The 68,062-nt window shown below is 49.8% G+C and overlaps 6 protein-coding genes across 12 annotated transcripts; 3 read left to right on the top strand and 3 right to left on the bottom strand.

The window, feature by feature from the left end:
- The first annotated feature begins 4,206 nt into the window (after positions 1-4,206).
- Positions 4,207-11,947, top strand: RBM15 (RNA binding motif protein 15). The gene has a single exon (XM_075054646.1). It carries the CDS (start codon positions 4,246-4,248, stop codon positions 7,144-7,146), a length of 2,901 nt encoding a protein of 966 aa, XP_074910747.1. The 5' UTR covers positions 4,207-4,245; the 3' UTR covers positions 7,147-11,947.
- A 9,742-nt stretch (positions 11,948-21,689) lies between these two features.
- On the bottom strand, positions 21,690-34,613 carry SLC16A4 (solute carrier family 16 member 4). Of its 7 annotated transcripts, none has more exons than XM_075054649.1 (9): positions 34,137-34,613; positions 33,462-33,568; positions 31,073-31,205; positions 30,348-30,491; positions 29,713-29,874; positions 28,638-29,186; positions 27,144-27,355; positions 26,312-26,405; positions 21,690-22,174 (listed from the first exon to the last, which is right to left on the bottom strand). In XM_075054649.1, the coding sequence occupies exons 1-9, from the start codon at positions 34,150-34,152 to the stop codon at positions 22,020-22,022; spliced, it is 1,572 nt and encodes a 523-aa protein (XP_074910750.1). In that variant the 5' UTR covers positions 34,153-34,613; the 3' UTR covers positions 21,690-22,019. The 7 variants fall into 7 exon arrangements, with proteins under 7 accessions (XP_074910750.1, XP_074910754.1, XP_074910751.1 ...); XM_075054650.1 differs by lacking the exon at positions 21,690-22,174 and adding an exon at positions 25,493-26,002; XM_075054653.1 differs by lacking the exon at positions 30,348-30,491.
- Positions 34,614-36,079: 1,466 nt separating this feature from the next.
- LAMTOR5 (late endosomal/lysosomal adaptor, MAPK and MTOR activator 5) lies at positions 36,080-37,894 on the bottom strand. The gene is made up of 4 exons (XM_075054793.1): positions 37,810-37,894; positions 37,585-37,646; positions 36,963-37,080; positions 36,080-36,448 (listed from the first exon to the last, which is right to left on the bottom strand). Exons 1-4 carry the CDS (start codon positions 37,842-37,844, stop codon positions 36,388-36,390), a joined length of 276 nt encoding a protein of 91 aa, XP_074910894.1. The 5' UTR covers positions 37,845-37,894; the 3' UTR covers positions 36,080-36,387.
- Positions 37,895-40,701: 2,807 nt separating this feature from the next.
- Positions 40,702-43,873, top strand: PROK1 (prokineticin 1). The gene is made up of 3 exons (XM_075055387.1): positions 40,702-40,773; positions 42,844-42,969; positions 43,754-43,873. Exons 1-3 carry the CDS (start codon positions 40,702-40,704, stop codon positions 43,871-43,873), a joined length of 318 nt encoding a protein of 105 aa, XP_074911488.1.
- Positions 43,874-48,353: 4,480 nt separating this feature from the next.
- LOC142043607 (embryonic pepsinogen) lies at positions 48,354-52,148 on the top strand. The gene is made up of 9 exons (XM_075054947.1): positions 48,354-48,409; positions 48,743-48,905; positions 49,216-49,333; positions 49,831-49,949; positions 50,062-50,261; positions 50,711-50,824; positions 51,327-51,471; positions 51,717-51,815; positions 52,011-52,148. The coding sequence occupies exons 1-9, from the start codon at positions 48,354-48,356 to the stop codon at positions 52,146-52,148; spliced, it is 1,152 nt and encodes a 383-aa protein (XP_074911048.1).
- A 4,519-nt stretch (positions 52,149-56,667) lies between these two features.
- KCNA10 (potassium voltage-gated channel subfamily A member 10) lies at positions 56,668-58,492 on the bottom strand. The gene has a single exon (XM_075054876.1). The coding sequence runs from the start codon at positions 58,490-58,492 to the stop codon at positions 56,942-56,944; it is 1,551 nt and encodes a 516-aa protein (XP_074910977.1). The 3' UTR covers positions 56,668-56,941.
- Between the last annotated feature and the right edge of the window lie 9,570 nt (positions 58,493-68,062).

The following is a 68,062-nucleotide window of genomic DNA, read 5'->3' as shown; positions in this document are numbered from 1 at the left end:
TTTCCCGGCTGCAGGAAGAAATCTGCTCTCTCCCGTCTTTCCTCGAGGTACTGGGAGCTGCCTTGCGGTTTGCTGCCAAACCTCACCGGCATCCCGCAGGGTGGATGTTCTCCAGGTTTTTTTTTCTGCTGGCGAAGACAAGGTCTGGGCCGTTGTGGAGATCGTCGCGAGAATTGCAGCGACCGTTCAGGAGAAGCTTTTGCCTCGTCTCCAGGTCAGAGTGTGCGACAGCTCACTTCTGGGCTGGCAGCTCTGGTCCCGGGAGGGCTCTTGTGGCCTCGCCTAAGTGAAGCTAATGTATTTCGACGTCTCTAATGGCCAGCTGGGATACAAGCGCATCTCCAGGAAGAAAGGCAGCTCATCTGAATGCAAAACTGCAAACAAGCAAACGCCTCCCCAGTCGAGATGCTCGCAAGTCTTCTGCCTGTCGATCAGCGGGGCTCAGAGCGGGGGCTTTGGGATCCTGCCAGGGAGCCCTCTTTGCTTCTCCTCCTCCATCAGACAGACCTGTTCCTCTGCGATCATCTCCAGCCAGGTTTTGAAAGGAAGACGCATAGTTAAACTCCTAGAGAATGGTTTTTGCAGGAAAACAGCAAGTTTCTTCAGTTCTGCAATGCCCAAGTATCCTCTGGGATGAGCCCAGCTCCGCAGAGGGACCTGGATGCCCAACTCCCACGGACACCAAATGTAATTAGACATTTGTATCTAGGCCAGGGGCTCAAGGGCCATCTGGCACCTTAATTATTCATACACATACATACAAGCGCAGACAGAGCGTTCTTTATCTAGCCTGGGCCTGGGGGGAGATTCCTGCTTACGCCGGGTTGTTTCTCATGGCCTGACAAAGCGCGATCCTCTCCAGGGCTCCTGTCTGGTGCTCCATTGCTTTTTCCCGGTGCTAAAACCCGCCAGTGCTGCCAAACTGGGTGCTGCAGAGATCCGCATCGATGGCGGCTGATGCGGAGGTGGAAAAATCCAGAGGAGAAGAGTTCCCCCTTGGAAGGATTGGGTCAGGAGAACTGAAATCAGATTAAATGTCTGTCAGGAGGGCCCGTCCTTGTGGTGATGTGGCCCAGCGCTCCCCCAAGGTGTCTTTTACGCTGTGACTCATCAGCTGAGGAATTTTAATTTCTGTCTTTTGCTCCCAACCCGAGGCACCACGAGGAAGCAGTTAGGACCTTGGCAGATAGAAGTCTCTATCACTAGCTGTTTAAAGTGATGCATTTCCTCTCAAGCCAGTGGAGCTGTGCCAGGTTTTACCAGATGTAACCTCAAAGATGAAGCTGAAATATGGCAAAATAGGTTTTTCCCCACAGTTTTATCTTACCTAGCTGAGGAGCAATTCCTCAGCTCCTCTGCGATGCTCTGACAGATGCAGAGGGGAGGACATGCAGGAGGGGAGCTGGCGGGGAGTGGTATCTGCATGGGATGTGGGTGCATCTGATCCAGACTAAAGTGATGCTTTTTTATTGTAAACTGGGATATTCTGGTCCTCAAAGTATGCTGTGGGCTGGGATTCCTTCCTCAATCAATTCCAACCTGGCCTCCAGAAACCCTTCTAGCAACCCTGGCCCAGGAAGTGAGATATTTCTGTAAAATGGTAACATCTTGACAAACCAGCAATTTTTCTAGGGGGAGACAATAATGCCTGAGCTTTATCCTTCAGTTGTGTCTCCCCAGGAAAGTGTCTTGACCCAGACAAGAGCAGCGGTTGTGATAAGCCTGTCTGACAGACTCCATGTCTCGCTCAGCTGAGGCTCCTCCGTGCCGGTGATGCCGCCCTCTCACACATACCTTTGTATCACTTCATCTGGACAATCCACATCCACCTAATTGTATCTGCCTTCCATATACTTTACGATAATTATATCCACATGAGCTGAGCTCCCATATCATTGCAGGTCTGTCTCCGATACGCCTGTTAGGTTAACTCAGTGTTGTTACATAGGAAGATCTCATTTTCAGAAGCTCAACATATATTTCAAACACAATTTCTATCACTCCTAAGTCTATATTTAGACATCAGCTATTTACCCACCACTGAAAACCCACCCACAATTTTGGGAGCCTCTGTGTACCATCTCTGTCAGAAGGAGATGATATGACAGGGAGAAATGCAGTCTAATGGACCGCTATTAAAAAATCTGATTCAGTTCTCCCTCTGTTGGATTAAGACGTTCTTGGGGAGCGATCTTGTTTCCATGGGGTGACACAGAGATGCAAGGACACTTCACTCAGAGGCACAGCGAGGGAACATTGTGCTTTCTGCTCCCCTTATTTCAAACCACTTAGGCTGTGATTATAAAACATGGCTCAGGGGGGCCGTAGCATTGCTGGGTTAAATGAAGTTCTTCCTACTGCAGTGTGGTTGCAGGTTTGGGTGGGTTTTTTTTCTCCTCAGGTACTGCTGGATTTCAATGCATGTCAATGGCAGTCAAGAAGAACAAACAGATAATTCTCCAGCACAGTCCTGAGAGAGTGAAATTAGGGTTTGGGGGGATGATTTATGGGATAGTAGGATGCAGGGGCAGCACTTCCACCAGGGACGGTGGGGTCCACCCCTACCACAGCTTTCTCACTCTTTGAACCTTTCTTTTTCCCTTTCTACACTATGCACAGGCAGAGCAGAGGGGGCAAAGAAGAGCAAGAGTACAGGGGCCCATATGGGAGCACCTGGGGGGAAGCAGGATCCTCACAAGACACATGGATTAGAGCCCCTTCTGTTCGATGGGGACTGGGTTTCCCTGACCTGGAGGTCCCAGCTGCTCCGAACCCTTTGCCTCAGAAGACCAAAACCAAAGCTGTTCTTTCCCATGCCTAACCACCTCTTGAGCTCCAGCTCCTGAGCGAAAGATAAGAACGCTGGCGAAAGCAGAAACGTATCAGCATAACTAACATTTCCTCTAACACTTTAAATGGGGAACATTGCAAATGGTTGGAACGCCTCAAGCGAGGCAGTAACTGGGCGAGGCGTGATCCTGACATGCAGACAGTCCCCGGCCCTGCTCCCTGCCGCGCCTCCTCAGGCTCCGGCACCCAGGAGGGGAGGGCAAGGCCCGGGTGCTGACCCCGGCACGCTGCCGGTCCCGAGACCTGCGGGGCTCCTGCGGGAGGTGCCTCAGTGTATTTCCTGGGACGGACACGTACAAGAGAACAGGCGCTGACTGTAGGCCGAGCTGTCGCGACCTGCTTGAAGGCTCTCTCCTTTCCGCCTCCGCCCTTCCCTCCGGTGAAACTGAGCCCCAGCCCACCCCGGTGGCGTTTATTCTCCCGGCCGCACACGCGTCCCTGCGGGCTGAGGAGACGGGCGAAGACCGCACCGCCACCCCGGCCGCGCCGCGCCGCACCCCGGCGCGCTCTGAGCCCTCAGCCGCGGCCGCACGGCAAACTCTGCCGGGGAACCGCCCTCTTCCCCGCTGCGACCAATCAGAGTCAGAGCAAACGTGACTGATCTCCGCTTTAGCCTATCCGCAAGCTATCTGATGGCACCCAATCAGATGCCTGGGGAGATTTTTCTCGCCCAATGATAAACGAAGAGTGGCCCTTGGGCAGCAGCCCGCGCTTCTTCGGGAGCGGCGTAGGCTTCAGCCAATCGGAGCAGCGCAGGAAAGGTTCCCAGTGGCCAATGAGGAAAAGGGGCGAGGAAAGAGCAGCTCGCGAGAATTTGAGAGGGACGATGGGAACCCGCGTCTAAGCGAGCGGGCCAATGGGGAAGGGCAGGGCGGGGCCGCAGCTGGACCTTTTTAACTGGCAGGTAAGAGAACCAATCAGAATGAGGAGGTAAGTTCGGGCCAATGGCCAATGAAGAGGGGATATCCTCCTACGGTCGAGCTGCTGCGATTGACAGGGGAGACCCACAATCAGAAGGCCGCGCCCTTTCTAACCGTCCAATGAGCGAGCGGGGCGGGGAGGCACGGGGGGGGCGGCTCTTCCCGCCCCCTCCTCGCGGGCGCGCGAGTCCGGCCGGCGGAAGGACAGCCCGCCGAGCCAATCGGGAGGGGCGTAAAGGGGAAGCGGGCGGGCCTTCCGCCCGGCGGGGGCGAGGGGGTGGGGGCGACGCGCTCGGCGGCCAACGAGGGCGGCGGGCCGGCACCGAGCGCCCAATGGGCGCCGGGGGGGCGGGGCCCGCTGCCGCCGCGGCTTCCAAGATGGCGGCGGGTGCGTGAGCGCGGCGGTCAGTCAGTCGGTGAGGCCGCCGGCGGGAGCAGGGCCGGGGGCGGGAGGGGGGCTCCGCCGCCCGCCGCCATGAAGGGCAAGGAGCGCTCGCCGGCCAAAGCCAAGCGTTCGCGGGGCGGCGGGGGCGGCGAGGACTCGGCGTCCTCCTCCTCGTCGGCGCGGGGCGAGCGGAGCAGTAAGAAGCCGAGCGGCTCCGGCGGCTCCAACGGCAGCGGCGGGAAAGCGGCGGCGGCGGCGGCGGCTTCCAACGAGAGCAACAGCGGGAGCAGCCGGCGCGGCGCGCACCCGGACAAGGCCGGCCGCGCCGGCAGCCGCGAGTACGAGGCCGGGGCGGCGGCAGCGGCGGCGGGCGGCGGGGGCAGCCGGCACGGCTACGGCGGCGGCGGCGGCGGCAGCGGCAAAACCGCGGAGGCGTCGCGGAGCAGCAGCAGCCGCGGCGGTGGGGGTGAGTCCCGGGCGCCGGCGGCGGCCCCGTCCTCCTCCTCCTCCGAGTCGGGCGGCGGCGGCGGGGAGTACAAGACGCTGAAGATCAGCGAGCTGGGCTCGGCGCTGAGCGACGAGGCGGTGGAGGACGGGCTCTTCCACGAGTTCAAGCGCTTCGGCGACGTGAGCGTCAAAATCAGCCGCCTCCCGCCCGGCACCGGCGCTGCCGACGAACGCGTGGCCTTCGTCAACTTCCGCCGGCCCGAGGACGCCCGTGCCGCCAAGCATGCCCGTGGCCGCCTCGTGCTCTACGACCGCCCGCTGAAAATCGAGGCCGTCTACGTCGGAGGCGGCGGAGGGAGCAGCCGGCGACGCAGCAGCCGTTCCCCAGCGCTGCTGGACAAGGAGTCTCCCTATGGCACGGCGGCCGTAGGGGTGGCGGCCGCGGCAGCAGCGGCCGTGCGGCACCCTCCGGCTGGAGCGACGCAGCGGGCCTTGTCGCCCGCCGGTAGTGGCGGGGCCCTGGGTTATCGAGACTACCGGCTGCAGCAGCTCGCCCTGGGCCGCTTGCCGCCTCCGCCCCCTCTGCCCAGGGAGTTGGAGAGGGAGAGGGACTACGGGGGTTTCTACGAAGCGCGAGTGCGGCCGGCTTATGGGCTGGAGCGGGTGGCTGGTGTGGCGGCTGCTGGGGGCTTTCGTGGAGGAGGAGGGGGTGCCGGAGCCGCCGGCGAGGAGGAGATCAGCCCCGAGGATGACCAGAGAGCCAACCGCACGTTGTTCCTGGGCAACCTGGACATCACCGTGAGCGAGTCAGATTTACGCCGAGCTTTTGACCGTTTTGGGGTCATCACTGAGGTGGACATCAAAAGGCCGGGGCGTGGGCAGACCAGCACGTATGGTTTTCTTAAATTTGAAAATCTGGACATGGCGCACCGGGCCAAGTTGGCTATGTCAGGAAAGGTGCTTCTGCGCAACCCCATCAAGATTGGGTATGGTAAAGCCACTCCAACTACCAGGCTCTGGGTGGGTGGCCTTGGGCCCTGGGTGCCTCTCGCTGCCCTGGCCAGGGAGTTTGATCGGTTTGGCACCATTCGCACTATCGATTACCGCAAAGGTGATTCGTGGGCCTATATCCAGTATGAGAGCTTGGACGCGGCGCAGGCAGCGTGCACCCACATGCGTGGTTTTCCCTTGGGTGGGCCAGATCGCCGGCTCCGCGTAGACTTTGCTGACACTGAGCATCGGTACCAGCAGCCCTACCTGCAGCCTCTGCCCTTGCCACCCCCTGCTCATTACGAGCTCGTGGCGGAGGCGGCTGCTTTTGGGGCTCACCGGGGAGCCCCACCTGATCCTCTTCGGGGGGCCCGGGACAGGACACCACCGTTACTCTATAGAGACCGTGACAGAGACCTTTATCCTGAGACAGAGTGGGTGCCCCCCCCACCCCCTGTACGGGATAGGAGTAATCGGGCAGCTGCCTATGACCCACTGGAAAGCCTAGAGCGCCGCCGGGATGGTTGGTCCTTGGAGCGGGACCGAGGGGAGAGGGAATTGGGCAGTAGTAGTAGGGATCAGCCTAGGAAACGGAGACTGGCGGAGGATGGAGGCCGGCACTTGGACCGCTCTCCAGACAGTGAGCGTTCTTCTTCCTCCCGTAAGCGTCACTGTTTAGCCACAACCTCTCCACCGGACCGCAGCCCCGAGCTCCTTGGAGGCAGGGAGCGTTACAGTAGTGACCCCGAGCGCTCGTCCTCCCGCTTGCTCCTGTTGGAGCGGCCCTCGCCTGTCCGGGAGTCACGCAGGGGCAGCCTGGAGCGGGGTCAGAACGAAAAGCGTGACCGCAAGAATTCTGCCGAACGGGAGCGTAAGCATCGCGCTTCTGCGGCAGCTGCCGCGCAGGAGTGCAAAAGTCCAGCCAAAAAGGATGAGCGTGCTACAGAAGGAGGTGGCGGAGGCTCCCGCCTCAAACCTCCTCCTCAGAAACAGCAGCAGGATGGAGCATCGCAGGCCGGGGGAGCCCCCAAGCTGTGCTTGGCTTGGCAGGGGATGCTTCTGCTGAAGAACAGCAACTTCCCGTCCAATATGCATCTGCTTCAGGGGGACCTCGGTGTTGCCAGCAGTCTCCTCGTGGAGGGAGCAACTGGTGGGAAAGTAGCTCAGCTCAAGATCACCCAACGTCTTCGTCTGGACCAGCCCAAGCTGGACGAGGTCAATCGTCGCATCAAAGTGGCGGGTCCCAACGGCTACGCCATCCTTTTGGCTGTGCCTGGCGCATCAGACAACCGCTCTGCAGCCGGAGCTAGTGAGGCTGCCACCACCTCCACCCAGAGGCCACTCAGGAATCTGGTGTCCTATCTAAAGCAAAAGCAGGCTGCTGGGGTGATCAGCCTCCCTGTGGGGGGTAACAAAGACAAGGAGAACAGCGGGGTCCTGCACGCCTTTCCACCCTGCGATTTCTCCCAGCAATTCCTGGACTCCACGGCCAAGGCGCTGGCCAAATCAGAGGACGACTATCTGGTCATGATCATTGTCCGTGGGGCGTCCTAAGGCCCTCATGTTCTCTGTCCCTAACCCTGCCTACTCCTCCACACAGCCCCTCCAGCGTGTGCCAGGTGCTATGGGATACAGCCTTAGCCAGCCCTTCATTATTTTAAATTAGATCTTTGTTTGTAGGTGACTCTCCCTGCCCGTTTTTCTGTTACTACATTTTTCTATAAAGTTAGAAGCCAGAAAGTTTGGTTAGGCATTAGCGTGAATAGGATATTTTGAGAATCCCCTCTCAGTGGGGATAGCAGGAAGGCTAGGCCTGCTTTGATTTAAAAAAGAAAAAAAAAAAAAGAAAAACAAAAACTGGGGGGGGGGGAAGAACAAACTCCTGCCTTCTTAATTTTGATTCGTGTCCTTTTTTCATTTCATGTTTTTTAAAGCAAGTTCAATAGCTCATCCTCGATAGAGTTACAAACCTAAAAGACCAGATTTAAAGCACTCAGTAGTTTAAATGGAAAACCACATACTTACTAGTGGACTGGTGTCAACTCATTTTTTGAGTCCTTGAAATTCTGTGATGGCCTCAGGCCAGCGGCCCTTTGGCACGCATGATCCCTTTCCTCAGGAGCCTGAATGGTTTCCCTTTGAGTTGCATGGCTCAAGGTTGATGTCTTTCAGGTGACCAGCACCTGCTCTCGGGTACACTGCAGAACATTTAATTCCTTTATTGGGTGTTTGATAATTTCATCCAGCCCCTCAAAATGCATGCACTGAAGGTATGCTTTTTTAACAGGTGTATTTCTCCTATTTCTCTGAGTTCTGTTGTATCCCATATATGCACTTTGGGTTTGTAGCAGTGACAATGTTTGGTAAATAGCTGAGGACTTTGTTACAAACCATGAATGTCTTGTGCTTACTCTGGTATGCAGGAAACAAGGAGGTGCTTTAAGAATTAACTTTAGTTATATTGTGGTTTTTTGTTTTTACTGCCTTTTTTCAAAGAGTTGCAGGTACAGTGGGGTCTGGTTCCACAGTGCAAACTCTGAGCAAGTGTGCTTCTCTCCAGAGATGGTTTTAATTCTGTGATAATTTAATTACATAAAAGTTCTCATTAACATTTTACCTCTTTGTTAATAGCAAGAAACTGCTGTCTGCTAGGGACTTTTCAGGTACAGTACAGTGGGCATTACATGAGGTTTATCATTTTATAGGCATCTGGAGTAAAGTGGTTTTAGCATCTTGGAGAGGTATTGAAAGTACTCCTGGATGCTGAGGTTTGAGCTCTTGTTCCTGTGATTCTAGGAGGATCAGTTTGCTTTTTTCAAAGAACTTAGTTCATTTTCTCTTAAGTTTTTTCCCCACTCATTGGGCACTTTTCTCCAGCTGTCTTGGCCATCTTGCTAATACAGGCATTTAGGAGGGAAGAAGGGATCTAAATCCCTGTTGTTTTGTTTAACAACTGAAAGGATGTTGCAGCTAACTTCTAAACTGAAGTGTAAATCTAACTGTATCTATTTACAGGCCCCAAAATTATAATCTTGCACTTAAACCCAGAATGTAGTCTTGCACTTAGCCACATTTTCAGAGACTTGGGCAATGTAAAAGCGATGCTGCTTCACTAGGTCGATCCTCTGATATATTGCTTGGGCAATTGATACAGGCACAAGTTGATTTCTATTTCAACTTGCATGACGCAAAAATTGAGTTCAAAATGCAGAATAGTAGATGAAGGAGGAAATGTCTTGAATGTATTTTATGGGCATAACAGTTCTGAAGTGTGACTGTACTTGCTCGAGATTCGCTGTCGCAGAAATATGAATTTGTGTAATACAGCTTTACTGAACCACTCGTCAGAGAGTGCTTTGGTTTAAGTGGACTTTGATTTCCTTTACCTGACCGGCATGAGTAGACGTAGTATCCCAAGCATTGCGGTGAACTGAGGACTTGAATGTGGCAGCATATCTTGAAAACAGATTTTGTTTTTATGGCTACTTTTCTTTGTAAATGGAAACGTACAAGCCTCATTTAATGCTCTTAAATGTTTGAGGGTAAAATCCAGGATTTCTGGGTTGTTGTCCTTCAGCGTGAATGTAATAGATGGCAGAATTCAGCTGTTCATCTTACTATTAACAATGAGAATTTTTCAAAATGACACGGATAACGCAAATAACTACATGTTTTAGAAGATACAGCGTATTTACCACTTATTGCAAAGAATGTCTGTTTTAATTCTAGCAGGTGTCTGTTGTGTGTCAGCAGGTAATAAACACTGCTGCTAACTCACTTGAAGCACTGCTTGCATTTAGAGTGAGTTTTCTCCTTGCATCAGACATGAGTCACTTACAAGCGCAGAGTTTTAAAGGAAAGAAACTTGAACTGCTGGGAATTCAAATCTGCCCAAAACCAAAAAAAAGAAGCACTAACGTAATTTGTGTTCAACACTTAAACTTGCTGAGAACAGTGTTTGTTACACTGATATGCAGTAGGCACCTGTTTTTAAAACCCATAAAACTTGGGGTCAACATAGCTTGTCAAAGCAAACTTAGTGTGAGAACCCTTTTGGAAAGAGCATCCTAGGTGCACTTCCATTTTTCCTTGTAAAATAGCAGTGGTTATACCTGCCACAGGCTTTTATGAGTCAAAATTGTGCTGCGCTGGAGGGTAATAAGGAACAGGCGAGGCTCTATTTGACTCCAGGTTTTCTGGTTCCTTATTTAATGGAGTACCTGCTTCTTTAAATCTGGTTTATTTGTGGTTGCTGCTCTGTTTTGTAAGCAAGGATTTTAACACCCTTTGAGGGTTCTTAATGTCAAAACATAGTTGACTGGCAACATTTTTTTTGCCGGCATTTAAGTTCACGTGCTGCCATCAAGGCTGGTACAGCTTGGTCAGCTGTGCTTTTCTCTTAGGCTCTGAAGTGTGCACCATTGGAGTAACTGTCCACTAAAAGTCGTCTTTGCCAGGGCTGAATGCGAGTAGAAGTCCGTATGTAATACCACTTCTGTATAGAGCAAAACAGATGTAGCAGACTTTAGCTCTCTCGTTGTGTTTGGCATTATCTTGCTCTAGCGAGAGCTCAGTATTTCTTCTAACGTTGTGTGCAGCTGATGTTCCTATATTTCATTAGTCTGTTGAATTAGCGTGGAAAAAGGATGTCCTTTTCCTGAATCATTTCATAGTTGTGCTTTATGCTTTGGGGGAAGAACCTCAAATGACTCATACTTTTGTTTAAGATTTTAGTTGTTTTTTTTTTTTTAATTGGAAACTTTACGCAACTTCCTTGGCTGCCGGCCAGTGGCTTGCTTTGCTCCCGTCTAGTGTACGGTCTGCTCTTCACTGGGACTGCGGCATGAACACTGAGGTTACCCTCAGCTCCAGAGGTTTCAGGCTTCTGGGTTACAAATACCAACGCATCCTTGTAAGCATCATAGAGAGAGAAGGGCGTTACGTGCCAGGCAGACAAATCTTACCCCACTTCTCTCTTTTTTTTTTTTCTTTTTTTCTTTTTCTTTTTTTTTTTTTTATAAGGATGTTAAAGGATTGAAATGTTTTGGTGACAACTTGCTCAGCCCCCTGTGGAGGGTGAAGAAGAGAGTTTTAGATTTCTTGCAGTGGTTAGGGAACCATCTGGTTAATGGTAACTGAGGTGAAAGGCCTTAAGTATTAATGGGGAGGAGGAGTGAATCAAAATTGTGAAGACAGGTTCAAAAACTCTGAGGACTCAGGGAAAAATGGCTTGGAAAACTGTAGTTCCTGGCTTTAAGAAAAACAGTGTTGAGGGCAGTACTCCTGGGGAGTCTGCTGTATGCCCGTTGAACAGAAACAAAGGTGGAAGAAATTCTTGCCATGTGACCATAGAGCTTTTGGGGTTCTTTCCCCTTTGTTTCCCCCTTTATTACTTTCTGCAGATAGCACCGAAGGACAGATATTCCAATGACTTATAAATTGAATGATGCAATGATTTTTGTATTATTAGGCTTAAGGCAGACCATATGGTTCAGAGAATGGTTAATTGAATATTCAACTTCATGCAGTTTTGATTGTGTGAAAATGATGGATGAGAAATATTACTTGAATAGTAACAATTTTAAATTATATTAGGTGTGTCTTTGATTTGACCTTTTCTTTAATATTGGAGTTGTCTGCTGTTAGAATTACGCAGCAAAATGAGAACAAAAGAGAAACGTGTAACACTACATTTCATGTTTTTGTTGATAAGTTGCCTTCAGGAAATACTCTTTGAGGAAAGTCAACCGAATTATCAATAATTCAGTTGGTTTTTCTCATGGTTAATTATTTTGACGTGTCCCATTAACTGTTTCTGAAAGTTGAATAATCATCAGTACTGTATGCCTAGTTTAACCTTGGTCCAAAAAGAAGCCCTGCACTACTTGTTATGCATCTATACATAGAAGGTGACTTCATTTCAAGGTTTTGTGCCCGTGGGTGGTATTGTTGCTTTTTGAAGTCCAAGTAGAATATTCAGAAAGGCCTTGTAGCTCTTTATGTTCATCTGTATAATGTAGGGAGGGGAAAAAATCTGTTGTATGCATTTGTATTGAAATAACATTTTCTTTCCTCCTGCAAGCAAAGCTGGTGGACTGCAGAAGACAACCGCATGGGATACCAAGCTCTAATGGACCTTTGGGAAGAGAAGCTGTGGCTTATGTGGAATTTACATGGGCCTCTTGATGGAAGAAAGCTTATCTGTTTAGTATTTGTGCATTTTACTAAAATGGCAGCTTTAAAAAAAAAAGTTGTGTATCTGCTATTGTGATGCCAATGCCCGTGTTTAAGTGGAAAAAAAAATGACCTCTTTGCTTTGTGCTGTGTACACAAGATTGCTGGAAAAGTAAAGGAATACCCTTTTTATGGCTCACACAGCTTAAAAGTAGCTGTCACTCAAACATGCGCTCACAGTTGAGCTGATTTTGTTTCATTCTAAATAAATTGTTTCTTTTGAGGAAAATGGTTTTTCTGCCTGGAAGTGAATTGACGACAAACGTTTGACCCCTTTGTTTGCAGCGGAGGGGTTGCTGCTGCTGCTCAATGTTTGATCTGATAGTTGTGGGTCTTGAGCAAGAAGCAGGGAGAACCGACACTTTCGCGTTGACCAGCCTGTTGTACCAAATCTGAAGAAATCTAGTTGATTGTCTTGCTGTGGCACCCCCTTTGTTTGCAGTGAAAAAGGGGGTCACTTGCTGCTTTACTCCTCACCTTGACGAGGAAGCGGTGCTGATGCTGGCATGCAAGAAGCAGGGAAGCACCACCCTGCGTCTCAGAACGGTGTACAAGTCTGGGGCTTCGCTGGTTTGAAGAGCTGGAGTTCCTGAATTTTAAGTTTCTGATTTATTTTGTTCACCCAACATGTTTGGCTTTAGTTTTGATTATTTTTTTTTTTAATTTTGAAGAAAAAGTTTGAAATTGCTTTGAATCTTGCACGTAAACCTTTGCACCAAATTGCCAAAAGAAAAAGAGAAATGAGTCCTTAAAAGTGTTTAAATGATGTTAATAAAGCCTTTCCTGCCATACGCGAGGCGCTCCTCCATCTCCAGGGGCTTTTCAGCAGTTATGCAGTGATGGGTTTAGTGCTGAATGGATGAAGAGTTCCTGAGAGCTAGAGTCGGTAATTTAAAACCTTTGCGTTGGTGTCTCAGTGCCTTATTTTGACCGGTTTTGAAGCAAATGGTTCCACACGCCTCGGATGTGCATGCACCCTGATCGCGTCCCAGGTACGACTGCATGTTTGCTTGCAGTCGCCTCACTGTGTAGTACAGATTGTGAGAGGAAAAAAATGGAGGCGGCCTGAAAATGTTGTGTGCTGTAGTTGCTGCATTCTCCTGTACTGGGGGCTCCTGAGCTGTGGAAGGCTGTTCAGTGCAGGAGTACAACTCCATGTTTGCTGCAGGAGACTTCGGGGCACATTTGACAACCGCAGACATCAAGAGGAAGCTAACACTGCTGCATCGTTGGCTTCAGAAACCTCTCGTGTTATGCTTGCCGGTCTGTTAGAATTAATGTGACATGCAGATGAAGACACCTTGAAATGCAAGCTTGCCCTGATTGCCTTGACATACTTTAACCTCCTGTGGATAACGAACCTAGTGCTGTCCTGCAGCCATGCAGGATCATTGCTAGGCTGCAGGTGCCTTTCAACAAAAGGATGCCATGATTTTGCTCTGCAAGGTGTCTGTTCCTGGGGCAAAGAGCTGTGTAAATCCCTAAAACAGGTAAGGGGGTTTAAGAGGTTGAACTGAATTGTAATGTAAAAGAAGATGGTTTTGTTGTTTGCCTTTTTTTTTTTCCTTGATTCTTCAGTCTACTAACTTTTACTAATGTGTTTGCTTTGGACAACATGCTGCTCCTGTCCACTCTGGGGATGGGAGCAAAGGAGAAAACTCTTCGATGTAGCTTCTGTGTTTGCTTTGGGGGCTCCCGTTAATGAATGTGACGTTTCTCTGCCTACCTGGGGCAAGAAGCTGCGTGGGTAAAAGTACAGGTTTTCAGCTTAGCAAGCTAGAGCTGTTATTTTGACTTCATGAACTGCTTGAATTAACACTGCTTTAACCCAGAATACTATTTATAATGTATATATTGATATGGAAAGCCAAGCTAATGATTAGGCAAAGCTATCTGTGTGTTTATGGAATGCTGGTGTAAGCATTTAAGCTGTTCATTGTAAATGGGAGCAATTGTAGATATTGCTGGTAATGAGGGGAGGGAAGCAGGGAGGGGAGACTCGTGAGATGCCTTTTCTTCTAGAAGTTGGTGTTTGTAGTTAAAATTCATATTTTTGCAATGTATTTCATGTTCTGTTGAGATATGACCGCTGAATCTGGTATCATTTGGTTGTACAAAAGGTTTGGGGCTGGTAGTAATAAAGGGAGGGTTGTACAAAAGGTTTGGGGCTGGTAGTAATAAAGGGAGGGAGGCATGCCTCAACCTCTTTAACTTGGCTGGGTGGTTGATGCCAACAGGAGACGAGTAATCTGTTAGTGTAACCCAAATAAAGGAGGTGTTTTTCACGAGCTGGCTAGCTGGTTGGGTAACCGGGCATGTGTTTCAAGGGTTGGGCACTCTCCCACTTTTTGGGTATGCTTTGACTTGTTGTGTTATGGCAAACGGGGCCGTTGGTGGCTGTTCCAGAAGAGGTTTGCCTCTCTGACTCAAATTTCACTGTGTATTTAACGAGGAGATCGTTTCCTGTCTCCTTTACATTACATATTTATTCTGGAGACTTGGAGGTATCGTGGGATGATTCTATGGTTGCTTTGTAATAGTGAGTTGTTTTCTGTGTGCTGGGTCTGCCCCTCTGCCTTCTGAATTGGTTGGAGGGATGCTTCAGCTGCCAGGTAAAGCCAGGCTTTTGTTAAAACTGGTCTCTTTGAAGGGTTAAGTGCTCTATATGCATCATATTAATTTGGCTAATGAGACTTCTGGGGAAAGTGGATTTACAAAGAGAACCATTTAATTAACTGCACTGCAGTAGAAAGCAGTGCAAGTGGATTAGACAGGGAACTGGTTATTTGAATTCACACGTCTTTTTCGAATTGTGCTTTTACCAGCCACAGCTGAATTAATAAGTAAGTTTAAAACATCAGATGGCCCAGATTCTGCTCTTCGCTAATAACAAGCTTATGTTTGCCTCGTGCTGCTGGTTTACTATGAAATGGCAAATGCTGTGTGAGGATACACTCTCACCATGTGTCCTGGTTTTTGGTGCGAGTCGATCGGGCAAAGCGTCTGCAGAAAGGCCAGGGAGAGAAGTGGAAAGTGTCTTGGGCTGATGGCTTTGTGATTCCTATTGTGTCTCCTTTGGTTATTGTCTAGTAGCTGTGTGCCTGAGTTTAATTATAGCTGGCTTGAGAACTGGGTGAAGTAAATTCTTAAGGCAGAGTAAGCTGCTGAAGGACTCGGTCAGCTGCGCTCGCTGTGGTGGGTTACTTGGGGCTGATTACCAAGAGCCTGCTGGTGTTTGTCCTATTTGTTCATGTGCTGATGGAGTTGAGGTGCCTCTAGTAGGAGCAGAGGATGTGTATGTGGTGGCACAAAGGTCTACTATTATGTCAATCCTATTTATCCCGCTCCAGGGATGTAGTAATTGAATGTACTTCAAGAATTGGGGTATGGATGCTGTCAAACATGATGGTGTTGCTGTGGGTTAACGAGTTGTCAGCTCCCAGTCCAGCTTCTGTGCCCATGCTTTTGGGTTTGAGCTCATGTGTGTTATCCTGGGATCAGGATAGGTTTTGTGTGCATGCGGTCGGCTTCCACAGATGAGCAGATGAGCTGTAGGTCAATTGTGGGTAACGGATAGTTCATCTACTTATCTCCCTGCCTTGACCTTCATACCTAGTTCTGCAATCAGATCTGAAGATTGGTCTGTAGATTTTTAGCTATCTTCAGTATTTCCTGTCCCCAGATCCAGTGATAGGTCACTTGCAGCAATGCATACAACTTAATCCAGTGTCCTGCCCCAAACTGGCAGTTTTCCCTGTAGTTTCTGCCACACGTAGCAAGTGAGCACTTGGATCCTTCAGTCTGTATCTCATTTCATGTGCAAGTGCTGTGTTTCAAGCCTGCAAAATTAGACATTTTGGGTATGCCTGAGAACACACGTAGGGTGCAGAAGGATTTTGAGTTAAGGGAAGCCAGTGAGGTCTCACGAGGGTTGTTGTTAATCTCTTGTTGCCATTCAAGGGGAGTTGTCCTTTGGACCGTGGTGGTGTTTGCAGCCCACTTGGCCAAGGGATTGCTTTTAGTCGTCGCCTGTAGCACCGGCAGGCCGGCCCCGGGTGTTTCAGCTCTGAACCCAGCGCCATTGCCAGCATGGGCAGAGGTTCGGTGCGGAATGAACTCTTGAACCACCTGAGCTGCTGTTGTTGAGGCTTGTGGGGAGGGCATGGCGAGGAAATGGACGTTATTGTTTCTCGTGCTGCTCCTCTTGGGTGGATGAATGCAAGACTTCATGTTTCACATCTGCCAGCCCAGCTTTCTTCTCTTGTGCTACGGTGTATCGGCATAGACGTGCTCCCAGCTCTCAGATAACTTTAGCAAATGTCTTTGCTCTTCCTCGTTGCACGCAGACTTGGGTCCCAGCAGCAGGTTGAGGCTGGGAGAGTCTGGTCCTGGACACCCCATCCCTCCGACCAACCTTATCTCAGCCAGCTTGGCCATAGCTCCCCTGCCCTGCTTGACTGAAGGCTAGAGGGGTTGGAAATCAATTTATTGGCGTTATATTAGTCACTGGGGTGTTGTAAAGACACCCTTTGCCTCTCCCAAGCCAGGGTGCAATCCTTGCCCTATCTTGCCCACGTGAGAAATATCTGTAGGGGAAAGTTTTGCAAAGCTCAGTGGTGACTTAGGAGGCAAAGTCTGTCTTGCTTTGGAAATGGAGACTTTGACCCATGAATTACTTCTGAAATTGTCTGTGGCCATAAGCAAGACCTCCCATCTCCTTTGTGGTTACTGCAGGCTTGAAAGCTTGTCCACAAGGATCTCTTAGCTAAAGCTAAAATTTCTGGTTTTTTAAACATCTGTTTTAATTTTTTTTCATTAGGGTAGCTGGTAAATTCCCATTGACTTCAATGAAAATAGTTATGCTACCTTTAAAGATTTTTTTTTTTTTAATAAAAAAACTCCCCTCCTGCTGTGGAGACTTCCATCTCCCTGGAAGATAAACTTTTTAATTCAGGCTTTGCTGAATTTCAGCCTAATAATGCTCTGCATTGCAAATGTGGCTGATCCGAGAGACCTGGCTACGGGATGTGTTCCAGGGAGGAAAACAAGCACCAAAAAAAGAGCCGAGTGTTCCTGTTATCAGCGTGTGTAAGGGCAAGTAAACAGCCAAAACCGCACACGGTATCTGCCAAACAAGCGGGCAAAGGAAGAACAGCCTTGTTTCCTGTTGCTGGAAGGTCATGTTGTCATATCCTTACCCAGCTATTTTAAATTGCCTTTTGCTTTCTTCCTGTGGCTTAAGGTAAAAGCAGAAACCTCAGGACCGTTGGTAGCTGGAGCACCTCATTTGGGGTGTGTTGTGTACTGCCACCCAAAAACCAGACCTGTACCTGCTGCAGCCATGAAAAAGCTTCTTGTTCTTTAAAATCTGAATGATATAGATTATTTTTTTCTGCCCATGCTTAATGAGTGTCCTGCAAAGCTGGTGTTTCTCACAGTATCACCGTAGGCGAGAGTCTTGCAGTGGTTTTGTGTGTAAAACAACCGAGATGCCAAGAAAGGGTCAACGTGAGATCCCAGGTGATGGGTTAAACCCCAAACTTCTTGCCTACCACTGTGGTCTCAGACCTCTGAGCAGATGTGTGATTCCTGGTCAGCACTCTGAGCTCACCCAGAGCTCGTGCACGTTGGAGGAACAGCTGAAATGATTCCTGCCCAGCCCTTGGAGGGGATTTATTGCGAGATAAAGATCGTTGCTTATTATGTGGTAAACATCAGGATCAACTTTCTCTATTTAGTGCCTAGGTTTATCTGTCGTCGGCATCCGAGAGGAGCAGTGGGAACATCCCAGCCTTGGTTGTTAGTAGATATTTTTTTTTTTTTTTTAATCGATGAGAGAGGCTGACCATGGAGAGTGTGAGGCAGGGAGAGAGGTTTATTTTGTGTACTGAGGAATGGCTAAGTCCATGTTTGAAAACCTCTACCCTGACTTTCAATGACCCAGCACAGTTTTCTACCAAAACAGAACGAGGAAGGGGAACCTACAGCTGATAGCTAGGGCTCTCAGAGGCGTACGATGACTGTATAAAATAATAATATAAAATAATTGCATTGTGAGTTAAGGACTCGAGCAGCATGCTTCTCGGTGTGGTCTCTGATTGCACCAACTTCCGTAGCTTTGATAGACCTGAGCTGAGTCTTAGCAGCTTTTTATCCTGGCTTATGTAAAATCAGGGGAAGTGGGGATTAAGATCCAGCAGGTGCCCACCCCGTAAATCAGTCCTGCCAAAATACCTGGCATGGGTGCTGGGAGTGGGTCCCAATGGGTGACGGAGGGTGACCGGGCTCTTCTGGGCAGGGCTGAGATGGCAGCAAAGTCCCAGTGCTCTTGTGTTACTGCTCGCTCCCTTTTTGGCTGGAACTTTAGCTCCCAGAGCTGCCTTGCAGGATTATACCTGGAATAGATCATTGACTAATGACAGAAAAGCATTTCCTGCCCTGTATAACTCCCAGGAAGGATGGTAGCCTTGCAGCCAAGTTGTTTGAATGAAACAAACCCAGGAGTAACTAATCTTTAACTGCAGCAGTGTGTGCTGCTATGTCTTGTTGGAGAAGCCAATTCCATGTTTTCTTCCTGCTTTCTTAATCTTGTGGTGCTAAAATTAATCAGGATTCAGGGTAACGGTCCCCTGTCCATCAGTACTCAGAAAACTTTTTATTTAAATGAAGTTTGGGTTTTGTTTTGTTTTTTTTCCAAAGGCACTTGGGGTGTTGCGCCAGGTTTCTGTTGGGATACAGTGAAAATTGGAGGCTGTTTCCTTGGGCTTCTTGTAAAAGCCTTTTGTCACTTGGACGTTTTACCAGCGAGCTCTGGTAGCCTGCATATCATTGTATCTTTTGGAGGGATCTTCAGCGTCCAGTTTCTCTGCGCCATCTTCCTGGTGTGAATTTTAGGAAGGTTTTCAAACCGAGGAATCTTTGGTAAAATGCTCCCAAATCAGATTTCTCATCAAGATACAAGGGCAGCGCAGCTTGCCGTAGCACGTTATCCCAGGCATCGCATGTGCAAAAGATGAGCTTGGGGCAGGAAAAATGTTACACTGAGTGACTCAAGACAGAGTGCTGAGGTGGTCATTAGTTTTACAAGGTTTTTTTTGTTTATCGCAAGTTAAACTATTTTCTTGGGAAGATCTCTGGGAGGTTGTTAACAATTCCTTTCCAATACAAAGTGCAGAGATGATGCTTGAGAGGTACACGTGGGTTGGAAAACATGAGGGAATCCAGTCCTCTGCTGTTGGGCTGCTGCTTTCCCAGGACCAGGAGATGGACTGGATGGGCACCAGGACTGGGTGGGCACCGCATTTAAGCAAAGCATTTTTCATGCTGAAGATCTTATTAAGCCATTGCTGCTTCTTTTCTCTACCCTGTATTCTGCGGTTGAGTAAAGGAGCAGGCACGAAGGGGATTTGCTAGTCAACCTAAGAGATTACGGCTTTTAAACTCATTTGTGTCCCAGCAAACGTGCTTTTGCATTTATCCAAACAGCATGTGATGCTCTTTACTATGCAAGAGTGGCTTTATGAAGTTATTTGCAAGATGACTTCAATGGGATGGAAAAATCTTCCTCCAGGCAGATGTTCCCATCGTCATTGCTGTTTGTTTCTCTAATGCACGTGTTGCGTGTATTTTGCAAGTAAATAAATGCCTTTAGTTTTCAGAGCTGCGAGGAGAACTAAAACATCTGTTCTGTGCTTGCCTTCTCAGCAAAATGTATGAGAGGAGAGAAGCGTATCTGACCACCAGACGTTATCCTGAGCCTTCTTGGTTGCAAAGACAAAGGCTTGAAGACTTCTCCCACCTCCCAGCCTGATGGTAGGACTCTGCAGGGCAGCTGGGAGGAGTTTCTCGGTACGGGGACTGGTTTCCTCAACCTCTTTTGATAGATAAGAGGTAACCACGTCTAGAAAAAGGTACTTTGCCTGTGCAGAATTATTTTGGGGGCAAATAGAGGCTGGTGGTGCCCATCTGCGGGGTAAGGTGCTGTGGGAAATGGGAGCTCCTGAGCTGTTTGTTCCTTTGCAGAAGGAAAGAGAGGGTACAAGGACTTGGGAGACCCATTTTCTAAATAAGGGTAAGGAATTGGTGGCATGTGTTAGTCTGATGGAGAGGACAGGGGAGGACTCTCCTTAAAAACCTGGAGGTTTTGAAGGGAGCCCATTTGTTAGAGCAGATGGGATGAGAGGTGTGGACGCCACATCCCACTGCAAGTCGTTCCTTGGTGGCAAAAGAGGTGAAAATGTAACGGGGCTTGTGTTGAAAGGAGGATGGTGTTGAGCAGAGTGGCTTTATTTACAGGGAGAGGAAGAGGTTAGAGCATGGGGATAGGTGCTATAAATCGTGCAGACAGAGAGCAGCGGTGTGAGGATGTGGTGTGTTGGCTCTTCTTCGTCCCCACGTTGCTTTGGTTGCTGGGTCTCACACTGGTAATAGCGAAAAGCACTACTGAGCTCAAATATGTGTTCGAGAGATGCAGAGTAAGAGGGGGTTTTGAAGCTTTTGGATTGGAAAACCTGGAGCCTAGTGTTCCTCGTAGTTCCTATTACAGCAGCAAACCAGGGCTGCTGGTAGTCTCTAATTTATTTAGTAAGCGAGTGATGAACTATAGTGTTTCAAGAGGTGAAAACTCAAATTTACAAATGAAGGCTTCATCCCTGCTACAGAAGGTCTCAGCTGAAGGCTTCGTGCAGGACAGGCTTGAGCCAAATTACACAGTACCTGCTTGCCCCTCTTAAACTCGTAGTCCCTTAACGCTTCTTAAATAGTCATCTTATCCTTAAACCTCTGCATCAAACACAGTACGTGATTCAGTTGTACCAGTTAATATCTGTATCCTGCAGGAGTTAGGAGAAGCTCTGAATCAGCATATGAAAAATTAACCATTTTGTAGCACTGGTATTTCCCATCTACTGCAAATTCAAGGCTAAATTTTTCCCTCGTTTAAGCACGCCTAGTTTCTTTGGCATTGTGCAGTTGTGTAACTGCTGAATTTGCCCCATTATCTGCGAGAGAACTTTCTTGCCTGTGGCGATGTTTTAGCTCCTTAATACTGCTGTAATGTTCTGTAGCTTTTTATTAAATACAGACCGCTTAATTTCATGCTTGAAATAACCCATTTGACAGTTTAAAGGAGTGTTTCTATAGGGGAAACAACTCTCTAGATGGTTTACTATTATAAAAAAAAAAAAAAAAAGATAATGCCAGTGGCTGGGGTGGTTGTGTGTAAAACCCTTACGATATCCCAGATCCGTGTAATAATTTCAAATATCTGGTGATATTTGCAACCTCACTACCGGAAAGAAAGTCAAAGCAGCTGTGTTACATCTTGGCCACCCGAATTAAATCTGTAGGATGCTGGTTGAATATAGACAGGCTCAGCATTGCTGCCTGGCTCTGGGACCTGCCTTCGTGGGTTCACTGAATCCCAGGGAGGCACTGGGTGATTGGGAGGGTGGGGAGGAGGGAGAAGAATCTGAGACAGGTACGATCTTTACGTTTGCTGTATTGTGGTACTGGCTTTAAGGAGAATTGGTTTTGCTTCCAGGTCCTCTGTGCTGTGGCAAACAACATTGTGCCTGGGAGATTGAGGGGCCATGGTGCAGCATCCTTCTCACAGAAAAAGAGGTTTTTGTGGAATGGCTGTTGTCCATATCCTCATGGAAGTTTAATCCTTATCTTTCTGTACCGTGTCTGTCCTTGCGTTCCTCCCTGGAGCTAATTATTTGTATCTGAATAGAATAAGCTAAAATCTCTTGCTGTGCTTTGGCACTTTTGAGGTCCTTGGCTGCCTCATCCCAAGAGGTGAGTCAGCTTTGCTCTCTCGCGGTGGCTAGGAAAGCTGGAGAGGCGGCTCCGTGGCTCTGATACTGAGCTGTCGGACTGAACACAGCGGGGTTAAATCGGACATATAGAAAGACACGGCTCGGGAGCAAAGTTAAAGTGAAACCCATGTCCCTCTGGGCCATGGGCCTTATTTTTTCCCATCAAATAATGCTTTACGCTATGTATTTCTCAGATGGCTTTATTCACACATGCAGGAGAAATATCTAGGTATACAAACTGTGAATCTGTCATCTAAAAATTCCTGTTTTCACTGTTGTTTATATTTCCTGGTACAGAAGGTCTGTGCTGGTGATTGCTTTCCAATCGTGGATGCAATCAAAGACCATTCTTTAAAATTTCTACCGAGAATTGCTTCAGCCAAGCCTGGGGCTGTTGTTCAGGTTGGCTTTTTTTAGCTTCCATTTCTGGGCTGAAGGCTCAAAGAAGAAAGAAATAGGTGAGATGAGAGCACAGGCTCCAGCAAAGAGGAAAGAGCAGACATATGTCTGGGTGTAGTCATACAGCCACCCTGCAGGAGAAAAGATTGTTATTAAAGCTGTTGGATTTTTCTCACCAAAAAAATCATTTTGGGAGGTGGGCGGGAAGCAAAGGATGTGTGTTCTCATTTAAGAATTCCTCAGATATTTTCTTTATCTTAACTCTTCATGTGCCTGCTGCTGTGCAGCAGTTACGTGGACAGTTAGGACTATTGCCATTGGTATAACAGGCAAAATTGTAGGTCATTCATCCCAGAGCTAACTTCTCCTGATCCTTGTAGTGGACATGGGTTTTAATTTGATTGAATTTAATCCCTGACTTTTTTTCCTGTTTAAATAAGTGGGCCAAAAGTAGCTGCTGCAGCAGATGGAAGATCCCGTTGGACTAATGAGATGACTTGCATGTGTTGGTGTTTGCAACATCTGGGCTGCAAACTCTAGATTCTCCAGCCTTGCCTTCTTGTGAGCAGACCCAATTTAATGCAACCTGTCTAATATGAGAGATCCCAGGCCAGGAGCTTGAAGTGAAATTGCTTAAAAGTAGCTTTGCAAGCACTTAAAAGGAAAACCTAAATTCCATAAAGACTCGGGAATCTGCGAGGAGGCAGGTCACCTTTTAAAATGACCTTGAAGTGTTTTGTTTAGTTACAGCATATCAGCTCGTGTCTAGACAATCATTTTAAAGGTGGACCATTCCTCCGTTTGAATCTAAAATATACAAAGTGATGGGAGTTGCTGCTGCATGTAATAAAACCCTTCATATACTCCCAAATCTGGCACGGGTTGGTTGGGTGTCCGAGGTGGGTTAGCAGCTGAGCCAGATCTGCTGCTGCTGGCGTAAAATGCAATTCCTCTGGTGACATCTGTGGACTTGCATGATTTACACAAATGGTAGATCTGGCCTAAATTTGGGATTCTTAAAACCAGCTCTGGTTAGGAAGGGAAATAATATAGTCCCCAGAGACCCCGGTCTCAGCTGCGCAGGAGCGTGGCTGCTGCTGTTATCTGCGAGTGACGTGGCCCTGAGTTGGGAAGGAAGCAGTGCCGGTAAAATTTGGGGGTCTGTGACAAACCCGAGGTGCTAACATTTTCCTTGCTGTAGATTTACACGGCCAAAGGAAGGTTTTCTAAAACAGAGGAAAGGCTGTGGGCTGCTTTGCTCTACCCCAGTTTCAGTTTCTGTTGGCTCGTGCCTTTCTCAGGGGGAGTTTCAGCTCTGTTTTTTTTCTCAGGCATATCGTGTGAGCCACGGCACAGGCGAAGACAGAGCTTGCTGTTGGAAAGGAGGATCCTGTGGCGCTGGACTTGGTGACATTGGGTGGCTCTCCTGTGACCCTGGTTTTTTGGAGTGGTTTATTCTCCAAGGTGGGATCTGGTTTTGCTGTCTGAAAGTCTCTGGGATTTGGACAGGAGAAGGGATGCTAATGTAGTCGTTAGTAAGGTGTATAGGACAGAGTGCACCAGTTGAACTCTGATTTATTTAAATTATTTTTTAAATATCCTTCAGGATATTTTTTAATTTTTCTGGTTTTTTTGGCGCTGAAAGACCAGTGTTGCCTCCTCACCAGGAGCACAGTGATCACCTTCTACTGCATCACACACCCCAACCTTTTAAAGCACCTACGGTGTCTGTGCCCTGACTCCTCATCCAAAAAAAATCATTCCTGCTGCAGAAAGCTGAATTAGAAGCTCATTGTGTGCAAACTTAAGCAAAACAGCAGTTTTGTAAGCAATGCCGGTAAATCCCTGGCACCTAAGTGGTCCAAACTAAACATCCATGGCACATACTCATGCTGCAGGCTGTGGTCAGGCTGTTTAAATTGCACTGCCGATCTGTAATCAGGAGTTTCGTTTATTCCTGATGCCCTAAGTAGCAATACCTAGTGTGAAGATGCAGGTAAAATTTAGATGAGAGCATCTAAATGCATGTGCCAGCACAGCTTTCAAATGACTCCATCCTCTCCCCTTTCACCACCCAAATTTGCTGGGGCTGGTGTTTGTGTGCTGGTTGCTGGAATCTATTCTGTAGTTTTGGATTACATGGTTTGTTTTATTTCTTTTGCAGTTTGAGTTACTGATTTGTACTGCTTATGGAAATAAAATGTACTCTTCTCTCCTTAGCTTGCTTGCAGCTTGCCAAAATAATGTTTGTTCTGTCTTGTTCTGTTTTGTTTTTGGCTTTTTTTCAGCATGGCAGAAGCATCCAGGAGCACTGGTGGATGAGGAGCTATGAAGGAGCCTTCAAACTTTTCACCCTGGGCTTTCGGTCAGGCCGTCTGCCTCCGGATTTAAGAGCTTTTAGTTAAACAGATTTGCAGGTAAGTCACCTTTTTGTTGCACTGTGATTAGGCTTTGTTCTGGTATGCAAAATAAGCAGTTTTAACCTTTGCAGTTCTCATTTTGCCTTGGGTTTCACTGCATAAAAATACTTGAGTTTTATAAAGTTGATATTCTAAAGTCAGGGTTTTAGGGAGGTCAGCAGCAGCCAGAGGTACTAAACCCCAGGGTCTCACATAGCGTTTAAATCCTGTCCTGTATTCTGCAAAGAGCAGGTGCTTTTGGACACTTAGACTTAATGAGTAGTTTCTGGTCGTATTCAGTTTTCACACTTAATACAGAAGAGAAAATTCTAGAATTTATCTTGGATCACAAACTTAGATCCTGAACTCTGAGTTGTTTCCCTCTCGCCTTGCCTACAGTGAGATGGATCAGCGAGAGTTTTGCTTCTTGGCTTTTTTTGGCCTTTATTTATCCCACCAGTATTAAGAAGATTGATTTCCATGGAAGGCTTTTTGCAGGAAACCTGCTTGCTTTACAAAATCCAGAAGTGTTCACACAGTGAGTGGTTAGCACTTTCAGAAAGCAAAAGGCTTCCAATTAGCAAAAATATATTGGAAGTGGATGAAAGCATAACTGCTATCTTAGCATGTATGATGCATGGATAAGAGAGCGCCAAATTATTTAGCTCTTTTCATACAGTATGTTACTGTGTCAGGGAATTTACTGTGATAGTTGTACAGGGATTGCTTTCTGGTGGACATACATCTTGTATCAGCAGAAGAGATTTTATCCGATATAGGCTATGTATCACTGTGACAGTGTAAAGCACGCTGTCAATGAAACACTTTAGTTGCTTGAAATTGCATCCATATACAGAGTTTTACCAACCTCGAAATATTGATTAGGGAAATCAATTTTTTTCACATGCTCGCAGTACAGCAGCATTGCTAAAGCTTTGCACGGAGCTGGTATTTACAGAATCCTTGGCAGCTTCGAGCAAAGTGCCTCTGCAGGCATGGGGCAGCTGATAGCCGAGGGCAGGAAGCAATAAATGAAGAACAAGTTGCCAGGTTTTATTCAGGATACATTTGGTAGGTGAGTGACAGGACATTGTTCACACTGATATTTGACCTTGCAGCTTTTTCTAGTTTGTTTCCATCATGAGGACCTAGGAAGAGCTCAGTTCCTGTTTCCAGCTATGAGGTATGGCTAAAGGGTCATCAGGGAAAGGAAAAGCTTTGTCCTGGCCAAGATGTTTGGAGGAGAACAAGTCCCTTGCTCATAAGCAGAGACTGGAGACTCGCTTCTAAGCGCTTGAAATCTGCCAGATACTCAAAACTGCCTTGGTTTTCTGGCAGAGGGAGAAGAGGAAAGGCTTTTCATCCTCCTTATCTTTGGGCCCAGGAGCTCTTGTGGCTGAGCTGTGTAATCTTCTTCAAAACAAGAGATTGCTGAGACTTCTCCTTATGTTTCAGTGCCTCTGCTTGGTGAGACTGCTGCTAAGCTTGTCCTTGCTTTACCTTCCTCTCCCTGCCTCCCCTCTAGTCCCTCTGTTCCAAGTTCAGTGTTCCAATGCCCTGCTGGGGGTAAAATCCATGGTAATGCGGTCGTTACTTTTCTGCTGTGGTCAGGGTTAAAATTTGCACGTGGGGTTTAGCCTCTTTTTTTCCACGCAGCTGTCAAACTGCTAGTTGGGTTTTGCAAATTCACGAGCAAAATATTGCCTGTGTATAAAGATAAGTTTCTGAAATGCGTTTTGGGTTGTTTTTTTTTCACTTGGACAGAAAAAACATCCTTGGATATGCATATGGGTAGGAGAGTGAACCAGGAGCATGTTTTATCACTAGATGTCTGCGGTGGGTATAACTTATATATAACATTACAGTTACCTGCTAGAGGAGGTCCACCGATGGCTGCTATCCCAGCAAAGAAGGCAGCAAACCCCAAGTAGCTGTGGAGTTTTTGCACGCCCACTAGATCTACCTGTTTGTAAACCCAAGTGGATAATTATTGATTGAGTTCATGTGAATGTGCAAGCATGAGAGATTTTTTTTTTTTCCTGAGGAATTTCCTCTCCAGCTGCAGTTTTGAAAGGACTTTGCACCTATAGGTCTGATCCAGCCTGGAATCCGCTCGCCTCCTTAAGGCCAGCATGGAAATTACTGGAATGCGAGGTGCTTTTCTGCCTTCCAGCTGCTTGGGCATCTCCTGAAACTAGTAACGCTGCTAAGACTTTGAGGAAGGTGTTTTAAACTCTGAATTCCTTCCCAGAAAGAAATTGCAAATTATAATGATGCTTCCCTATCTGGATCCTGCCGTAAGTGGTCTGTGCGTGTTATAGAGAATTCTGGGAGCAGATATGCACAACCCTCTGTCTTAGTGTTAGGAAATGAATGGATTCATCCTGAGTCCTAGGAGCTGGAGCAGTCTGCTTCAGAAAGGAGCATGTGGAAGGCAATTAGCTGAGCCAGGTTATTAAAAATCTGCAATGAACTCCCAGTGCTTCTGTTGCATCTGGGCTGCGGACACCAGTAAGTGGGTTGGAGAGGAGATTTGGGGCTCTCCAGTGGCTCAGAATGGGAAGGCTGGAGGGGAGAGCCCTCTCATGCAGGTCTGCAACAGCCCAGGGTAATATAGCTTTACAAAAGGGGTTTTGGATCGTTTTGGAATGCTGTTGGAAATGCCACATACTACATTCTTTTAATGAAATATCCTACTCACCAGCACAGGAAGGACCAGAGCCATGAACCCACCGCAGAAAACAGCGAAGGCCACCACGTAGGTCATGAGTAATGGGAAGGTGGTGGCCAGAGGACAGAGCAGGTTAGTGATGCCGCCGAGGACAAGGTAAGCCACGTGGTAGTGATACTTCTTGGTCCAGTTCTGGTCAGCGACCCAGCCTGAGAGCAGCTGGCTGACTGTCTCTGTGATGCCTGGGGGGAAGAGAAGTTCACCAAAGCCTCAAAGAAGACTTTTTTTTTTTTTTTTTTTTTTTTGCTATTCTGCACTGTGTTGCTTTGAAACGCATCCCAATTCTACCTGCCACTCACTGTAAGAACGTGACCACAAAGGGCTGAAATGCCGGGAAGTTACAGGAAGGCATTTTTAGGCTGTTGTAAAATTCATGCTTTTTTTTTTTTTTTTTCTTTACATTGGTGCCTGCTACTGCCAAGTGCCTGTGGGTGCACCAAAGTGGTCTGTAAAAATTCAATTAAGGGCTGTGCACTCAGCAGAAAACTCTGAAATGTCCTTCAGTTGAAACAGGAAAGATAAGCTTGCTGTTTGATCTCTTTTTCAAGATAGAGAAAAGCAGAATATTAAGAAGAAATATGCTTATGAGTTTTTAATTTTTATAAAGAAGCAAAGAAGGACAGAAGCCCAGCCTTATTTTAAAGGCTTAGCAAACTTTTGGTACTTGCTTTTTACATTTCTTGATATGTTTTTATGAACTAAAGATCAGAAGAGTGCTCACTGTCAGCTAATATCTTGCTGACCACTGTGTCCCTCCTACTCTAATCAAAATGTCAGATTAATTGCTGCACTCTCCTTCTAGATGCTTTGACAGCATACGTCATTTCTAAATATTATACAGCAGTGTAGAAGTAAAATTTATTTTTGTACAATAAAATATTTTATGATGACTGAGGTTGGAGCCACTTTCTTAACACAATGCGACTTTAGTGTTAATCCCTGCTTATAATCAGGCATGGTTTTGGTTTTTTTCCCCCCTTGGAGGTGAATGTCCTAAATCCAAATGACTAGATCCAAATTAATGTTGGGGTTTTTTTCCCCAATATTGAATTTCTTTCTCTCTGCACACATTCCTGGGTCAAACTGGATGTCTTTGAATGCTGAGTGACTCTGGATTTCTGTGGTTTGTGGGTTTAAGCAAAGCAGGAACGTGGTGGGAAGGCTTTAGGACGACAGATAGCACCTATGTAATTGGAAACTTGTGTTTGTTTGGTGCAGTGAGGATGGGGGATCATCTAGCTTAGGTTGAGAGAACCACCCACCATGTGAGAGCGACTTTGTACATGTACAGAAGGCGACGCTATATATACAGAAGGGGGGTAAGGGCTGTGAGCTAAACCTCTTCCATGAAGATTTATTCTAGTACATATTTGGGCCTATTTCTTGGCAAGATTTGTGTTGCTGCTTTTTCCTATTTTGGTATCATTGTAATTAGAAATGGGTTTAAAAGATTCTTTTGCCTACCAGCCACTGAAATGAGGTAAGAGGCATCCATGCTGCTTATGCCCAGTGTTCTGGCTCTTGCTACCAGGTGGAAGATGGGCACGAAGTAGGCCAAGTGGCTGAACAAAAAAGACCACGTGAAAATGCAGAAGACAGGATCCTTCAGTGGGGAGAAGTCAAGGAGAGGCTGTGAATTTTCTTTTTCTGTTGGTGGAAGGGATTTGTAGCTTCTCTTGGCCTCGGTGGCTATTTCTAGTGAGCAGCTGTCCACGGGGGGTTTCTTGAGCCTTTCCAAAGCAGATGTATTTACTGGACCAGACACATCTCTGCCATGGGACATCAGGAGTCCCTCTGTGGTGGGAAGGTCCTGTGCACTGTGAAGCTGTATTTCCCTGGGAGTGGTTTCATCTGAGCATCCATCGAGTGTTTCTGAATCCTTCTTTGCCATTAAAGACCCACAGTCCTGATTTTTAGCAGAGGAGCGTTGAGGCGGCTGGGTGCTGATGGGACGCAGCAGCATGCTGGAAGGCACGAGGTTTAACATGATGCCTCCAAAAATCAGGAGAGTACCTGAGGGAAGAGAGAAGATGCTTTTTTCTTGATGTGGGAAGGGAGGAGCAGTAGGAAATGATCTTTCTAGAACAGGGTGTAGTCTGCACTGAACAGTGAGAAAGCTCTGCTATAAGGAGGAGTTATCTTACAGGAGCTTTTACTCCTGTTTTTCTAGCTGGAAGTCCCTTTTGCTGTGATGCAGGCAACAAATCCAGAGCTACATCTGGGATCTGGGAGTTTGTTTTGTTTTCCCCCACTAGAAATCTGTACATGTGACAGATGTTCAGGATGGCCTGAAACAGTGTAGTAAAAGTAAGGATTTTCAGTTTTGGTTTTGGTTTCCGAGATCTGTTTTGACTCTGACTTTAATGACTGATTGAGCATTTAATCATTAACAAGATGTCCCCAAACTGTCCCAGAAGAGGCAGAGTTGTTCCTCGGTGCATCCAATTTTAATTTTTAAAAAGAGCCTCATCTCCTGCCCAGATATCCTCAAATGCCCTCTTAATGCTGCTGAATTTGAATAAACAGAAGATGCACTCACCTTGCCAGCCATAAAAATCGATGAGAAGTTGAGTGAATGGTGCTATTAGAAATGTCAGCCCCATGCCAGAGCGGGCGATGGCGTTGGAGAAAGCCAGCCGTGTCCTGCAGCGCTTGGCCGTCATCACCGCGGCTGCCTGGTAAAGGCAGGCAAACCCCATACCTGCGGGAAGGGAAAGAAATGTCCATGTCCAAAAAGTGACTGCTTCATATTGTGAGCTTTAGGGATTCAAAGTCATGCCATCCCAAGCTCGTCGTCCGAATAGTGGAGCTGCTCTGCAGGGTTCATGGGCTGAAAGTGGGGGGACTTCTGCTGTTGCAGTCAGTGGAGAACAAGATTTCATGTGTGGTATTTAGTATCTGGGTTTTTTTCAGGCTGTACACTTTTAGTAAGGGATTTTAAAAGGATTCATGTTGGGTCCAGAAAAAAAAGCAAGGTTAGTTGCGACTAGCATGTTGAAACTGGTATTTTATGCTCCTGATCATGAAGCTTTGGGGTTTCACACAACATCTCCTAGAAAAGAGCTGGGGATGCTTTACTATTCAAGGAACTGCCTGGTTTAATGTTAAAGGAGCTGCTTTTACTCATCGTACGCAGGAAAATCTCTGCCCAACTGTGAGTCGCAGGCTGCTCACCCAGGAGAAGTCCCATGGAGACGCAGAGGAAGGGGACGCTGGTGGCCTGTGTGCTGAGCAGGCAGCCCCCTCCGACCAAGCCGGCCCCGATGATGGAGGTCGGCCGCTCGCCCAGGCTCTTGCAGACCACGGCCACGAGCGGGGCTGGAAGGAAAAGGAGGGAGAAATCTCAGGCTGAAGATGACAAATGCTGCTTTGCAGGGCTGGGGGACTTGTATTGGGATCACTGCATCTGGTGCCTCAGGAAGTGGTCCGTGTGCCACCCTGGGAGGGAGAGGGGTGACAAGAAATTTGGCATGGGTTAGTATTCAGGAGAGTGGCCAAGAGACCTTGCCTCGTTCCCTGGGAGCTCGGTGGCCGGGGCAGGGGAAAGAGTTGAAGTCCAAACTTTCAGATGTCCTGAGCCTGCTTCTTAATGCACACCATGCTCAGCGGCCATGAATTATTCAGCAGCTGGCTTGCTCAGAGGCAATAATATTGGTGTTAGGCGTGAGGCTTTGCTCTGAATGCATATAATAAACCTGCCACAGCGAAGTGTCCTGACACACAGGATCTCCGTCCTTGGACCATGCTCCTGCTAAGACACGTGTGGGTACCAGCTGCGTCCGGCTTGCAGTAGTCTGGGATGGAAATCGGATCCACAGAGCATCCTCGGTGCTCCTGATATCAAAGCAAATGGGCTTGAGATTGAAGCGCTGCCCCAATCCTTACAGATGCCAGCTTACCTCCTAAGAAACGCAGGGAGGACATGATGGAGCCGATCCAGCTGACTTGCTCAGAGGAGCCCCCCACCTCCTCTTGGAAAGCCACGAAGAAAATCCCAAAGGTCTTGAGCATCCCCATCACAAGTACGTTGACCTGAATTGGAAGCAGACGGAGGTGAGATGCCCCAGGGGTCTGGCAGGAGGAAAAGCTTTTCCTTCTGCTTTTCTTGTGTGTGTAATTTGTTGTGTTGTGGGAGAAACAAACCGGGACATGTTAAATGGGAGGGGGGGGTGTTGAGGGAATATCAGCAGGGTGGACTTGTGGTGGCCATGCTGCAATTTTATCTTCACAGACCCTCAAAAAAAACTTGTGTGCAAACTGGCTTTTCCAAAGAAAAGGAACAAAATAACACTAGAGCCTGACTCTTGTAGGGTTTTTTTGCTCTCTAAGTTATTTTTTAATACTAAAAAATAATCTAAATGGGTCTCAGATCTATTGAAGATCACTAGGAGTTGATGAAGTGTTGAGCGGAGCAGGGATGGACATTAGCCGGTGCAGTTTCCCAGGCTTGCCCTGCCAGGGGGGCAAAGGACAGTTTGTGTCCTTAATTTTAACTCCCTCTCTCCTCCCTCATAGCAGGTGGTTAATGATTGGCAGTGAGTTACTTTGGATGGAATGGAAGCGGGGAAAGCTTTCCAGCTCTTCCCAGCCTTCCTAGCTGGGGGACAGCGTTGTCTTCATCACTGATGGGAAGATGGCGTGTGGTATTAAAGCCTGTAGCCTGGACAATTAGTGCTTTTAAGTGGTGTCAAGATGCCTGGTCTCCCAGGAGAGAGTAACCGAGTGTGTGTGCTGCCTGCACCCTGTGCTGCTCCTGCAGTCAGTCCCTGGGGATTCATCTCTGCTCCGATCCTCCACTGCCCCAAGATGGGATCTCACCCTTACCGAAGGTACAAGACACCCCTTTGGGGTTTGACACCCCAGCGGTGGTGTGTATGAGTAGGGAAAAGTCATCTTATCATTGCAAGCTGCCTTTTGGCCCTGGGCTGCACATTGGGCACCCTCATTTACCTCACTGAGATATTTTCAGGTGGCATTTCATAGCGGAAGGTGTATGTCTATTGGGTTTGCATGGCAAGGTTTTGGTAGCAGGGGTGGCTTCTGTGAAAAGCTGCTAGAAGCTTTCCACGTGTCCGACAGAGCCAGTGCCAGCTGGTTCCAAGATGGACCCACCACTGGCCAAGGCTGAGCCCATAAGTGATGGTGGTAGTGCCTCTGGGACAGCAGATTTAAGAAGGGAAAAAAAAGTTGCTCTGGCACAGAAACTGCAGCCAGAGAGAGGAGTGAGAACATGTGAGAGGAAGAACCCTGCAGACCCCCAGGTCAGTGCAGAAGGAGGGGGAGGAGATGCTCCAGGCACCGGAGCAGAGATTCCCCTGCAGCCCGTGGGGAAGATGATGGTGAGGCAGGCTGTCCCCCTGCAGCCCAGGGAGGTCCCCAGTGGAGCAGATCTCCACCTGCAGCCTGGGGAGGACCCCACGCCGGAGCAGGGGGATGCCTGAAGGAGGCTGTGACCCCGTGGGAAACCTGCGTTGGAGCAGGGTCCTAGCAGGACCTGCAGACCCGTGGAGAGAGGAGCCCATTCTGGAGCAGGTTTGCTGGCAGGACTTGTGAGCCTGTGGGGGACCCACACTGGAGCAGTCTGTGCTTGAAGGACTGCAGCCTGGGGAAGGGACCCACGCTGGAGCAGTTCATGAAGAACTGTAGCCTGTGGGAAGGACCCATGTCAGAGAAGTTCATGGAGATCTGTCTCCCATGGGAGAGACCCCATGCTGGAGCAGGGGAAGAGGGTGAGGAGGAAGGAGCAGCAGAGACAAGGTGTGCTGAACTGACCCCAGCCCCCATTCCCCAGCCCCCTGTGCTGCTGGGAGGGGAGGAGGTGCAGAAATTGGGAGTGAAGCTGTGCCCGGGAGGAAGGGAGGGGAGGGGAAGGGGGAAGGTGTTTTAAGATTTGATTTTATTTTTCACTACCCTACTCTGGTGGATTGGTAATAAATTAAGTTAATTTTCCCCAAGTCGAGTCTGTTTCGCCCATGATGGTAATTGGTGTGTGATCTCTCACTGTCCTTATCTCGACTCATGAGCCTTTTGTTATATTTTCTTGCCCCTGTCCAGCTGAGGAGGGCAGTGATGGAGTGGCTTTGGTGGGCACCTGGTGTCCAGCCAGGGTCAACCCACCACAGTCTCTGCTCAGCCCCCAGTGAAATGGGTGCACTCGGTGTAGCAAGGCATGGCTCATTTTTGCCCTTAGCTCGGTGGGATCACCCTGTCCTCTGCTCTGTGTGAGACTCAAGACTTTCTATCTGCCCCAGCTCCAGGAGGATTTAGATGAATTTGTTGTCTGCTTACCAGGAAGAAATGAAACACCACTCCCCATGCCCACCCTCCATCTGCGGCTTCGGTGTTCGGGCTCTTCCTGGCTGCCGGAACTTCTGGCTCTTCCTCCTTCCTTTCCCCTAGAAATGGGGATTTCAGGAGACATTAACACCTTGCTCCATTGCTGTTTCAATTCAAAACCTGTTCCCATGAAGACATCAGCTGCCTTTGAACTGCCTTTAGCTCCTTGGCTGTTAATGAGGTAGCCACCAGTATTTTGCATTCAGCTTGCAAAAGCTTTTGAGGGTGAGTGAAGCTTTTACCAGCCTTTTTACCAACAGATGTTAAGTTGCACATTAACACTGCCTGCGAACAGTTTAATATCCTTTCTCTTTCCCACCAAATTACTGTAACCACTTAAGCTCTAAGGGATTTTAAGTGACAAGCACCTTCCTGCCACTTTAGAGCAGATGATAGCTTAGTTGGTTTGTGCCAGAAGTCGGGGCGGGGGGGTGGGGGTGGTGGTCACTGTTTATCTGTATCGATCTTTGAGCTCTACTGGGAAGCTCTCCCTACCCCATCCTTCTCTGCTTATCTCCCTTCCATCCTCTCGCCCATCCCATGCCTCTGGTGGTGGCAGGATCCTACCCGAGGGTGCAGCTGAACCCTAGAGCAGTCGGGGCTGATGAACCTGAAACTTTTCCTTACCACCTTGCTGCTGCATGCCGGAAAATCCTCCGCGAAACAGTTGCTTGCAAAGAGGAATCGTCTCTTCATTTGCTCCAGAGACTAAATCCCCCCTTCCTGATGCGGCACCCCAAAGTCTGCTTCTTCATTCACCTCCAGTGAGGATGATGGTGTCTGTCCTTCCCGACGAGCCCCGAAGCGGGACATGGAGCCCAGCAAGTCCTGGGGCTGGGTGGACAGAGCTCGTCCTCCTCCTCCCTGGAGGCAGAGCCTGGCTTGCAGGGCCCCAAGGCCAGGAGTCCCTCCCCTTCCCCAGCCGGGAGCAGGAAACCCAGAGCTTCTGGAGCAGAAATCCTGTTGGGAGAAAAGAGGAGGGGAAGCCTGCACGGGTTATAGCTCCAGGCAGAGCCCTGGGTCTTGCCAGCCCTTGAACGGAGCAGTAGGTGGCAATGGTGGACTGAAGCCAAACCTGGGGCTGCTGGTGGCTGCAGGGGAGCAGAGCTCCTGTCCTGCCCGCCCAGTCTCTGCTGCACGGCCCTTGGCCCGGGAAACTGCGTCATTTAGGAGGGGACAGTCTGGGAAGCTTTAGGTTTTCCAGCCAAGATGCTCGGTAGCTGGAGCGGAGCAGCTGTGCTGCTGCAGCCCTTGAGCGGAGCTGGTAGTTGAGCAGGATTTGAGTTGGCTTCATGCCTCTATTGCAAATATGCACAAACCACTGGGTAAATACAGCCCTCGTGCTTCCTCCTCCCCCAGTTTTGGCTGACTTGTCACCCCAGTTGGCATTCCTGGGGTCAGATAAAATTGTAGGATTGTGATACTGATCTCTGCTCCCCTCCCTTGGCAGAGAAGGCAATGCCCCATCTTTACTGGAAGAGGCCAGGATATATCAGAGCATACGAAGGAACTTTCCCTATAGTAAGGCTTTTAATATGTGCATTAATCTTTTATTTAAGTGGAATGGGTTTTGCAGTGAATATGGTTTAAGGGCTTGAAGGACAGGGGGGCTCTGCAGGTGGGGGTGCTGGTGGCAGCAGCATCTGGTGCAGCATCCACACTTGGAGCTGTTGGATGTCCAGGAGGAAGCACTCTGGCTGGAGCTGCTCCCACAGTGTCCAGGAGGAAGTGCTCTGGCTGGAGCTGCTCCCAGCTCTGTGCAGTGTCAGGGAGAGGGGAGAAGAGGGACCCTTCAAGGCTGTCACAGAGCTTGGACACACCAACTCCTGCTTCTGAGGCTGGGTCGTTACTCAGAATTAACACTGACCTGGACAGGAGCACACAGCCCAGCTGTGTGGGGAAGGCTTGTCCCTACTGCCTATTTCATACACAGCAATGACTGCAACCATTGCTGATAAACAGAGCTGCTCCTAGTAGTAAAGTCAAAGCAGCGTGAATGTCATTTTCATCTCTGACCCAGCCCAATTTTTTTTAGCTCATGCTCTGCTGTGAAGGTTCCCTTCCACTTTATGCATGAGGACAGCTGCAGGCCAGCTCCTTGTTACTCCCTTACATACACGAAGCATTTGAGTGTAGCAGTTTTTCAAGGGGAAAACCTTTTCACAGAATGTAAGGGAAACAACTATTTCAAATGCTTGAATCCGTAAGAGGGCAAGAGGCCTGGATTTGTGAGCATGTTGTCAACATCCACTTATAGTTCACACAGGGACCAGGCAGGCAGGACTAGCACGTGTAGGTTTGAACTTCAATCCAAGGCACAGTAAGCAAGTAAATCTCGCACAGAACATTTAACTAGAGGAGGCTAAACATCTCCTAGGAGCAATTCCTTGGAAAGTGTTTGTATCTTTTCTACTGGAGGAGCCTCCATTAATTCAAGCTTTTGTGCACTATTCCTCTTCTCTAGAGAAATGCTAATAAAGAAGGGACTGGGAGAAGTTAACTCACTTGGCTTTGGAAACGAGGCAAAGCAATGGGCACAGTTTTCACAGCTGGAGCAGAAAGGAAAGGAGTGTTTTTGCAGGTCATTTATTGATTTCTCCAACAAATAAGGCCACACACACACATACACCTTGTAGTATCTGATCATTACATGAGCTTGGTGAGTGACCCACATTTCATCCTCAGCAGCACAAATGCTAAAATGTGAGTTGGAGACCCTGATAGCTGCACAGGAGCTGTTAAGTGGAGAGGGAGAGCCTTCAGCCCAGGTTTGGTACTACAAGCACGTTCTGCGCTGGAACAGCAGAGGAGAGTGGTTGTCCAGTGAGGAGGAGCTGGGCCAGAGGTGGGAGTGGGGCGCTGCACAGGTTCCCAAGGGTCAGGATGCCAGCTTGTGCACTGCTACAGTGATACTGTCGTGCTTCTGGATCATGATATTCCTAGAACAAGAAAAGTGCCAAGGCAGTTGAGAAGCCAGCTTTGATGAGGAGCTGACATGGGTGGGAAACTAGACACAGGTATCATCCAGCGGCTGCAGCAAACCCAAACTCTGCACTAGACCTGTTGGTCACTGCTTGTCTTCTGCCTGCTCCCATGAAGAGTGCTGGAGAAGTCTTTGCCTACCATGCTGACAGGCTACAGCATGGGCTTCATTATCTGTGGGGATCCCAAGTGTAGAAGAATTACAGAGCTGCAGTAACCCCCACCCCCTGAAAGGTTTCCTACTGCTTTTACAGTTCCTGTTTCCTGAGGTCCCATTAATCTAATGAATTCCCATGCCTATGGCAGTGACTACCTTCCCCCCATGGCTTCAGAGATGGAGCTTCCTCCACATCTGCCAGTTTAGCTCAAGATAAGGAGAGCTGCTCTAGGGATCTGACTCTGGAGAGGGCCCTGGGGCTGGGGGGAAAAGGCAAACGGGGGAAAAGTGGCACTCCTGGGCTGGAGACTCACCCGCTGTCTGACTCCAAACACACGACAGGTGTATCGGTTGGGTCGGAGGTGAGCTTGGCTGCCTGCTGGGCGAGGACAGAGATGACGCCGGCGTGCTCATCTGAGAGGGTTCCTCGGCCTGCGAGAGGTGGAAGACATTAGATAAAGCCACGCATGCAGTGACAGCACTTCGCGTGAAGGAGCTTTCCCCTTGGGGCTAAGGGGGGCTGCTCCCGCCCAGGCCCATCTGCCTCCCCTGTGGGTTGATGCAATATCTCCCCCCATTATTGCTCTCAAACCAGCAAAAAGCCTGAATTTAAGTGGCAGGAAGAGCTGGCTCCAGTTTCCTCCCCTGTGTGTGGGAAGCTGAGTACCGTGGTGGTGCTGCCAGGCCCTTGGGGACACCCCAAAGAGGGGGGAGGCTACAATAGGGCAGGGCCTGGTGGCCTCAAAGTGGAAGGGGGCAGAGGCCCACGCAGGACAAGGCCTGGAACCCCCAAACGGGGAGGGTTCCAGTGGGGCAGGGCCCGGTGCCCCCAGGAGTCCTTAGAGAGACCGGGCAGGGCCCAGTGCCCCCCGACCCGGGGTCTCCGGTGGGGCGGGCCCCGGTACCCCCCACCCCCGGCGGTACTCGGATACTTACAGCCCAGGTTGAGCCCCTGCGAGTCGGTGCAGAGAACCCCCACCACGGCCGGGCTCTTCATGCTGCGGGGGGGAGACAACGGCGGTCAGGGCCGCGAAGACCCCGCCGGGCCTCGGGCCGGCCTAGGCCCAACTCCCCCCTCACCCCCCCACTCGGCGGCCCCGGTGAGGCACAGCCAGCCCTTCCCCTGTCCCCCGTGTGTCCCCCCTCCGCCCCGGCCCGTACGTGTCCTCCAGGTGCTGCTCCAGCGTCCCCTCCATACCGCCGGGCCCCACGCCCCCCCCCCCCCCGCCCTTACTTCCGCCCTCCCCGGCCTGCTCCTGGCAGCGGCGTCACCCACGTGACGCGCGCAGACGGCGGCTCCGCAGGGTCAAAAGACCTCGCTGTGCCAAGGCGCCCGGCCCGGCCTCCCGCGGGGTGAGCGGCGGGTACAGCCCAAATTGCTGCCACCGCTCTGCCCCCGTCCTCCGGGCCCGGGACCCTCCCGGGGCTCCCTGCAATGAAGCAGTCGCTGCAGGCCCACATATCCACCATGCCCTAATTTGGGGGCGTTAGCTGCGAATCCAGCCCCCGCACCCCTTTGCCCCCCAGCGCAGCCCTCCTTGGGCAGAGCGAGTGGCACACTTGGGGTTCTTGGGTTTTCGGGTTCTTTTTCCTCCTTTTTCTCCACCTTTATACTCCTGAGCGTGGTTTATATGTGGTTCCCCTCCCTCCGCACAGCACCGTTTGGGATTTGCACGGCAAAATGAAATTCAAGTGGTGATTTAATGGCGATGCCCCTGCGCACCCTCCCCGGCCAGAGCATCCTCTGGACCACGGCGGGGGATGCAGCTTGGGGGATGCGGGGACACAAGGACACGGGCTGGAGCCCAATTTTTGCGGCAAGAGGGGCCAAACTGGACTGGTGCATACAGTGCTGAGGGGTTCAGGACCCCCCTCCCCTTCCCGTGGGGCGGAGAGGTGTTAAAAGTGATGCTTAGCCTGGCTTTGCTGCGAGGAGCCCCCCCCAAAACTGAGGCCCGCTGCCAGCGGAGAGTAGGAGGTAATTTATGGTGGGTGCATCGCAAAGCTCGGCGACGCTAATAAGGTGCCAGCTGAAGCCGTTCCCGGCTGCGCCTGGCGATAGATCTTGGCTTGTCAGGTCAGAAAATTAAAATGTTATTGATGGGGGAAGTGAAGTGCAGCAGGATTTTTTTATTTTATTTTTCTTTCTCCTTGGTCAAGCTGGGAGCTGTCTCGGGCAGCACCAAGAACCCTGATCCCACCTGCCCAGGGGCTTCCCACTGCATCCCACACTGCTGGGTTGGCTTGGACTTATCGTGCCTTTTTTTTTTTTCCACCCCCCACCCCTAGGAAGCAACACAGGACAAAAATACAAATATGCCCTATGGAGGCCAGGGACTGCATCTTCCCCATCCCATCAGCACCTTCGCAAGGAAATCTCCCCGAAACAATCACTCCCGAGCCTTTCCTGGCTGCAAGGATTTCTAGAAGGAGGGATTTTTGGGAGAGTTGGGATTAATTAATTCAAACCCAGGTGGAGGAGACTTTAGCGAAGCAGCAGAACAGCTGCCACATCAAAAGAAGTGCTGGTCTCTGGGCAGGGAAATGCCGGGGCTATTTTTAACTGATTAAATAGGTGGTTTAGCACTGGACTGATACTCTACAAAAGAAATTCAACAGAAAAGCCCGACTGAACTGCATAGCTCCGATCAAACCCGTAGTTCAAATCCCAGCCCATCACCTCAGGTTATGTTTCCTCCCTGGGGCTGAGCCCCCCGGCTGTTCCCAGTCCCTAATTTGCCCCCATGGACCAGGTCTGACAGGGAGCAGCTCCAAAATCAGGCTCAGGGATGTTTATTCCTCAGTGGGAAAAGCCAGAAAGGACTAAATTCATAATGCTGGTGTGGAGCTCTGATGCTGTGGGGATGGCACCTAGCAATCCAGGGTTGGAAAAATCCATCTCACTGGGTCAGAATCGCAAACCCAGCTATATTTGGGGGGGAAAAAAAAGGAGTTTTATTTCATGCCCTTGTTGTGCAAAGGGTCTTAGCCATGGTCTCTGCTTGCATGGCCCCGGCCAGCATGACTGCAGGCACTGGGAGCTTGGTCCAGGGAGTCCCAGCCAAATCCAGGCTGGACTGTGGGAGCCCAGGACCATGCATTGGCCATGGAAGGGTATTTACATGTTAATTGTTTTTATTTTTTTTATTGCTGGACTCCCAAAAGGGCTGCATGGGATGAGATGGTGGGTGACGAATGGTCCCAGCTCCATGGGGACATTGCATCGCGGAGGCTGCAGAGATTTCTTGCTCCTCTCTCACCTGATGGATGTGACCGTCAGGGCTGGTGGGTGTTTTCGTCAGGCACCCCATCCCTGAGTGCGTTGGGATGTTGTCCCTTGCATCTTCCCAGGATGTACAAATTAAAAAAGAAGCTGACAATTCCAGCTTTTCCTGCTTTTTTAACCACTTTAGCAATCCCTGGTCTTATTCCCTCGTGCTCCCAGGAGATGCACCAAATGCAATCTGAGGTATGGGGGATATACTTCAAACCATAAATCAACATAGTTACACATTCTATTCAGATTCAAACACACCCTCATTACTGAAAAAGATATTATTCCCTCTCTGCCGCCTTTTATTCTCACAAATAAATGCAGCCAAGTCTTTACAGGATATTTATCACAGAGCCACATTATTACACATTGTCCTCTTACGAGCCAAGAAGTAGCAGGCTAACTTTATTCTTGTGTTTTCTTTTAGCTAAATAATCACAAATTCTTAATTCAATTCTTAAGTACACCTGTCAGGGATAAATATGGATATAGAGGTGTACTTGGAAAATCCAGCTGTGTTAGCTTAGCTGAAAAATAACCCTGGGATGTGGGTGCGGGTGGGAGAGGTGGTTGGGGTTTTTTTCCCTTCCTCGGTGGTTTATTAATATTTCTTTTATACCATTAGAGATTCAGGTCTCATCTGCTTATTCTGAGATCATCAGGGGACAAAAAAAAAAAAAGCCCACGGTGGCAGAGCTGGAAGGGGTTATATAGGGTGGGAGGCGCGGGGCTGCTGCAGACCTCATCGGCAAAGGGGAGACGGCTCCTGCCCCAGCACCATGGGCCGGCTCCTGCAAACCCTCTGCTTGCTCCTGCTCATCACCTCCTGCCCCTGCGCCGTCATCACCGGGGTAAGTGCCAGTCCCATACCCAACCTGGGAGGGTTTTTTTTTTAATATTATTATTATTATTATTTTGGGAAATAAGGCAGGAATCGGTGCCTTTTGCTGTTTGCTTTGGGGGGGGTGTCCCAATTTATTAGTCATTTTTCTGACGCGGGGATGCTGTTCCCACAGCCAGCCCCAGCCCACATGAGTGTAAAGTCATGCTGGTGAGCTGCTCTTTCTGCTTCTCTTCTCAGCACCGTGTCAGACCTGGCATGCAGGGATATGGGGGATTTTAGGAAGTTTTCCAGCAGGGAAAAAATAATATATCTTTATGAGCATCCCCCAGAGCATGTTCCCAACTGGGACAAGGGCTCGAGCACCCCAGTTTGTCTTTCTTCCTCCCAAATTAAGAGAAATTATTAAAAGAGGGGGGAAAATGTGGGGATGCAAAGGAGATGTATGATGCTTACCCTGCTGTTAATGGGCTTTTGGGGCTCAGCATGTCCAAGAGCTTGGTGCTGAACTGGACCAAGGGTGATGCTAAAAGCAAGAGGAGCAATGAGTTTTGGGGACAGAATCCAGGCTTTTGTGGTGCTTCAGGAGTCAAGCTGCTGGCTTCAGCAAAGCCGGGCTTGGCTGACACCCCCCCCTCCCCCCCCTTTTCCCCCGGCAACGAAAAATCTTCTGTTTAAAACCAAGACAAAGTGTTTGCATCCCGGATGCCTCTCTGCCTCCTGGCTTTTCCCAGCCAATGGGAATTTTGTAGTTGGCTTCGTCTGGCTCTTGGCTTCTCTTTTCCCAGACACCCCTTACAGTCAGACCTATTTCTTTCAAGAGTCTGATTTTTTCAGCTGGATCTCCCCTACCCTTACATACATCAGGGAGGGAGCCACCTCCATCCAGTGCCAAATAGACCCAGCAACTCTTGAAATTATTCCCAGGGCTTAAATGACTCATTTTGAATAACCAGAGAAAAGAGATGGGATGTACAGCTCCCTGGTTGCCTGCAGCCCCCATCTGCCTCCCCAGAGTTTGCAGGAGAGGGTCCATCGTTGCTGAGATCTGATTTTTAACAGTATTTGGGTCTTACAAGGTGCTTTGGATGCTTGAGAAGAATCAGGTTCCCTTCACGAAAGGGAAGACTCTGCAAAATCCCCTTATTGCCCCCCTGCGAGAGAGCTGCACCCCAAAATTATGCTCTATCCGTTGCCCTCGTTTTTTTTTCTCCGGTTGCAATTTCGACACCTCTTCATCTGTACAAGCGATGGGCTTGTGGCTGGGAGCTCCTGGGAGAGAGGTGCCCCAAGGAGGGGGGATCCCAGGGGGGTTTGGGGTGAGCTCCATCAGTGCTTCTTGTGCTACCAACCTGATGTCAGGAAAATGGATCAGAGAAGGGATCAGGGGTGCAATGAGCTGCTCTAGTGATGGCCAACACAGCCTGGGGGGCAAAATGGGACCTGCTTGATGCTCCAGGTGCCCCGTTCAGCTCTTCTCAACATCCGCAGGGGCTTCCAGGTGTGGTGGTGAGCTGGCACAGCATCTGCATCTGGGCCTCCGTTTCCCCATCCCGGTGGGGAGAGGTGACAGTTTTCCATTTTACATCTGCCTTGGGTGGGAGCGGCTGAGTTGTTGGCGTTACTCTGCTCCCTTCTAATAAAAAAAAGCACTGGGCATTTGCATTATTTACTAGGTTTTACGGGCTCAGACGGGTGATGCCTGTGCATGCCGGAGGATCCGGACAGTGAGTTTATCCCCTGATGCTGCTGCTCTGACTTGGCACCGATGCTGCTTTTAAGTTGGGCAGCTGCAAACTTTTCCTCTGTCCCTCCCATCACTGCGTGCGCGAGAGATTTCCCCCTTCATCCTGCAAACCCCAGCACCCGCAATCCAACCCATGCCTTTCCCCAAAACCTCCCCAATTTAACCCAAAATGGGAGACCTAGGACCAACAAGCCCCTCTCCCTTAAATCCCCATTCAGGGGTTACACCCAGCAGCTCGGCGTGGGTTGATTTCTCCACTGTCCCCCTCCAGAAGAGGGGTAGCAATGCTTTCCCACGCCGATCCCACCAACCCACCATCATCCCTCTCCCCAGGCCTGCGAACGGGACCCACAGTGTGGCAGCGGGACCTGCTGCGCCGTCAGCCTTTGGCTGCGGGGGCTGCGGATGTGCACCCCCCTGGGGCAGGAGGGGGACGAGTGCCACCCCTTCAGTCACAAGGTACCGGCGTGGGGATGCCCAGTGGGGCCGGGAGGGGGGACAAGGACCGGGCAAAGGGCACCCAACTCCTCGCGTGGGAGAAAAGTTCCATTAAAGCCCTGAGATGGAGAAGGGGGTCAGCACTGGGGGGAGGGAGGGCTGGGGTAGATTTGGGATAAGGCTCCGGGCAGCATTGTGGTTATCGCTGAGCTGTCACGGTGCAGCTGGTTTCAGCCTCTAAAGTATTTTGAGCAATGCCCTGCCTGTCCGAGCCACCCTAAATCCCTGGGTTGCCCCATGGGTGCTGCGGACCTTGACTCAGAGCTGGGACCGAGCCGCCCGGCCCATTCATTTAAAGAAAAGCGCACACCATGCTGCTCCAAATTGAGTCATAAATGCTCTGCCAAGCGAGGAGAAGCCGAGTTAATGCCGCAGAGCCGCCCCAGCGCCGTGATTTCTGTCTGATAAGAAACCCCAGCGCACTGGGATTAGCCCAAAGCGCAACGCTGCTGCAATCCCTCCTCCGTGAGGATTTAGCAGGAGCATCCCGGCCTCGGGGGGAGCATCCCACTCCGCACTCCTATATTGATTTTGCATGGTGGGGGCAAGATTTAATGATGCTGCGCCTTCTGCTCGCACGAGGAAGGAGCGAAGTGCTTCAGAGGGATCAAAAATTAATTTCAGGCATATCCCCATTAAACCTCTGAGCAGAGCCAGAGATTTTCTCAGGGTTTTGATCCCATTTGATAATGTTTTGGTTGCGGCAGAGCCCTGACACCCTCGTCTCTCCCGTATTTCTCCGCAGGTCCCTTTCTTTGGGAAGCGCCAGCACCACACCTGCCCCTGTTTACCCAACTTCATATGCTCCAGGTTCCTCGATGGCCGCTACCGCTGCTCCATCGACTTCAAGAATATTGATTTTTAGGGTGATGCTCCTGCCTCTCCATCTGTGAGCCACCAGCACTCATTTCTTGCCATCTCCCATGGCCATTGGTTGCCCACATAGTGCCAGGCAACCTTAAAAGTGCTTTTCCAAGGTAGACAGTGTTGTTATAAGCTATATGTTATATGGGGAAACTGAGGCACAGTCAGACCAAGCTGCTCTGACATGTGGCTAAGCAAAGGTCTGCCCCAGCCCAGAGCAGGACCTGGCTCCAGCATCCTCTGCAGAGGAGTGGATCGAAGGATAGTGTGTGTGTGTGAAATCTCTGTGGCCTCAAAAATCACTTTCACAAGATGCTGTCAGCTAGCTTTCACCTCCCTCCTTTATTTTATACAGTAAAAATCAAGGGTGATGCAATTTGTGGAGAGCGAAAGTAGATGCTGAGCACCCAGCAGCCAAGAGCTTCCTCCCGTGGTTTTCATCCTGGCGCATGATAAAATTTGGGACGTGAAGCTGAGCAGCATCATTTCATCTGCCAAAGCGTCTGCAAGGCTGAGCCCAGTGGCAAAGGTGGTGGTGGAGACCTGACTTTAACTATTTTTACACTTTTCAGTCGTGCACTAGGAAAGACAAAAATCAGAGAGGCAGAAACTTCCTTTTGCAGGGAATTTTAGCATTTTCCCTGAAATTCCTACTGGGTAAACCATTTCTGTAATGATAATTCCCATTGTGATATTGCCCAATCATGTATTATCAGCCTATTTTTTTCCTGGAAGCAGGTCTTCAAGCTGGTGATGGATGGTCTAATCCAGCCAGCAATTAAAAGAAATCACTATCAAGTAGCTGTGGGGAATTACGGAATGGGTTTCCCCAAAGTTCAAGCAATGCAATGTGTTTGGCAGAGGCTGAAGCAGGGCTGGCTGGAGCCGTGTCGTGCCAGAGGTGGGTCTTTGGGATGTAGGAAAATGTTTTCCAGCCTCGGCATCTGCCTGAGGTTCAGGCACTGTGCGAGGTTTGGGAGCCTCTCTTTATGTCAGTTGAATTTGAGAGGAGAATGGGATATTAAAGTTAATTAAATGCACTAAAAGTTCCCTCAGACACGTGCTTTCAGTTCCCCTCTTAAAAACCTATTGTGGAAAAATTATCACTTGAGCTTCTCTCCTGCTTCCTACAGGAACTCCCGGTAACAATAAATAAAGAGAAAGAAAGAAAAAAGAATATTCAGCATTTACAGCAAAAATAATAACCCCGATTGGTTTCCTTTCAAGCAGAAGCAAGGCAAAGCTTATTTTGGGGGTTTGAATGCATGTGTGTGCAGAGCTGCTCCTGGAAAGCCCTTGGGCTTCGGCACTGGGAGCTGTGGCACTCTCCTGTGCTCCGGGCCCTCCCCGTTTGGTGGAGTTCTGTGGGTTTTGGAGGATTTCGGTACTATAGCAGCAACTGTTTCTACTTCTAAAGACCCCAACGGGCACCACCTTTAAGGCTCTGGCAGACGCTGTGTTATCATGGAGAGTAAAGTAATTCAGATTTGGCATTTGATGCTTCCCTGCACTTGTCTCTCCCCCAACAAAATATTGTACATTTGGTGAAAATAAAACACTGCAATGACAGGGTTGTTTTTATTTAGTTGCGTGGTTTTTTTTTTTAACACATCAGAAGTTTTGCTTTTTATTTACAAAAGAACAGTCCTGCAGTGGGGATGCTGCATCTGCCCAGGCAGGTGCATTGATGATACCCATCGCTTGGCACTGGGGACCATGGCAGAAGGGCTCGGGGGACACCATGGGTTGCCATATAGAAAGGAGTCCCATACCAATACGGAGAGGGGAAAAAGCAAAAAAGTACAATGTTTCATAACAGTATTAAAAAATACATAATTTCATGGTTTGGGTTTCTTTTATTAAGCTGCCTGGCTTTATTAGCTGCTTCTAGCTTTCCCATAAGCTTGGAAATGTGCAGAAAGGGCTGGGAGTTGGGTTTTTTTTTACTTAATTTTTAGACATCTCCCAGTGGAAAATATTGCAAATTATTTTCTCCCAGCAGAAAAAACAACAACAAAAAGAAATAAAGCAACTGAACAGCTTCTTACCGTCCCCAATTCCCATTCTAGGGGGACTCTCCAGAGCCTGGGGCAGCACTGCTTGGTGGGAATTGCCAGTCTCCCAGTGGCTTTAAACTGCAGGAGGTGACAGTTTAGTGGGAAATCACTCGATTTTGGCATAGATTTATAGAGGGACACCATGATTGTAAGAGCAAGCTCTCCTTCTTGATTTAAAATTGTAAATTGAAGAAGTCATGAGTAGTCCGGATTAGGGATGCGCAGCCTGAGCAGGTCTCTGCCCTCGCTCCCCTCTCCCTTGTCCTCACTGGGGATGTGTCCCTGCATAGTTTTACCTGCACTTTAGCAGAAAAAACACTTTTAGCTGCTTTCAAAGTGCATTTAAGAGAGTAAAACCAAGCAACTCTCCTCCCCCCCCGCCACCCAAACCTCCATGCAGGAGAAAGCAGCAAAGCAAAAGCTCACGTCCTTCTGCGGAGATGGGGGAAAAGTCAACACAACCTCATAATCAGGAGCATTGGGGACTGTTTGCTCCCCGTGAGCTACTTTCCCCCCCCCAAGCACTGTGCCAAGTGCCCCTCTCGTCCTCCCGCACGTGCGTTTCCCCACTCGCTGTTCCATGTTCCAGCTCCAAGGTGACCCGTGCCCGACTGCACAGGCCAGTGTGGGCTGGGACCCAGCCAGGACATGGCCAAGGTGTCACATCTTGGTGATGTTCCCGGGCCTGAATATAATCTAAAATAATTGATGTGTATGGTTTCCAAACAGCATCATGCAATTTCCCCCCCCTAAAATATACATCAAACCCATCCCCACTTTTACACCAAATAGAAATTATTGTTCCCACCCCACATTTCTCTCTACAGCAACTTGCAGTGCTCCCATCTTGAACAGAGACAGCAGCCTTTGAAAAGCTGCTTAGCTAATGGCAGGGTTAAGACTGGACCTTGTAAGCTTTATATATTTATATTATATTAAAAAATATATATAATATACAATTCATATTATTTTTGTTATTTATTGTTATAGCACACATAATATATCATATATAATATATCAAATGTACTAATAATATAACAATAGTATCATTACTATTTTACCTTTATTATCTATTATTATCAATTATTTATTTTAATTTTATTTTATTTATTTATTTATTTAAGCTTGGAGAGAGGTTTTTGGTCCCAAGGGGTTTCTGTGCTTCATCCCAATGGCTTTGAACTCATGTGTGAGAGCAAACTGGGATGCGCCTCGTTGCTTTTTTGGCCTCCATAACCTAGCCCCAGCCCTTTCCCACTCCTGTCCAAACCAACCAGAAAATGTCAACTTCTTCCCTTCCCTCTGCTGAAAAAAAAAAGATGATTAATTTGTACTTTACTCCATTACAAGAACCGGCCCCATTGCAGAAACCCACCTTCCCCCCCGCAGTGGAGGGGACTGTGCCGGCAGCGCGGGGATGGAGTGGCTCTGCCTGCAGCATCCTTTCTAAATAGTGGCAAGGCTGATAGGAAATTCAAACAATAAAGAAAAAAAAAAGGGTCTATCGACTTTTCCATACTGTCATCAAAGAAACACAATCTCCTGCCAAGACACCAGCAGCTGCCACCAAGTTTCAGGGGTCTGGAGCGGGGGTGGTGGTTTGGGACATGCTGCTCAAATAAAAGCAGCCCCAAGCAGATACCAGGATCCTTATCCCACATCTCTTGACATCGCCCCATGTCCTTCGCCCCTCACGTCCCTTGCTCTCTTCTCTTTGCAAACTGCAAAAGGCGAGCTGATGCCTGGAGCCGTTATCGCTGCAGGTGATACCGAGGCACTCGTTAAGAGTTTTAATCCTGTTTTAATGGTCCCCGTATCGCTGGGCAAACCACGCTGAGAGGGGTCAGCGTGCTGCAGGGTCACCTTTCCCGCAGCCTGTTTGCATCCCGCTGGACTAATTGGTTTTTGCAGATAACGGCGGGCACCAGAGTGTCAAAACGTGCGTATACCCCACGCGCCCACCTCCCCGGGATGTACACACACGTTGGCACCCAGTGGGGCCCCGTTCCCCATCCCAACTGGGGAGAGACACACATAAATGGGGGGGGGGGGGCACTGCTCCTTGCAATGGCTTTGGATGCCAAAATGAAAAGTCAAAATGATGCCCACAAACAGGCAGTGTCTGGTCGTGATGGATTTGGGGTGCTAAAGGATGGAGGGTTTGGAGGGGGGATACAGGGGAGAGCACGGGGACCGCAGTATTATGGTCTGCACGCTGTGATCGTCCCCTCACCTTGCCAGGTGACGTATTGATACTAACCGATGTTTGCCATGTCCTTCGGTCCCTGGGTGTCACCTCCCTTGGCTGGGTGCCCACCGGGGGGGACACGGCACAGCGGCGGTCCTGGCAGCTCTTGGCACCGCAGGTGGGGTGCGCAGGGGCTATATAAACCGTCAGGCATTTGCCCTGGCAGCCCCGGCACGATGCGGTTCCTCGTGCTTGTCTGTGCTGCCTCTGTCCTCTCCCAGGGCATCACCAGGTAAGTCACCGCAGCATCACTCTTATGGGCCACTTGATTCAAGGTGAAGGGGGAAAATGAGCACTCAGAGCTTTTTAATGGCTTTGAGGTCTGAGAAAGCTGCTCCAGGGGTGCAGAGGAGGTGGAGGGGCCTGGGGGGTGTGTGTGTGTGTGTGTGCTGCTTTTCTGGACCTGCTTTGATGTTTTGCAGAAATCCTCCCAACTCAGTGTTTTGGGGGAGTCTGCTCTGCTTCTGCTGTTAGATCAGCACAAATATTGAAGGTGTCAGACGTTGCCTGCAGGAGCGGCAGGCAGCAAAATCCTAACTTATTTCTTCCTTGGTGCTTGTGCCAGGCTGCCCTTGGAAAGGGGGAAGAAGCTGAGGGAGGTCCTCAGGGAGAAGGGTTTGCTGCACCACTTCTTCCAGCATCACCGCTACGACATCGGCACCAAATTCCCACATGCTTTTCCCAACGGGACTGAAGTGGCCACCGAACCCCTGCTGAACACCCTCGACGTGAGTGTTGGCTTTGTCCCCCAGTGGTGCAGTCCTGGGGTGGTTTGTGGGACACCCATCCCCACGTCTGTTCTGTCCATGGACCAAACCCAATTCCTTTTACCCCAAAGCCTTCAGCTCACATCCTTTGCCCTTTCCTGCCCACGCTGGTGGCCTTGGATGGATCCAGGACAGGGAAATGTCCTTCACAGCATCTCTGCTAGAGGCAGGGTGTCCCCATGAAAAGGGGACCACGCAGGCTGAAAGCCTGGGGAAGCTCCAGGTCTGGTTTCATGCCTTAAAAGCAACCTTTGCTCCTGCTGCTTCACAGATGGAGTACTACGGGACCATCTCCATCGGCACCCCGCCGCAGGACTTCACCGTGGTCTTTGATACTGGCTCCTCCAACCTCTGGGTTCCCTCCATCTCCTGCACCAGCCTGGCTTGCCGTAAGTAGGCAAAGGAGCAGGCAGGGCTCCCTGTTTTGGCAGAGCTGGGTCCAGCAGCATGTCCTGGGCTTATAACTGCACAATGGAGCCCAAAGATTGGGGTGACATTGCCAGGGAACCAGGGGCCACCTAGCCAGTGCAACAAGCAGACCCCATGGTGCTGGGTCCATAGCATCTGTAAAATGCCCCGGAGAGATGAGTATTTGGGGTGTAGGACCTACTCAGTGCTGTACTCCACAGGGTGATGTGCTTAGTGCTCAGTGCCTCAGTTTCCCCATCTCTCCAAAGAGGTGATGGGATTTCCTGTGCATCCCTGGTTGCTGGAGGAGAGGCAGGGACGTACAGCAAATGCTCACAGCTAAATTGTTCCTGAAAGCGGGATAATAAATGGCAGGTCTATCTAAACTGCAGTTCAGCAGGGTTCCTCCTCCCACGCTTCCCTTATGGCTCAGCCTTGCTGAAAGTCTTCATTTCTGATTTTCCTACTTACCTTCTAGAAAACCACCAGATGTTTAACCCATCACAGTCCTCCACCTACAAAAGCACAGGGCAAAACTTGTCTATTCAGTATGGCACTGGCAACATGGAGGGCATCGTGGGCTCTGACACCGTCACCGTGAGTGTCACGATGACATTTCCAGTGGGGGGTCCTTTGTGCCTTCTCCACCTGATTAACATCAATATTGCAGTGCCTGATGAAGATCTTATGGCATGCTCCCTGTCCCTAGGTTGCATCGCTGGTGGACACCAACCAGCTCTTTGGCTTGAGCACCACTGAGCCCGGCCAATTCTTTGTCCATGTCAAATTTGATGGGGTCCTGGGCTTGGGCTACCCAAATCTGGCTGCTGATGGGATCACACCGGTGTTTGATAACTTGGTGAATGAGAGCTTGCTGGAGGAGAACCTCTTTTCAGTCTATCTGTCCCGGTAAGCCATGTGGGTCTCAAGGGCTGGGGAAGGTAGCAGATGCAGCTTATGCTGATCATTGCATTTGCTGGTGGCTCCAACTCCTCCACTGTCACTGCTGCCATCCAGTTGTCTCTGTGTCATGACATGCAAGGGCTGGGGGGCTCACAGCAGGTGGCCACCAGACTCACTGGGGAGCTTATGGCTTGCAGGGAAACTTCTCTAGTTTCCAGGCACATGCTTCCACCATGGCTCCCTTTTGCCCTTTTTTCTGGGTCCAAAGGACCTGGCACACACTGCTGTTGTACCACTGCCTCGCTGATGCTCTATAATGAGGAGGGGAGTGGATGCGACTGTGGCATCGCAAGCAGCATCTCACCCCACGGGACACACAGCCCTGTTGTTTTAAGCTACCTGCACTGAAGCCACATGGCAAACCCTCCACTGTTTTTCTTCTCTGCAACATCCAGAGAGACAACAGGGAGTGTGGTCATCTTTGGGGGAATTGATGAGTCTTATTTCACTGGCTCCATCAACTGGATCTTCGTCTCTTACCAAGGCTACTGGCAGATCTCCATGGACAGGTAACAAAACAGCTCTGCTGGTCTATGTTCATTTCTAACCATCGTTTCTAAAGAGATCTTGGACCCATCAACACCAGAGGCTTTCCACTGGCATCTAACACCCCACAGCTGTGGGATGCAGAAGGTTAAGCGCCAAAATCCATAGTACTTTGGTAACTGCCACCCAAAATAGGAATGCTTTGTGCCTTGGACACAGCCTAGTTCTCTGTACAAAGCCTGTGGTATTGGGGACGTCTCTGGTGATGAGTAGAGCAAAATTATGCTACAAAAACTACTTTGTTGGGCTTGGTTGGGTCCCAGCTGCTGGGCTGTGTTCAGTGCTTCAGTGCCTATGTGTGCAATAGGGGCTGTGATACCCGCTGGCATTGCAAACTCCAAGAAGCAAAAGGCTCAAGGGCAGCACTTTGGGTTACCCTGCTTTAACTCTTATAAAAGAAGTTTGAAAACATCACTAAGACCTGGCTGGTTATTTAGCAGCCCCGTGCTTTGTTTGTCCCCCCAGCATCATCGTGAACAGCCAGGAGATTGCATGCAGTGGTGGCTGCCAAGCCATCGTTGACACTGGCACTTCCCTTGTGGCTGGGCCACCCTCTGGCATTAGTAACATCCAGAGCGCAGTCGGGGCCAGGCAGGACACGTATGGAGAGGTAAGAGCACCCATGGCTTGCTCTGCTTGCCCTGGAGGCAGCCTGGCACTGCCAAGCCCAGTGCCCAGTCTGCTTCCACACACAGGGAAATTGCATCTCTGCTCATGGCAAACAAGCCCTGCTCCTCTGATACCTCCAACAGAGACACTCCTAGTCGCTAGTTTATACCGGTGAAATCAAAACCCTTCACTCCTCACCCTATGAACATGTTGTTTTCCACCTAAGAGCCTCTTTGCTCTCTGCAGTACAACGTGAACTGCAGCTCCATTTCCACCATGCCTGATGTCATCTTTGTCATCGATGGGGTTCAGTATCCTGTGTCTGCCTTGGCTTACATTGAGCAGGTAAGGGGGAACCAGGTGGTCCTGGTTTCAGGAGCATCTCTCAAAGTCCTTCAACTTTCTCCAATGGCTCTGGTCACTTTGGCTTCTCCCATTCCCACGGGAGACAGGGGATGGATGGCCATGGGCCTCCAGAGCAATGCAAGCAAAAATACTAGCCCCCATTTCTCCCATTTGCGTTTTCTTGCTCAAATGCAGAATGACCAAGGACCTTGCATCAGCAGCTTCCAGAATACCTCTGGGGACCTCTGGATCTTGGGAGATGTCTTCATCAGGGTGTACTACAGCATCTTTGACCGGGCCAACAACCGCGTTGGACTGGCCAAGGCTATTTAGATCCACCACGATGCCAGCGGGGCTGTAGTTTCATCACGCAACCACACCATAACCATGTTTTTTGGCGTGGCAAGAGATCCCCAAGGAATCTCTTGCTCACACACGAATAAAGTGTTGATGGTTCAGAGTTGGTGGCTGCACATTTATTTGTGATAAAATGGCAGGAATTAGGAAGAAGCTGTCATACAGTTGCTGCTTCGTGGAGGCTAAGGAGCATTTGGTCAACACAGTCTTGACTAAGGCCTTTGGGAGCTGTGGTCATAGCCTGCAGGGGCTGAGGGGTGGGTCCCTAGGAAGTCAAGATTGACTCTTTTATTGGAGCTACATCAAATGAGTGATGGTGGAAACCCCAAATTTCCATCCAGGTAGGATGAACTCACCATCCCAGACACAGCCTGTCTCAGAGCAGATCCCTGCAGATCCACAATCATGTAGCTCCCTGTCCCTGGGCTCAAGGTTTGCCCCTGTGTACCCTACATGACGTCTGATAGCCCAAAGACATCTCAGGGCAGTGACTCCCCCAGGAGGATGTGGCTTGGCTGGACATTTCCCTTGGACTGCCGGCCCAAGAGAGCAGGGCAGGAGATGTCTCTGACCCGATGCGTGCCCTCCCATTGTGAGGCTTTTACAAAAGCACATTGACAGCTGCGCATGTGTAGAGGTGATGTCTTATTTCAGTTTCCATAGTGTAAAACAATCCAGTTACACTTAGTTGTTTCCCCATAAAGAATCTCAATTAAATGCCCCTTTCCCAATAATGAACCAGTCTGTGCTATGAGATGGTCACTAAGACCCTAGAAACACCAGCTAGTCCTCAGTTATAGTCTTTATGAATGTGCAAAAAAACCCACCAAAACCTAATATATTTTTTTATGATCATTTTCCCTTATAATTGTCAGGATGGTTCCTTCTCTAATTTTGTTTCACTCCTCTAAAGTAACGGTTCCCATTTTTGAAAAGGAAATTACCTCCATCCATATAAAATCCTATTAAAAATGGAGACTGCCTCTTTCCTCCCGAGCAGCTGCAGTGAAAGCTCTCAGCAGGCAGCCGGGAGAGAGATCCCAGAGTCCCTGCATTTGCATTATTTATTGATAAATGAGGCTTCATCACTGATGGGGCCCAGCAATTTCTTACCCGATGGGAACAGGGATGCAGAGGGAGAGATCCAGGCGATTGGGATTGGAAATGAATTTTTCTCTCCTCTCACTATGCAAAAGTTGCCCTTTCTTCAAGCCGATTATAAAGGAGTATATGATGTGGGGTGATGAAAAGTGATTTATTCCCACCTAGCTCCCTGAGCTCACACAGCCCTGGGTCACTCAGCCCCAGCAGGTGGGGATCCCTTGTGCCCAAGAGAGACCCAAGCCCAGATTTTGGGCAGACGGGACTTTATCTCGGCTCCATTACAGGAATATTCTCATTGTTATGAGCAACAAGAAATGAGCGTGATGCAGTGGAAACCATGGCTCTGAGGATCAGCAACCCATGGACCAGCCCCTGCCAGGACGGACAAGACCCGGCAGGAGCACCCAAGGGCTGTAGCTGTGCTCTCGGTGAGTGGGATGGGAGAGGGAAGCCATGTCCTTGTCCCGGGCAGGACCAACAGCGCAAACGCTGTACCAGGAGGCAGCTCCTAAACCCTCCTGGCATGGCTATTCTGCACTGGTGCCAAGAGTCCCAGGCAAATGCCACCCTGCAATGGCCTTCCTCCATGACAGCATCCCCCATGGCCAAAACCGTCCCTTCCCACATCTGTGTTCACACATACAATAAAGAAACAAACCAGCTAAAAGCTTCCAAGCATGAATTAGAGAGGGGGAAACACATGTCTGGACTATCTAGGTCCAGGGAAATGTCTATCCTGGAGTGCCATCTCGTGGCTGTGGTGCCAAAACTGTACTCCTGTGCATTGGGGAAGCGCAGAAATACCTGTCTGGTGGCAAAAGGATGCTCCAGAGCTTGCTTGGAAATTTCAGCTCAAAGGAGGAGGGAGATGCTTCTAGCTGACAAATATTTCACACACGGCCACAGGTTCCAACTTGCTCCAGGGATAAAAAGCAGCCAGGACATCTTTCTGATAAAGCCAAGAGGTTTCTTGTCTTCTTTATAGCTTTTTTGTAGCGGTACAAAATTTCAAGTGGGAATTCAGCCTGTGTGCTAGAGGACATGACAGATTGGCTCATTAGGGCTCGACTCAAGAATAGTACAGTTAATAAGAGCCTTTTATGGATTTCATTGAGCTTTGGGCCTGTATTTGGGAAGGCACTAAGCTGCAAATTGTGCAGGAAAATGGATTTTCTGGCAGGTATTTATCAAGCACCAGCTGAGTGTTGACACTTCGTATTCATAGCCTGGTTTTCCTCCTCTTCACTTCAGGATAAATTGGAAATAAGCTAATGTGTCTGGAGAGGCTTAATGCCTCTGACCCCATCCTCACAGCATAAATCAAGGATCCCCCTTGGACCTGGCCTCCTGCAATGGACAGTGTAATCCAAAGTACTGGGGAAACCCCTGCAAAGTTTGTCCTCAGCTCACAGATCTGCAGATCTATTAGGTCCCATGTCTCAACCCCCCCACCTGACGATGCCCAGTTGGGGACCAGCTCCTGTGGAACAGCACAAGGCCAAGAACAAAAGGTTGAGTCCAAATAAACAACATTTTCTGCATGCCAGCCATTGAAGCATCTATTCTTTTATTTGAGAATAAAGTTTACAAGTTAATAAGAATCAGGTTGTTCGTCCTTCCATCCATCCATCCATCCATCCATCCATGCATCCATCCATCCATCTATCCATCCATCCATCCCAGCACCATTTTGGTCTCCATTTGCTAAGGGAGCAGGAGCAGTGAAGATGTGCTTATAGCGAGCAGGCTGAATGTTTCCCAACCCAAACCTTTTCACCAGGGTTTCTCGTGGTGACTTCCAAGGAATAAACACCAAAAGTGCTTCAGCTTTGACAGGCTGGGAGTGCAGTTTGGGGAGTGCCAAAAAAATAAAAGAATGTAAAAAGTTCAAGCTTTCTAGAGGAAAAGGAGAAAGAACCTGCTATGAAATAAAAAGAGTGATGTGGCAGAGCTGCTGGAGAGAATTCAGGGGTGAATGGAGAGGAGCTGGGGATGTCTCAGGGTGCTGGTCTCCAGCTGTGCCCAGCTGTGCCTCCTGCAGCCATCCCCACAGATGGTGAGAACTTGAACACAGTGGGAAGGAGATTAAATAGCTCTCCCAGCTCCTCCTCCTGTCGAGGATGATGATCTGGGGGTTACAAGGGATGGGGTGGGGAAGAAGATGATGGAGGGATGGGAAAAAAACATGGAGAGCAGGTGAAAAGTGGGATTTGTCCCAGAGGGAAAAAACCTCTCCTGAAAGAGCTGTTCTGGTCATGTCCTAGAACCATCTCCCTGAAGTGCAAAAGACCTCACTGCAGAAAGACAGTCCACAAAAAAAACCCAGTCCCAAAATTACAACCCCCCAGACCAGGGTTGCAGGATTTCTGCCATGAGGAAAATCCCAGCAAGCCCAAACTCACATTTTCCATCAGACCAGGAATTAAAAAAATCCATCTTTCACCGTTCCTTTCTGAATGAAACTGCAAACCAGAGATGCTGGCACATTGTGTAATGATCGTGTCGAACCTTTAGGAGATGAGACATCAAGTATAACAGATGTGGAATATAAAAGCGGATGTGTAGACACTGCATGAGAAACTGTGATTTTAATGTAGGCAGAAACATCAAAAAAAGCCAAGTGAAACAGTGAAGTTGGAACAAAATGTTTTTGTCGGAAGGAAACCTGCTGGCATTAGAGAGAACGGCAAAATGATCTGTTGCTGGTTTCTCCCATCAAAATTGCTGATGGAAATTTGCATGTTTTAGAAAACCAGAAGTGCCTTTTTACAATGCAAAGCCGAGCTGTCGGGAACGTCAGCCCTCATTAGTCTGTGCCCATTTGCAGCAACATAAGTGTCAATAAAAGCTACAAGGTCATGGTGGCTCGTCCCCAAGGGCACTTGTACACCAGATAACCCCTGAGACAAGCATTTGTTGCAGAACAAATCCCCTTCCCTCTCTCAGAGCACAGTTTTCCATCAGAAGCCCCAGTGGATGTTGAGCCACGGTGCCCTGGATCTTTTTTGGTGGCCATGCCACCGTGACCGGTCACCATCCCTCTCCTTCTAATCCCCTCACCTGGTGGCTTGGTCCCATCCATCACTGCCCACCCTGCTGTGCCAGCCAAATTATATAGGCGGGCAGACCAGAGAAGTCACCCAGAAATATAACTTTTAATTTTTTTTTGCCAGCTTATTTTTCAGCCAGAGCAGTCCCAGATCTGGGAATTGGTCAGCCCCCAGATCCTGAGTGGTGGGTGGGAAGGAACTATTTAAAAAGGATTAAGAAAAGCAGGGACCTGGACCCATCTTCATCCTTGGACAGCTGGGTACCACCAAGCAAAGCATTTCACATCATTTTGCCCTTTTTTTCCCCTCTGGTAAATGGGGGAAATCTCTGTATATGGGAAACTCCGCTCTGACACCATGGACAGAGAAGTTAATGTCAAGCAGATGAGCATCAAATCATAAAAACCAGACTGATGGGCAGGGAAGAGAGATAAGAAAGATGGTATTTATTTGAATAGCCACAGGAAATCAGAGATTGAAAAATGTCTAGAAAAAAAAAAAAAAAGAAGCAGCAGCACATTTGGTTTAAAAAAAAAAATCACAGCGTGCAGATGTTTTATACCTTATCCAGCCAATCCCACCTGACAGCGCCCAGTCCCGTCATGGCCTTGACCATCATTTTTTGGCCTTGTCTCGAGGGTAACCCCCATTGGTCTTATTGAGTGACTCCATGCTGCCGGTTCCCGTCACCACGCTGGTGAGTATTCGCTCCACCTCTCCGGGCAGAATTTGCTTCTCTTCGTTCTCTGTCTCCCTGTGGTAGAAATAGTTGAAGTTCGAGACGATGACGGGCACGGGCAGCGCAATGGTCAATACCCCTGCAATGGCGCACAAAGTCCCCACGATCTTCCCACCCAAGGTGGTGGGACACATGTCTCCATAGCCAACAGTCGTCATCGTGACCACGGCCCACCAGAAGCCATCGGGGATGCTGGAGAAATGGGACTGCGGCTCATCCACTTCTGCAAAGTAGACGGCGCTGGAGAAGAGGATGACGCCGATGAAGAGGAAGAAGATGAGCAAGCCCAGCTCCCGCATGCTGGCCTTGAGGGTCTGCCCCAGGATCTGCAGCCCCTTGGAGTGCCGGGAGAGCTTGAAGATGCGGAAGACCCTGACCAGCCGGATGATCCGCAGGATGGCCAAGGACATGTTCTGCTGCCCGTTGAGTTCGCTCTGCTGGATCAGCTCGGTGGTGAGTGTCACGAAGTAGGGGATGATGGACACAATGTCGATAATGTTCATGATGTTCCTGAAGAACTCAGTCTTGCTGGGGCACACGATGAACCGGACGAACAGCTCGAAGGAGAACCAGATGATGCACGCAGTCTCTATGACGAAGAAAGGGTCTGTGAAGGTACTGTGGGCCAGCAAGGTGTCTGTCAGATTCTTAGAAAGCTCCTGGGTGGACTTAAACTCCCTTTCCTCCCTGAACTCCGGCAAGGTCTCCATGCAGAAGATGATGATGGAGATGACAATGACCAGGACGGAGACCAAAGCTACACCCCTGGCTGCACTGGAGCTTTCGGGGTACTCAAAGAGCAGCCAGAATTGCCTATGAAAGTCATTGGTTGGTAAAAGGGTCTCAGGGTCCTTGATGAACCCTTCATCCTCCCTGAACTGGTCCATGGCTTCATCACCCAGCTCATAGAAGGTGATTTCATCAGCAAAGACATCAATGGGGACGTTGGCCGGGCGTCGTATTTTCCCTCCTGACTGGTAATAGTACAGGATCCCATCAAAACTGGGCCTGTTCCTATCAAAGAAATATTCATTCCTCATGGAGTCGAAGTAACGCATCCTCTTTTCCGGGTCCCCAAGCAAGGTCTCAGGGAACTGGTTGAGGGTCTTGAGCCGTGTCTCAAACCTCAGCCCAGCGATGTTGATGATGACTCGTTGGTCCCCCTCATCCATGCCCACCCTCTCCCCCACCAGGTGCTCACTGAACTCGGCAGAGAACCTGGAGAAAATGGTCTCATTGTTGGCGTTTTCGCTGTTGATGAGGATTCTCAAGTTGGAGAGGAGGTTGGCGCAGCTGGGATGGCCTTTCCGCGACTGGCTGGCAGGGCTGAGGTCGTTTGAATAACAGGGATCCTCCACGATCTGATCAGCGTTGTCAAAACTGACTAGTGCCACCTCCATCTCCTTCCAACTGGACACGTCCATCATACACTAATCAGATTAGCAGCATAAATCCCCGGGTCGGATGCCGGCAGCTTGCGTCTTTCCCACGCTATGAGGATCTGCAAGTGAACGGACAGGGAGACAGAGCTGAATTGTGCGTGTGTATCACTTGGCTCGACTGAAAAGAATAAAGCAAACCTGAGGTCAGAAAACCCTGTGTTTTTTTAATGGAAACATTAATTTCATTTACTGGCAAAACCTTATACTTACAGCAAGTCATTCATCTCTGAATCCTGCAAGCCCTTTTGGCATGGCTTCATTATCATCGTTAAACCTCCCAATACCATTTACAGCACCCAAGGATAAAAGGTCGGGCAGTAGCAGAGGATGGGGGTGAACCCAGGTGTCCCACCCAGCCTTTCCCCAGCAATCCCAGCCCTGCAGAGTAAGGGGTCATTTCAGACATTTCCAGGTGTGGGTCTAGAATTTGGAGCAGGATTTGGAGGTATTAAATATGGGTGTCCTGGTTGACAGCGGCCTTTGCTCCAGCTGGGAGAGGCATTGGGTCAAACCCCAGGAGGTCCTGGGCACGTTGCAGCTGGGTCAACTGGTGTTCGGAAAGCGGTTCCCAAACTAGGGGCCACGCTGAGATTTGGGGAGTGCAGTCCATGATGAAGGCAGGTCAGGAGGAGAAGGACATGTCCACCAGCCCTGGAGAACCCCTTTGCTCTGTGTGAAGAAGGGTACGAATGGGGACACCTTGTCTTGATCCAGATTTTGGGGCAGGCAGTGGGCGAGGTGATGTCCTCCAGAGCTCTCCTAGGCCTCCTTCATGGTAGACCTGATATTCCCAGCCATAGGAAGAAGACAAGGACTAAGCACTCGAGTCACTTGGAGAGCATCTTTCAGGCCATGGCTGGAGTTTTCTCCCAGGCCGGCTTTGTCAGGCACTCAGCAATGGGCACCATGTCCCCAAAAACTCCTGGGTGCACGTCTCCCCGACACGCCACTGCTGTTGTACTAAACTTGGAGGCAAAGTCAAAGAGGAGCCCAGGGACCAGGCCAAGTTACAGAGCTGGGAAATTACCTGTCCTGCCTCAGGGAGAAGCATGAACAGAAATTAGAGGTTGATGGGGAATGGTTCTAGGGAGATTTGCCCCCAAATGCACTTGTCAAGTAAATTCAACCCCCTGATTTATTTCCCCTCCAGCTCTATCCCCCACAGATGTGTTTTCTGGACATGAGAAACCACAGAAGGACATGCAGAACTGCTCTGCGTGACTGCTAATCACCAAGGGCACACTGGCTTTCTTACCCAGCAAAGTTCAGAGAGAGGGAGCGAAAAAACCCCAAATGCCCTCGACTGCCAAGAATAGCAATGCAATTTAGGCCACGTCTGCATGGAACAGCAGCGGCGCTGGGGCCGGTCCTGTGAAGGGGATGCTCTCCACTGCAGGCTTTGCTTCATGCAACCAGGCGCTGGGAAGGGACCCATCCTGTCCACGGGGCCTGAGCTGCACCCGGTGCCTCAACCTCCCTATTTAACTGAAGCCATTTGGGGCTCTGAAGTTTTTCCTTCCCCTTTCCCCAGAAGCGGACTCATCCATCCATGCTGATGCACTGCTGGTGAAGTTGGGTAGGACAAGCTAGAAACCCAAATCCGTTGCAGAAGTAGATGTTAACATCCCAGCTTGCTACAAATCCTCCCTCTTCTGCTCTCAGCATTATAACCCCAAAAGCAAAACTTAATACAGAAGCCAGCATCCATATCCCAGACAAGGGCTCAACCTCGCTCTTTCCTCAGCAGAGTCATGAGATTCTGGATTTGGGGACAAATCCCACAATTTATCATAAGCTACTCAAAAGATCATGTTTCTTTGCTTAAAAAAAAGCCATGGAGTGTGGCTGTTCTTAGGCATCCATCTCTACAGAGCTGCTTCTGGCTGATTTTGTGCCAATTTTCCCATTTGGGAGACATTTAGAGATGAACATTTGGGGCAACGGGGCAGAAACGATGCCTGGATGAAGCAGCAGCAGTAGGTTTTGCCCCCCAAAGCGACGTGCTGCAAAGCTGAGGAGCCCTAATGCCTCCAAAACCGAGTCCTCCAGCCCCAGCGATGTCCTGCTCAGGCATGCCCAAGGCTCAGCAGCTCTCCATGGGGCTGGATTCAGCTCAGGCTTGACTTTTCGGTGGCTCTGTTGAAAAGCTGTTGGGGGTAGGGTGAGATGTAGCATCAGAGCAAGGGGGGATGCAGAAAGTGCAACACAACCTCTGCGGGGAGACAGCAACTGAGAGCTGCAGATAACTCACATTTCAGCACCCACGTAGCATCAGGAGGCAGGCAAAGGGATACTGCGATAAGCCCAGCCCAAACAAAGCCCTTTTGAATCTTTCGAGGGAAAAATGAGCATTAAAGAAAAAAGGAAAAGCAGCACATATCTTTGCCCTCTTGTGTTCTTATTTTTTCTTAATATAACCCCCCCCCCCAAGGATTTTTAAATCAGTAAAAAATAAAGAAAATCAGCTTGAGTCAGGGGAGTGGGAGACTTTAGTGTTCAGCTGGATGGGTGAGCTGACCTGACCCACCACACCTCTGTCCTGGTGGGAGAGCCCGGAGGTGACCACGTGCTCAGGAGCTTCTTTCGACAATGAAGCAAAGCTAGAGTAGCTAAAGCTGACCATGAAACTGCATCCTAAGTCAGCGCCGTGAGATGATCTTGGTATTTTAAGCATTAAGTGCGCTTAACTCTTAATACTGCACGCTGGCACTGAGGGCAAGAAAATTCCCCAGCCCTTGTTTGGTAGAACGGCTTCAGCTAGAGACTTTCCGTCACAGAAGAAATCATGATATCTTGAAATCTGGCTTTGCTCTAGAGCCCGCATGCACATCAAACTGAGCCCCCCAGCATCATCCCTCATGGGGAAACTGAGGCATGAAGCTATGACAGGACGATTTGCATGTCATTGTCAGGGTTGAGAGTGGAAAGTTGTGCTCATCCTCCCCACTGGGACATGGAAAAGTGCTTTTTAGCTCCATTTCAAGCCCCTGGGGCAGCTGCCCAAGGGAAGCAGGGGTCTGACTTTCCTTTTTTTGCCTTCAAAGCCCCCAAATGTGCTGATGTCTGCCTGTCCCTGACACCGGAGGTAGGTGCCCCACCTGTCCCCAAACCCCCAGACCACCTCATCCATCTCATTTTAAATTTAGACTAAAATGAATGGCACTGCCCGAAGCCACAAAACATCCTCCCAAAGCTTTGCAACGCACAGTCCGGGCTCCAGCGGAAGCTTGAACTAGAAAGTTGCCTCGTTTTTTCCTCCTAAATCACCTAACATCTGCTTCCCAGAATCTGATTAACTAATACCCTTCAGCTGAAATCCCTGCCTGGGGAAAATAATAAAAAAAAACAAGCAAGGGAGAGAGACGGTGAAAGAGAAAGGTCATTTTTGACGGACAGTTTGTGTTTTGTCCATCTCATCCCAGTAAATGGGGGCCGTGGTTTCCACCAGCCCCTCTGCAACCATCAAAACCTCCCTGTCTGCAATTCCCTTCTGCCTTCCACCCATCATCCTTTCATCCCCAGCGACTCCTCGTACTCCTGGGATGAACAATGGCCGTTTTCAAGGTTTTTCTAGAAAATCAGAGATGCTGAGCCTCTCTCCCCTTCCATCCCCTCCCCACCACCCCTGTACTGGGATGAGAAAGGAGGCGATTCCTCCTGTAGCCCTCCCACGCCGTCAGCTACGGGGACTTACCCGCACAAGGCATGGAAGTACCAATGCTCTCTGCATCTGGGAAGAGAGTTATTAAACACACATAGGGATGTGTAGGGAAAGCGGAGATAAAAAAAAAAAAAAAAGTCCAGCCATACCCTTGAAAGGTCCCTTTGGGATAACGCAGGCAATGTCATTTAAAAGGCTCTTCTCTATTTGATTCACTGTATAATTGGCAGCCCAGCGCGCCGGGGACGGGCTTTGGCAAGTACAGCGGCAGGATCCGGTGCGGTTCGGAGCCTCGGCCCTGCCACTGCTTTGGGGGCCCTAAAAAGAGCCGGGAGTCCATCAGGAAAGGGGGCTGGCAGGGTGCAAGGGAAACCCTGTCCCCATGCCCCACTCGCCTGGGGAAAGGGGACCCGGCCACCCACCTCCTGCCCCCACCCACTCGTCAGCGAGCGAGACGGGGGAGGACGTGCCCTTCTGGAGGATGCCACCTTTAATCCCCAATAATGCTCCGGATGGTCCAGCGAGGACAAGTCTTGTCCGTGATGTGGTGAGGTCTGAGCCGGTCCCCGGGAGGGAGGCGGAGAGGGGGGACGGGGACCCGCACACCGCTGGCACCGGGAGAGAGATTTACAGCAGGCGATAGGGCTCTTTTTATTATTAATATAAAATAATGATATTAAAAAGAGGAGGCAAGAGGAAAGCCCAAGGCTTGGAGCATCCCCCGTCGCCCACCTACCTCTTGCCTGTGGCCGTGGGGACAGCGGACTCCTTTCCACGAGGGGACGGCCATGGTGCCACCGCCACGTGGGACATCTCCATCCCCCCCCGGGGTGGCTGGGATGGGTTGCAGCAGCAGGTATGGCTGGCATAGCCCTATGGAGGGCATCGGCGGGGGACGAGGGAGAGAGGGGACGTGCCCCTTCCTCACACCTGGCTGCCGGCCGGCCTCTGGCTCGGACCCCAGCACTGCTGGGCTTATAACCTCCGGTGATAAATAAATAAATAAATGCCCTGGGTGGACAGGACCAGTCAGGTTGGCACGATTCACTGAAATAACGGGATTATTTTTTTTTTTTGCTTCCCCCAGTTTTCTTTCTTTCCTTTCCGGGGCTTGCTATGCTGATGGGCATCCTTGCCTTGGGTGCTCCAGGGTGGTTTCATCCCTATTGGGTGGCCTCAGACAGGGCTGGGTTCCACCTTTACCTTCACCCAGGTTACATTCCCACCTTCTTCCTCCTTTTCCTCCTTCATCTCCTCCTCCTCCCAGGCCTCCGCATTTGGGGAAAGCAGAGGAGGGGGTGGCACATTTCTACCCATGTGCTTCAGCCTGAATTCCTCCATGGTGACGTTCCTTTGCTCTTGAGGGACCCGGTCACCTCAATTTCCCTCCCTCCAGCATCCTTTTCTGTCCTCTGAGCTATTTCTCCCCCTGTGATGTTAATGAGCACATTAAACCACGCCGTCCCGGAGGAGAGCCTGGGACCCACTGGCTTGCAGCGTCTTATACTCCTCTCTGGCCATCTGCAATGGAAACAGGACATGACATTATCCAGACCTTTGATCAGGCCTTTCAGGGTTGGGTTATCATTTTATAGACCCTCTTCTGCACCCTTATAGACTACGGTGCTTATATTTACCCACCTCTGGTGAGGTAGCTGGAGATCTCCTAACAAAAAGGCATTAAATTGATGTTCCTGGCACCTAAATTCAGCCTCAGCCTGTGCCCATCTCCTCTCCAAATCCAGATTTGGGATGGTTTCGACCACAGGGTGATGGTGTTTGTGGGCAAAACGTGACTTCTTTGGAGGATTCCCCCCCCCAAAAAAACCGCCCTGGCACTAACCAGGGTCGCATGCTGCACCTGGGCAAAGAGCATCTGCAGCAGAGGGAAACCCAGAGCATGAAAACCATCCACGGGAGCCGATAATTTGGCTTGGGCTGGGGCTTAAAAGTCAGCTCTAGCAAAAAACTGCTGTTAAGAGGAATATCCCTGAAGTCAAAGCAGGGTTATGGTCCAGGGGAGACAGGTACAGGGGGAGATGCCCGGAATAACATCATTGCCTCCAAGAAACAGGACGGTTACACAACTCACTCATCTCTGGAGATTTCGGCTACACCTTGGCCACCCTCAGGAAAGCTCTGCCTTTGCATTCAACCAAGGTGACTTTAAACACCCTTTTGGCCCTAAGGATTTAAATACACCACCACCACCCCCCGCCCCAAGCCGGGCTGCCCCAGGCCCTCCTCCTGTACTTCTTTCCCTCTAATCCTCTGCTCCGCGCTGGTGGCATCACCGACTCTGCTGGGATTTATCCCACAGACAAATTTGGCCGCCGAGGGTGTCCTGCATCCGGGATGGACGGGCATCCAGTAAGCGCTGGTACGGGATCACTGCCCAGCAGCTCTGCACGCACAGCTCTGCTGCTGGACGGGAGATAAAACACACCCCACAGCCTGTCCCACTGCAAAGAGAGATTATTTGGCAAAGGAGGGGGTTTTTTTTTCAGCAGCAGGTCCCTGAATTACTGCTTGGACCCGTGTTTGCACAGGGAGCTTAATTTTCCCTGTTGGGAATAGGGCAGAGGACTGACCAGCTCATTACAACTGTTTTCTCTGTGATCTGATGAACTGGAGCAGGGTGGGAAGAAGGAGGAGAAGACAGGAGGAGTCCTGCAGACCCCATAGCTGCTCCCATGTAACGAAGCAATGGCACTTAATTTGATTTTTCCCTAATTCTCAAGCAAAATGATGCCCACAGAGATTTCTGCAAAGCAGTGCGTCTGCTGGGCTCTGCTCTGCGCCAGGCACGCGCTTCAGTCCACAGAGCAATTTACTGCAGTAATGAGCCCCTGCTAATTTTCCTCTTTCTTAGCAGAACTAATTAGCTGGGGTTCAGCACTACTATTTCAGCTATGCAGCTCTTGGCTGGAGCTGGGTTGGTTCCACGGCACCTCTGCGGCCGCTTGAGATATTGGGGTGAATTTTTCTTATTTCTCAGGTCTGCTTGAAGTGCCCTTCAATTAGCAAACGCCCCCAGCATCGGAGGGGGGCTGGATTTTGGAGGGGTGCAATATGCAAAAGCGCAACCCAAACCCTTCAACGCCCTCGATTTAGGGCTGGATTTATGGACCATCTCCAGGCGGATGGGCTGCCCTGGCACTGAGGCTAATGAAACGAGGGATGGTGATAATTAAGGGAATATTTGAGCTCTGATTCAGGCATGGAGCATCCTTGGAGGCTAAGTGAGGTGGACGGGGCATCTGCCACTGCTGGGAGCAGGGCAGGAACCGTCCCTGGAAGAAAAACAAGGAGCTTTTGGGTTTGCTGCTGGGGAAGATCCTGCAAAAGTTTGCAGCTCATCCCCCTCCTCGGGAAATACTTTTGCAAATCGAGCTCTTTAAATTCAAGGCAAATATGTGCAGCTGTAAGGGAATAAGCAGGAGCAGAGACGCTGGTAGTTTATGAATGATAAAAAAATAGGAAAGAGTAATTCAAACCTTCAAGGGCATGATAGGGGCCTGGCAAAAGCTGCCTCCACTTTCAAGTCCTCAGCACTGGAACAGCAGAGAAATGGAAAAGGGGCCAAAATATGTTGAAATAACACAGTGGCTCAGAGCGAGCCCAGGGTTTCTCCTGCCCCACGGCACCAAAGGAGCCCAGAGCTTGGGAGCAGACCGGTCTGAACGCCCTACGCAAGACCTTTGCTTTTAAAAGGAGAGGTTAAAGTGTGTCTTAGGCAAGGGGGAGACAGGATGAGCCCCAATATTTAAACCCACAAATTGCACCAGCAAAGAAATTATAAGTCTGAACCAGCGGCCACCAACTCTTATGGGCTGCTTCCATCTCTGTGCCTCAGTTTCCCCAGAGCTGGGCTATACACCCAAGCAGGAGCCCTGTGGGAAGAGGCGCACAGGAGGAAGATCCCAAACTGGATTCCTGGTGTTTGGATGGAGGGGTCCCTCGCTGCTGACCCCCATGACAGGCAAAGAAGTGTGCCCAGCCAGACCCCTTTAATCCTCCCCAGTTTGCATACCTCATTCTGATTTTTCCACCCATATTTTTTTATAGTGAAAAAAAAAATCAGATTAACAGAGAGCCCAGTACATACAGTACACGCCATGAGACAGATGAAACCTTTCTGATACCCAGCCATAGAGTCAAAAATTAATCAGCTATGGATTAACCGGGTCAGGATGTAATTTAATAACAAGTGAGGGCGAGTCCCTGCTAGGAAGGAGCTGACATGGTCCCGCACCGGATGCCCCATAAAAGCTGCCGCAGAACAACGTGGGTAGCAGGAAAAGCCAGATGGGGTGAAATGAGCTCTGTGGTGATGCAGGCTGCTCGCCGAAGGGAGCTGGTGATAGCCTGGGTCCGGGCCAGGCTTTGCTGCAGCTGAGCCCTCCTCATCTTCCCTGTGCTCGGAGTCAGGGTTTTAGCCTGATTCAGTAAAAGATTTAAATGGGTTTTTGACTTGGAGGGTGCTGTGGTGGCTTTTGGGGATGCTTTTGGATGCTGCTGGTCTGCTCTTTGCTGGGATTTGTGAAGCAATTGCCGCTGCAAAGTGTTTGACACGCTTTAGGAAGCAGCTGGCGGATGGACAGATGGACACAAAGCACTTGTAAAGAAGTGTTTTGATTAGCCTGCACCAGAAGAGATGCAAGAAAGTGCGGGTGCATGGAGTGACCTCTTTCCCCCGCTGAGCATCCCGGCTCCATCAGGGCGCCTGGATGGGGACGGGAGGAGGCAGCCATCCTCCCCGCTCTCACCCTCCTGCTTACCGCGGCTGTAACGCGATAAAGACAATTCGATCCTGAATCGATGGGAAACTTTCCTAGCCTGTCCGAAAGAGCTGGGATAGAGGCAGGGCCCCCCCTCCCACCCTGACCCAACATCCAGAGCTCAGCACCGTAACCTCAGTCTGCTCCTAGGGACAAATAAATGACCTTGTCTCCCCCACCCCGAATCCGCACTGGCAGCAAACCCTGCTAGGAGGTTGTCGGCCAGAGCCAAAAATGGATATATGGTATAAATGGAAAGCAATAGGAAGCTGCTAATCAGGTCAGATGGGTACCTGTATTGATCCTGATTTTTGCTACAACAGCAGCTAAAAAGAACCGGTGGCAACGGGTTTGGGGTGCTGGTGTCACTCGGGGCTCGTGGCTTCATGTGCTGAGCCAGAGCCGCTGCGGAGATCAGGGCAGCTCTCTCAAGCACATCACAGCAGCCTGTGACCCCATGGTCCTGTCCAGGTGAGGACATTATAATTTGGACTGGGCAGCAAAAAGTAATTAAGACTTAAAGTGATTGAGATAATGCTAGTGGGACCCTCCAGCTCCCAGCAAAGCTGGGGTTACTCACAGCACACACCCGGCGATCAGGAGTGCTTCACCCTCCCTTTTCCTCCAAGGACAAACTAAACTCCCCTGGTTACAACCACCCAAAAAATACTCAACAAAAAAGGACTGCAGCACCTGACTGCCCCAAACCCACCCGCCAAACCCTCCTCTCCTCCACCCCCAACTTCACCCCGCCGCGAAGGCTGCTGCAAAGAAGAAGGGAGCAACAAACCCGGCTTTTGCATCATCCTCATCCTCCTCCAACGCATGGGGTGCCTGGTCCCCTTGCCTCCATCCTCCTCCTCCTTCAGATCCGCTGCCCGGGGGCTGCCCGGCGGTGCTGCCCCTTCGCCTCTTGCGGGCGCATGGCCGCAGCAGCACGGGGATGCTCGTACCTCTCCTGAGCTGGGCGGAAAGGTGATGCCGGTACCCACGTGAGCCCGGTGGGACTCCTTGCCCTCATTCTCCTTGTGCCTGAAATGGGTTTTTGCTCCCTCGCTGGGTCCTGCCTGTCAGCAGTGGTATCTGGGATCCCAGCTCACCACCTTCACATCC

The sequence above is a fragment of the Buteo buteo genome, chromosome 23 (genome assembly GCF_964188355.1).
Source record: "Buteo buteo chromosome 23, bButBut1.hap1.1, whole genome shotgun sequence".
NCBI lineage: Eukaryota > Metazoa > Chordata > Aves > Accipitriformes > Accipitridae > Buteo > Buteo buteo.
The sequence above is the reverse complement of the archived record's forward strand: the minus strand, read 5'-3'. Positions and strand labels throughout refer to the sequence as shown.

Excerpts from the sequence above, each read along its gene's own strand:
- LOC142043607 (XM_075054947.1), top strand. The coding sequence starts at position 48,354 with ATGCGGTTCCTCGTGCTTGTCTGTGCTGCCTCTGTCCTCTCCCAGGGC. Across the intron at positions 48,410-48,742 it reads CTCTCCCAGGGCATCACCAG|GCTGCCCTTGGAAAGGGGGA; the intron begins GTAAGTCACCGC and ends TGCTTGTGCCAG. Across the intron at positions 49,950-50,061 it reads TGGGCTCTGACACCGTCACC|GTTGCATCGCTGGTGGACAC; the intron begins GTGAGTGTCACG and ends CCCTGTCCCTAG.
- SLC16A4 (XM_075054647.1), bottom strand. Across the intron at positions 29,187-29,712 it reads CGATTTTTATGGCTGGCAAG|GTACTCTCCTGATTTTTGGA; the intron begins GTGAGTGCATCT and ends CTCTTCCCTCAG. Across the intron at positions 26,406-27,143 it reads CTCTGGTCCTTCCTGTGCTG|GTAGATCTAGTGGGCGTGCA; the intron begins GTGAGTAGGATA and ends GTTTACAAACAG.
- RBM15 (XM_075054646.1), top strand. The coding sequence starts at position 4,246 with ATGAAGGGCAAGGAGCGCTCGCCGGCCAAAGCCAAGCGTTCGCGGGGC.
- KCNA10 (XM_075054876.1), bottom strand. The coding sequence starts at position 58,492 with ATGATGGACGTGTCCAGTTGGAAGGAGATGGAGGTGGCACTAGTCAGT.
- LAMTOR5 (XM_075054793.1), bottom strand. The coding sequence starts at position 37,844 with ATGGAGGGGACGCTGGAGCAGCACCTGGAGGACAC. Across the intron at positions 37,647-37,809 it reads GAGCAGCACCTGGAGGACAC|CATGAAGAGCCCGGCCGTGG; the intron begins GTACGGGCCGGG and ends TCCCCCCCGCAG. Across the intron at positions 36,449-36,962 it reads TGTTTGGAGTCAGACAGCGG|GAATATCATGATCCAGAAGC; the intron begins GTGAGTCTCCAG and ends TTCTTGTTCTAG.
- PROK1 (XM_075055387.1), top strand. The coding sequence starts at position 40,702 with ATGGGCCGGCTCCTGCAAACCCTCTGCTTGCTCCTGCTCATCACCTCC. Across the intron at positions 40,774-42,843 it reads CCTGCGCCGTCATCACCGGG|GCCTGCGAACGGGACCCACA; the intron begins GTAAGTGCCAGT and ends CCCTCTCCCCAG. Across the intron at positions 42,970-43,753 it reads GCCACCCCTTCAGTCACAAG|GTCCCTTTCTTTGGGAAGCG; the intron begins GTACCGGCGTGG and ends ATTTCTCCGCAG.